Genomic DNA, 72,089 nt, shown 5'->3' with positions numbered 1-72,089 from the left:
GCACATGGAATCCATCGAAGCAAATATACCATAAGTATAAGGTACATGATGTCAATTGCATACTAAACAACACATGTGTACATAAACCATTCCAAGACAAATGAATATGTTCATTAAACACATTAATGAAACCAAGATACAAGAAGTCTAGATACATGATATCAAGGCATGATTAGCTCGAGGGAGACATAAAAGGGAATTTAATCTACCTACGGGATTAAATTATCAAGATTTCAAGCTAGTCCATATGTTCTACGATCAAGGCATGTCAAGGATCATATCGAAAACAAGTTTAATACCAAGTTGTAAGTTCATCTTATACAAAACGCGACCATGAGAGTTAAGTTCCATACATGGAAAATAATTAAATACAAGTTTCAAAACTTATCCGATTATTCTCAAATTGATGCACGTGAAGGAGCTTGTCAAGGAAATCATGAATACAAGGTTAGAAACTTAATCAAGTGCATAGAACCATTGAATGGATTTTAATTATTTCATTTAATTAAAATCTCTAGATTTTGAAAGTCATCCAAATGACCTCAGTTTAATATATGTTATACACCATGACATAACTTGATTTAAGAACACAATACAAGTACATTTCATGCAAGGTACGACCATGAGTATTAAACCTTAATACTAGAAAAATAAAATGAAAGATTTCAAAACCTAATCAAATATTCTAGATTAAATATATATGAAACTACATGGCATGCACATCAAGAATATCAAGTCGGAAATCCGATGAGGTGAATAGGGCACTTGGAGCAATTTAATTAATCTAATTAATTAAATTATTACTAGATTTCAAAACACTTCGGATTACTCTCAAATTCACCTATGTTGAAAAGCATGCTAAGGCCTAATATAATATGCTAACACATATTGATTTCAAGCTAGTTAAGGCCACATGATTTAATATTTTATTCAAAATAACTATTAAATAAAATCTTCAATACATGTCCAAATGCTATAAATTTTATATATGTCAATGAACATGTAAAGGGGTAATATTCTATCATGCCACATGTTTAAACAAAGTTATGGACTACCGGGAAAATTAAATCCCTCACAAGAAAAATAAATAATAAAATCTCTAAATTTTGTGATTCAAACATGTAATCAAGTTGTATAAGCATCACAAGTATGTAATATAACAAGAAAGTAAATTATAACACCCCCTACCTCAATATGAGATGAAAATCTCAAATCCCCACCGGAAGAAAAGTGCTCCGAATCCGACGATACCGAAGGGTTTTGTCGGGGACAACACGATCTACATGAATCCGAAGGAAGCCCCATGAAAATCACAGCTTGACTTCAAACCCAAACTCAATAAATGGTCAGAAATGGATTCTAATAAGGGGGAAAGATAGATCATGTCGAGGGGAACGATAAACGTTAAGGCTGAAGAGTTTCACTTAGGAAATCAAGTGGAGGAGAAGGAGAAAGGGTGGCAGCCCAAGGAGATTTTTCACTTTAAGTCATCCTATTTATAGTAAGTCTCAAAAAGTACCCCGAAAGGGCCCCCACCGGGTCCGGAAAAGTGGAATTTGAGCAAATGCGCTCAAACAGCAAAACTCTATGAGCAAAAAAGATTCAAAATGAGAAAATATGAATAACAGAAGAAACGGATTTGAAAACTGAGTCCCGAGCAGAGAGATATGCCCCGAACAAGTTCGGCAGCAACCGGGTCCAAAAACTCTGAAACTGGAGAAAAACGACCAGAGGGAAATTCTAAGAGTCCATGACTTGATGAAATGTGAAAATAAATCGTGTATGAGGATCCAGGCTCCAGACGAGGTCTTTTTGTAATAACTTTCGTTAATTGCACAATGACCCCTCCAAAAAGGGTTAACTGCGAAACTGCCCGAGAATGAAAATATCTTCCAAAAGATATTTTCTTAGATTCCCCTGAAATAAAATATCTTCAAAAGATATTTATGAAAAATACCCTAAGAAAAGAAAAAGATTCTGAAAAACTGTGCATCCATGCCACTATGGACGCCGGGAGCAACCAAAGTACTTTTTTGTAAAAGTGAAGATACGTATTTCGAGGAAACCACTGAAAATGAAGACACGTGAAGTCAAAAACCAACTCCGAGCATGAAAAGTGTGGTTATGCCAAAAACTGACAAACGGAGAAAAGACAGAATAGGGTAAAAGACGAAATAGTGCATACTGTCCAAAAAGTGAAAATGCGGAAATGACTTAATCCTCAAAGGAAGTTGTCAATCCACATGAAAGAGTCTCATAAACCATTTCCGAGCATTCCAGACAACACTATGTGATACGAAATAAAGCTCAGAAAAGAAAATTAGACGGAAAAAAATTATCCGTAAAATTTCAGGAAAAAGGAAAGGAAGGCAAATGACCGGGTCGTTACAGTTAGATCTTTAGAAATAGTATGCATATCTGACTCGTTCTTATGTGATCCATCTTAAGAATCAACTCCAAAACTTAAAAAAAGGTTCAACTCCAATGCAAGATTATCTCCAGCAGATCAAAATTATGTCTGACAAACTGGCAGCATGTGGTGCTGCAATTGATGTCGACAACTTAATTCCTCACACCTTGAATGGTCTTCTAGATACTTATGGTGCTTTTAAAACTGCTGTCAACATTCCGTTAATGGCTAAAGAACTACATACTCTTCTTATATGTGAAGAACTTAATCTTGCAAATATCCAACATGCTGTCACTGTTGAATTAACAATTGCACTGACAGCCTCTCGTGCTCCCTTACATCGTGGCCGTTGTCACAGGGTTCGATTTTGAATATGAATCTCCTAGCCTGTGATGGCACTAAGCAAAAAATAAAAACAACTTTTCTCTAATTTTTGACTTAGCTCAGCCAACTCACACTTGCTGTCTAGGATACACAGCAAGTAAAGACTCACACACAATTATAGTTGCAAGAATGTAAGAAATGCACACCCATGAATTTACAAAAGCCCAAGGCTTCCAACGTTTTTACTATTATTAATAAATAAAAAGTACAAGGAAAGGCCTCAACCTGCAGAAGCATACAAAAGTTTCCCACAACACTCTTCTCTATATCTCACTGCCCTTCTCTCTCTATGTATCTCTGTGTATATCACTCTTCTACAGAACCCACATATTTATAGGAAAAATCACAAATTTGCTCGCAATAGCCCACTAAAGTGGTGGATGACACCTTTATCCACCTAGGGTCGTGCTAGCACAATCTCATAGTGTCAGTACTACATTTGCAGTTGACAAGCTCAACTACTAACTTGCTGGCATGCCCAGCACATGCCATTTGTCCACAAGAGGTTGCCCATCATCTACCACATATCCATATAATTTTATATATTAGCATAATAGAGTAAAGCTGACCCTAACCACCTGTGTGTTGTCGCCTCAGAATTGTGCCACGTGCATAGGAGGATACTTGACACACCCTCACTCCCCATAATATATGCACATGAGTGGGAAGTGCTAGTAACCGCCCCCGACTGAGCCCACTTAGCTATTTTATGTAATCATGAGCCATGTCTGAGTCCCCTGGGCCATCTTTACATGCTGAGCCTCGGTTACGCCCACTTCCTTGTGCCCATGTCCCTGACTTGACTCTGCCACACGTCCCTGACTTGTAGTCCATGCTTTAAGCAACATTTGGGTCAACTATGTGAACCTAGCCCGGGCTAAGCCCACTGAATTAAACCAAGCTAACCCATGCTCATGAGTTCTCCCGCGCCTTGGTCTGTTGGGGCATAGCACTGAGCCATGCCCACACTTTGGTCCATCCGAGGCACAACCTTGCTCAAGGAAAGTTAGTACAATCCAAGGACCTATATGTGATGGTCTGCCAAACCATGCCACAAGGATTGGGGCTTGCTTGAGCACGTACGTGCGCGCACACCATGTGTGTGCCCACAACATGCCTAGGTGCGTGCGCTACCCATCCTTGGTGTCGCTAACACGCCACTCACCACCAAGTGTCTCATTTTCGAGCCACCACCTTTAGGTGGTGCATGGCATGCCTAAGCATGTTGGCTAAGCTCCCAATGCGTGTTACATGCAAAGAGAGTCATGACATTGCTGAGGGGCATGGGTGTTGAAGAGTGTTTTCCTACATTTGAGTAAAGGAAAACCACAGCTCTGATGGGAGTAAACATTGCATATGTTTGAGGAGTCATAATGGACAAAATTAACTCTATGTGCCTTTAAATCCAAATCTGTCTCCACCAATAGACTTCTTAGGCTTCAAAGAAGCTCCCCTAACTTTTACAAACCCAAACTCGAAACTTCATTTTTTAAGCATATTTATGAAAATGCCCCTGTGCACGCTGACATCACCCCATGGCTATCAGGGGGCTTGTCAAAGTTTGAACCCCATAATAAACCTCCCCCACTAAAGAATTTCAATGTCCTCGTTGAAGCAATTATAAAGTGTCACAAGCTTCTACCTGCAACTTAGCATATTGATACCGACCAACCTAAATATAAACACCACAACAACTCTACTGGTGCACTTTAATAATGCCATAAACCCTAACCTCCATATTGATTCATGACATACAACACCAGAAATTTTGATTCTGTCCTTACAACCAACAACCCAAATCAGAAAAACAAATAAAGAGGAAATTCACCATCACCAACCTAGGGAATAAACTTTGTGAGCATCTCTGCATAGCCTTCCTCAAAGCCATGCACCCACCTGTATCTATCATCACTGTATGACAAGAGCATTGACTCGAACAGAACCTTCATCTGAGTTTGATCTCCTCCTTTGGCTTATTCAACAACCATAACATTAACCTTCTCATTCTTAGGACTGTCCTAGGGTTTGGCCTCCTTCCTTCTCTGGTTTGTTTCTTAATGCCGGCAGCCTTCAGGTTGTCGTCGTTCCTCTCTGTTGGTCTGGTTATCACCCATGAATGGCCCTCCTTCTCTTACTAGGGTTCGGCCTCCTTCTTCCTTGGTCGGCTCACCAAAATCCCTCACAGTTCTCTCTCTTTTCTATCTTTGTGTATCTCCCTCTCTCTCTGTATCTCACGTAAAAACAGCCTTATCTACAAACTTGTAACATATATATTTAGGCTACATAATATTACCCTAATCCTATTATACGTAACTTACAGAAAAAGAAAAAGGAAAATAATATAATTACTCTAATAATAATAATAATAATAATCTGCACACAATATATATATATATACACATCAATTTTTTTATATATATATATAACTAATACACCTATGTATTATTAATAATAATAATAATACACACACACACACACACACACACACACACATATAACACCCATGGGCCATAATTGTAATACCCCTAATTTTAAAAGGATAATCTCGGTATTTATTTATTTATTTTTATTATATTTTTTTTAATTGTTTAATTAATTATTTGACTAATTGTTTATGTGTTTAATTGAATTAAGTGTTACTTGATTAATTGGTTACTTATCTATGTGTTATTTGTATTTTGTCTAGGTGTTATTTGTATTATTTGTTTAATTAGATTGTGTGCTTAAATGATGTATTTGATTAATTGTAATTAATTGTAAATTAAATGATTAAATATTTTATTTTATTTTATTTTATGGTTATGGTTAGTGGTAATGGGCTAACTAATTGGGTCCCATGAACTACTTGGATAGGAAGTTGGATGGGTATGGATAATTACCCATGGATAGTTGTATATGTATATATATAGATATATATGTATATACATATATATAAAAAGGAAAGTAATTTATTAATATTATAGTAACTTTAGTATTAATAAATAATCTGATGTATATATTTTATATATTTATATAATAAGGATATACATATATTTTATACGTAACATGTTTTAAATTACCTTTTTAATTTTATGGTAACTTTAGTATAAATAAATAATCTGATGTATATATTTTATTTATTTAATGAGGATACAGATAGATTACATACGTAACATGTTTTAAGTTACCTTTTAATATTATGGTAACTTTAGTATTAATAAATAATCTAATGTATATATTTTATTTAATTAATAAGGATATATATAAATTATATACGTAACATATTTTAAGTTACCTTTTTAATATTTTCATTTTTTCTATTTTTCTTTATTAAGTTAACTTGGATTGGGAAAAGGAATAGGATTATTATTTAACCTATAAATACACAACTATAGGTTGAAAAAGGAGTGGAAATATATCACGTAATATATTCTAAAGAAAAAGAGTTAGAGAGAGAAGGAGAAAGAGGAAGGAATGAGAAAAAAAAACCCTTTAGAGAGAAAATTAAGGAAGAAGAAGTTTAACTTTCAATCCGAAAGTTTAAGGCAAGTTCTTTTTCTATCTCTTTCCCTTTGATTCGTGTTTCTATACATGCCTAGGAAATTTCAGGATTTATTAAACACATAAAATTAAATAATTATGCATGTTTAATTGGATTAGAACATAGGTTTTATGAATTTGGTTCATATATGTTCTTGTGTTATGAATTGATAAATGCATGATTTTCATTTGATTTCCGGTGTGAATTTTTACATGTTTAAATTATGTATATTTCATATTTGTGGAATGATGGAACGTAGAAACATGCCTAAGATTCCTGAACATTAAATAGGGATTAGGTTTGGGTTTTAATAAATTTAAATAGACTCAATCATAATGATGCTTGCTATTTGAATGTTTTAAACAAACGAATGGATTTAATCTTTTAAAATATTTTAGCAATTGAGATTAAATGTGTAGGATGAATTGGATATGGAGAATCCTTATTTAACGGTATAATAAAATATCATCATGTATAAGATTCAGTTTGTGTAGGACATATGATATAGGAAGTTTAAAGAAATAATAAGTCATTCCTATTATGTGATAACTTGATATTATATTTATCATAGTTATTTATGGAATGTTTGATGTATTTCCTTAATTGTTACATCAATTGTTGGATTGTGTGGTTTAATACACCGGTATGGGACGGTGGCATTCTAGGAATGGATTAACTTATTAGTTAAGTCCTACCTATTTTATATAAGGGAATGGATTAACTAAAATGTTAAGTCCTACTTATATTTAAGTCAGGTCAGCTGAATAAGTTGAATGACTTATGGATGATTAATTTATTATATAAGGGAATGGATTAACTAAAATGTTAAGTCCTACTTATATTCAAGTCAGGTCAGCTGAACAAGTTGAATGACTTATGGAGGATTAATTTATACTGGATAGGATGGTTACTAGATTTTATGTATATAAGTATGGTGCCATGATATGAGCTTGAGTCTTAGGATCAATGGTTAGGGCGCGTATATCGCCAGGGATGTGTAGCTAGATATAGTATAGTTGTGTACCCTGGTAGGTCTAGGTACTCATGTCCACTATATGTGCGTTTTGCATGTTGCCTACTATTCAGGTTGAGACAACCCTGTAGTCTAGTGAGGTTCCTTTAGTGTGTGTATATATATATATACGGACTACTAGTTACTGTTGGATTGACTAGGATGTATACGTGTATCGGATCTCTGTTTGGACTGTAGTAGAGTAGAACTTGTTTGTGGGCCTGACCCACCATTATTTTTCAGGTGTTCGTCACGAGTAGAGGTTGTTCGTGCTGAGCGGGGATCAGTCTACTTCATTCTTCCGATGCTACATAGGAGTTCCTTTATGATTCAGTTTCTTGTTTTAGATTACTGTCATTTGTTTAGTTTGGATTTTCTAGGAGTCCACACAGTATGGATTCCCGAGTTGTATTTTGGAAGATCAGTTGTATCAGAAGAGTTTATTAATTAATGGAAATATATTATGAGGTTTATTATTAGATTATCATTTTAGTTTCTTGTCAGCATTTTATTTATTCTTTTGTACTCTATGTTCATTTATTATCAATTTGTTTTGATATTCTCGAGTATTCGGGCGTGGGCCTGGCCAACCCGCATTCGGAAATTCGGGGGTATCACAATAATCCTTACCCATCTAGGCTTCCCTTCCAAGTAATCCATGAAACCCATTTAGTTAGTCCATCACTACTAGTCCAAATCCATCACTTAAATAAAAAAAAAAATTAAAAAAAATAAAACAATTAAGCGGTTAATCAACCAATTTATAAATAAACAAATGCACATAACTAATTCAAATAACAACTAAACCAAATACACACAAATAAATCAAACAAACAATCAAACCATTTAAACACAAACATATAGCCACATAATCAATTAAAATGCAAATAAATTAATTAATTAAGGGATAATTACACTGACCTCCCCTGAGGTTTCGTCAACCTACACTGACCTCCCCTCTTATTTGTCAAATAACAATGACCTCCTATGTCAGAGCTTTTGGATTGATGGCATTAACGGTTGTAATGAAATTACTTTTCTACCCTTTTATATTAATATTATATTTTATTAAAAACATAATGTAATTTGAAAATACAAATATGCCCAAAAACCCCCTTGTAAATCTGCTTGCCATTCAGTCACCACCGAATCTCTATCACCGAGAACCCTCACTTGGCCGCTTCTAAGCCTGCTGCTTCTTCATTGGTAATTCCTTACTCACCGGGCAATTGCCAGCCAATTCTTTTCTGCTTTTATCGCCATTGTCGAGCTCTCTTGACCGCTCAACTCACCGTTGCTGGCTTCACTCCATCGTTCTCATTGAGTTGCTCCGTCCATCGTCGTCATACCCATGACATCATTTTCATCATCGCCAGTCCCATCAACCAGTAGCCACCATCGCCAAGCACAAAGCTCGTTCTTTCACAACACAGATGAGAGATTGAGAGAGACCCAGATGAGAGAATTTCTTGAATTTAATACCCAATTGCAAAACCCTTACACCAATCACAACCTAAACACCCAACCTATCTACAGAACTTAACCAACAATAGTCCTTGTTCGCACTCCGTCACTACCGATCTGTTTCTCATCGCTGATTTAATTTGCATGCTCGCTAGTAAATTCCATGTCTATTTAGTCCGCGCCTTGCCTGTTCATTCCGTGGTAGCAGTTCGGACCTGTGTCCTCGCCAGTAAGTTTTGTGGCTGCAGTTTAGATAGCTACCGACATCTTTACTCGCGGTTCCACCGCTGATCTCGCCACCGCCGTATCAATTCATCCTACCACCGTCGTCTCGCCACCTTCACCGTTGGACAACACAACTTCACGTCGAGCGAATACTCAACAGAAAATCCACTGTCCCCGAACTCCCTCGCCCGAAACCCCCCAACGCCTACAACCGCTGATCTCTCCTTATTCGTTTCGCGGTCTTTAGCCGGTGCTCTCGCTTCCTCCAAGTCATCAATTCCACTAATGGAAGAAAAGGAATACAATACCGCTCCTCAGGTCTGGTCACAGCCGGTGGCAGACACTTTACGATTTGGTTTTGATTGAGGAAAAAGAGGAGAGAAAAAGAAATTGGAGAGAGTATTTGAGGAGAGATGGGAGAAATAATTATGAAGGTATTTTATACATTTTAGTTAATTTATTTATATATCTTTGAGGGGTAGAATGGGAATTTGAAAATAAAAAATGGATGTCATCATCATTTTTGGTTAATAACAATATTTTCCGTTAATGGAGGGGAAGTCATTGTTATAAGTATACAAACTTGGAGGAAGGTCATTGTTATTTGGCAAACAAGAGGGGAGGTTAGTGTAGATTGACCAAACTTCAGGGGAGGTTAGTGTAATTGCCCCATTAATTAAATTCTTTGAAAATTAGGGGTATTACATTATCTTGTTTATTTATTTATTTAATGTAATAGATTAAGTTTGGATTTGAGTCAATGGAGTTGGTCTTGGGGTTTAGGTAAAGGCCTAGATGAGCTAAATAGGCTTAAAGCCCATGGGTGTATTCATCTATATATATATATATATATATATATATATATATATATATATATTATGTGTTGTATTATTATGTATATGATATATATATGTGTGTGTGTTTATTTCATATTATTTATTTATATAATTACGTATACCCTGTTTGCAGTCAAACTAAGATTAGGGTATAGATGAACATGAGCGCGCACACACACACACACACACATATATATAATATAGCCTGGGGAGGGTTTTACGTGAACTAAAGAGAGAAAGAGGGAGAGACGCATGACAGAGAGAGAGAGAGAGAAAGAAAGAAAGAAAGGATGGATAACCAGACCAAGAAAGAAAGAACGACGACAGCCCGAAGGCTACTGGCGTTAGAGAAGGAGACCGGAGATTGGTTTTTGATCCAAAATTCTAAGGCAAGTTCTTATTCTACTATTCCTCGTTGATCCCTTATTCTATGCATCGCTAGTACGGCTTTAGGGGCTTTAAACAGAGATTATAAACCTGTTTGCAAGCTTAAAGTTGGACTATAATGGATGTGTAATGACCAGGTCATTTCCTTCCTTTTCTTTTTCCTCAGAATTTCACGGATGAATTTTTTTCATTGAAATTTCTTGTCTGAGTTCAGTTTCTCGTCGCTTAATGTCATTTCGAGTGCTCGAAAATGGTTTCTGAGACTTTTTCCTTTGGATTGACAACTTCCTTTGAGGATCGAGTCATTTTCATATATTTTTTTTCGACACTATTCACTTTTCGTCCTTTTCCCTGTTTTGTCATTTTCCTTATTTTGTCTTTTCCCCGTTTGTCACTTTATTGGCGTAACCTCACTCCTTGTGTTCAGAGTTGGTTTTTGACTTCACGTGTCTTCATTCTAAGTGGTTTCCACGAAATACGTATCTTTACTTTTGTAAGAAAATACTTTGGTTACTCCCGGTGTCCATAGGGGTATGGATGCAAAGTTCTTTGGAATTATTTTCTTTTCTTGGGGTGTTTTTCGTAAGTATCTTTTGAAGATATTTTATTTCAGAGGTTTTTAAGAAAATATTTTTGGAAGATATTTTCATTCTAGGGCATTAGTGCAATTAACCCTTTTTGGAGGGGCCATTTTGCAATTAATGAAAGTTATTGTAAAATACTTTGTCTGGAGCCTAGATCCTCGTACAGGATTCATTTTCACTTTTCGTCGACTCGTAAATTCTTGGAATTTCCTTCTGGTTATTTTTCTTTAGTTTTAGGGTTTCTGACCCTAGTTGCCACCGAACTTGTTCGGGGCATATCTCTCTACTCGGAACTCAGTTTTTGACACCGTTTCTTTCGTTGTTCATATTTTTTCATTTTGAATCTTTTTTGTTCACGGAGTTTTGCCGTTTGAGCACGTCTGCTTAAATTTTACTTTTCCAGACCCGGCGGAACCGGTTCGGGGCACTTTTTGAGATTTTCTATAAATAGGGGGACTTAAAATAAAAAAAGTCATCTTCTCCCCTCTCCATGCACGACCAGAACCTGCTGTGGCAGCCCAAGAGGGCTTCCACCCTTCTTCTTTCATTTGAACCTTCTTCCCTTTGTTAAAAAGTCGAAGTGCCTTCGCGTTTTGTGTTTGTCTTGACCACGCGCATCTTTCCCCCTTATTAGAACCCGTTTTTGGCCAAATTTTGAGTTCGGGTTTGAAGTCAAGTTGTGATTTTGATAGGGCTTCTTAGAGGTTCATGTAGATCGTGTTGTCCCCGACAAAACCTCGCGGTATCGTCGGATTTGGAGCACTTTTTTTTCGGTGGGCTTTTGAGATTTTCATCTCAAATCGAGGTAGGGGATGTTTTAGGGTTATATTAAAGTTGTATTGATTGTTATATGAGCATATACAACTTGTGAACATGCCTTGTTCAAGTTATATAATTTAATTTAATTATTTTCTTTGTTTAAGATTTAATTCTCATGATGCTAGGCAACTTAGAATTAAATTGTGGCATACTAGAAATTTGGACCTTGGTATGGTGGTTGATATATATTAAATTGGGGTTATTTGAATAAGAATTGCAAATTTTATTTAATATTTTATCTTTTGTGAAAGTTTAATTCACCTAGTTGTATCAAGCATGGAATCAAATTGTAATGTGATATTAAGTAGGCCTTGGTGAGTTCTTTAACATATATTAAATTGAGGACATTTAGATATGTTTGAAGATCTAGAGAAAAATTAATTAATTAGCTTAATTAATTTTGTTTTAAGTGTGTTAGTCACTTAAATTGATATTAGATGTAATAGGTTGATAATTCCTTAAAATGTAGTCCGTTTAATTACCTTATGAGCATGCTACTAACTTGTTGTAGAATTAGTACTTGTAGCCTCTAAAGATGGTAATTTGACTTAGTATGATAGGTGATATCATTGTCTTGAATAGCTCGTTTAAATATATCTTGTGTAGGTATATAGCTTGTTAGAATATTACAATTGCTTACCTTGAGAGCTTATTACTAAATTGTAACTTATTTAGTACTTGTGGCTTAGGATGGTAATGTGGTTCAATTGTTGTAAAATATTCTTGCTTTGTGTATAAATTGCATAATGGAGACTTGGCACATCATATGCTATCTAGACTTGAATTCTAGGACATGGTTTGTGTAGATTCAACCTTACTTGTGCATGTAAATTGATTTCTAGACATTATTTGAAATGTATAAGTTTGGTTTAACTTATTGGTTTTGCATAAATTTTGAACTTATTATTTTTGGAGGCTTGTAAGGATCATGTTCATGTGATAGCTAGGGTCTGGCCCTAGTACGGATTCGTGAGTTTCCTAAGTCATATGAAGTGCACAGTAGGTAGTACCTTGTGGGTCGTAATGACCCAGAATAACTTATACACGTGCGCACTAGGTAGTACCTTGCAGGCTAGTAACCTGGAATAACTTGATTGGTCTGCAGCCAAGGATCCTAGTCTTTCCACTATTTGATTTCGCATTTAATTTCAAATTGTTAATCATGGATTACTTGTAGCTTGAGAATTAATACTTGCTTTGGATATTTAAATCTTATTTAGTATACTTGAAACTATATACTTGTTTTGTGCATTTAGATCTCATTTAGTGTACTTGAACTTGTATGCTTGCTCTGTGAGTTTAGATTTCATTTAGTATGCTTGTGCCGTGTATACTTGTCTTAGGCGTATCTCTCTTAGCTTAGTATACTTGTGTCGGTATACTTGATTTACGAGATTTTCATATAAAATACATACTTGTGTAAATATACTTAGATATTGCATGACTTGTCTTAATGTGGTTTAGTATACTTGGAAATGTATACTTGTATGTTGTATAACGTGTTTAATATTGTTTAGTATACTTGAGCATGTATACTTGTATACCGTTGTTCACTTTAAATTGCATGAGTAGCTTAGGATGCTTCCTGAATCTCATTTTGATATAGACGTTAGGTGGTATGAGCCCCTTTGACATGTTTCACCTTAAGGTGATATAATTGTAAAATGCTAGGTCAATGCATGCTCATCTCCTACGAGTAACTTTATATTACTCACCCATGTAGTGCGGACATATTTCAGGTACCGGGATCAAGATTTGAGATTCACATCATGCTTGGATGATTTGTAGACTTGAAATTCTCATTTCATGTAAATATTGGCTTGAAATGCCATTTATAACTTTATATGTCAAAATGTGTAAATTTGATTCTATTTTTATAATGTGTACATAAGTACACTCTTTATAATGTATTTGACATGTATGAGATGAGGCCATAGGCCAATGACATGTATCTTGTATTCTATGCAACTTTAACTTCATGAAATATTATGAAAATATTGAAAAAATGCTACGTCATTCCTTCATAACTTTTGCATCAAGTGTGGGAATTCCATTTTTATTCTTTCATAGGGTCTTATAAATCATGTTTGAAGTGCTGTCAAGGGCTAAACGGTAAATTGAAATCATTTGATAATTTTGGTTTTCAAATTTCCCTTTTCTTGTTCATTTTTGCCTTTTTGCCCGTTGGGGGGTCGGATTTTGTAGCGGTGGTGTTTTTAAGCCATGGACCATTGTAGTGCGTCCAAATAGGTAAGTTACGTTTGCGTGCATGGTCGTTTCCGGGCAAACCTTCTTCTTTGGTGAAATGAGTCTCCTATGGACTCATTTTGAAATTTTGTTGTATAATCTGATCTAGGGTCATTCTAGACCTTTCACATCTGTTTTAATTTCTTCTTTTGACATGGTCGAATAGAAAATGTGATTTTAGGGGGGGTTTCTTCTTCGTGTTTTTCCAGAAAATGTCGTCTTGGTACCGGAAATCCCTCGTGAAGTTTCAGCTTCCAGTTTGCATTTTAGTAGCTTTTTGCCTCTCTTGACCAGTTCTGATCTAGGGGTATTTTGGGCATTTTACAATGAGTTTTTTTTTAATTCTCTTGCGAGTCACGTAGAAAACTCGATTTTATGGGGGGTTTTTTCTTCGTGTTTTTCTAGAAAAAATCGTCTTGACCTCCGTTTCAAGCCTCAGTTCTGGACACTCATTTTTTTTTCTTTTCTTTCTGTCAACATGTGCATGCCATTGGACGCCGACATGGGCGCTGGCATGGGCGCCAGGCGCGCATGGGGCATGTCATGGCCTTCATCGGGCCGCCGCGATGTCAAAACTTCAAATACTCGTTTCTCCCTCATCCGGACTCCAAATCGAGTGAACTTTTTTTTGAACTTGATTAATTTTTCACTGTCTTTCTAACGGTGTGCTCGGTTATACTCAGATCTTCCTGGATAATTACTAGTTTACCCTTTTAGCCTTAAGTGCTCGTTTTTCTTCATCATGCCGTTTCTCCTTCGTCCGGACTCCGAATCATACGATTCTTGAGTCCATCTTGATTAGTTTTTCGTTGTCCTTCCAGCGGTGTGCTCGGTGGCACTCGAGTCCACAGTTTTCAGAAATAACTATTTTGCCCTTGAGGGCTTATTTGTCATATTTTTGGTCTTTTGCTTCCGCATCAGTTCTCATTGAGTTCCACGACCTCATGGAAGGTCACTTTGACTTCTTCGAGTCTTGTTTTCTGTTTTCGCTTCCGCACTTCGGATCCGTTATCGGGTTAAACTACGGTTCATCACAAGACGCACTGGCTTAAAAAACCAGGGCCGTCACAAGATGTGTCAATGTGTGTGTGTATATATATATGTATATACCTTGTGAAATCTTACATTATAATAAACTAATCAATGTTCTAAGTTGTTTTAATCATGTATAATTGCTTTATAATAATTACTGGAATCAATTAGGACTTAGATGCATGAATTAGGACCCGAAACGAGGAATTTCAGACTTTGAAACAAACCTGTGAATTAGTGATGCGAACCAGTGCTCAAGCACTGTAGTTAGTGGTTGAGCACTATCTGTTTTCGGAACCAGTGCTCAAACAGTGTTGGATAGTGCTCGAGCAATGTACTGTGCTTCAGGATAATAAAGAGTATGCTCAAGCACTGGGGACCAGAATTTCCCAAAATGGCTCCAAATGATTCCGAATTGATTTTATTTAGCCCTAAACGTGTATTAAGGCGTCGGGAGCAGTGTTGTATGATTTAATTGCATAAAATTTGTATTAAACTCATATACTTCGTGACTTGATGGAAAAGATTAAATTAACTAATAAGTTAAATAAATCTTTATGATATTTAAATTGTAAAATTAAATGCATTAACTTAATTTATGATTTTAATCTTAATTGTTGAAGTATTTATGATCTACAGACATAATCTATGGCTAGATTATACGTTGTATTATGGATAAACATAGTTTGGATGACCACAAATAGAGAAAGTATTAAATCAATTAATAAATTATTTATTATTCTTTTATGATACTTAAATTACAATAATTAATGCATTAATTTAGTTTATGTTATAATCATATATATTGATGTGTTAGTGATCTAAATTATGATCATTAACTGTATATGCTTGTTGAACCATTGATAGAGATGAAATTGATAGGACTTATGTATGCATGCATGTATGGTGGAACCACGTGAGCTGGCTAATAAGTTTAAGACTCACTTGTACCTTTTGGATTTATTACCATATGCATGATTCGTCTCTGTCGGGGTATGTGGTTCAATGTTCAGGGATTCATTGTTGAGCATTTATTAGTTATGCGAGAATGTTAATGATGGGATCATTGAGATATCTAATAAGGTAGGCTCCTTGATATTTTATGCCATTATTAGATATGGCTTTGACATTTGATGAGTAGATGGGCTGACTAATAAGTCAAGACACGCTATATTGTGCCATTGTTAGACATGGTTTTGATTGATGATATTATTATATATTTATATAAGAGCCCTGATACGAGATTAAGGTCTTGGGATCAATGGTTAGGATTGGGGTATTTATTGCCGGAGATAGGTAGCTGAATATAAGAGATGTGTGGCTCTGGTAGAGGGGGATTCTTGACCACATTGTGTGTGATTTTTCATGAGATACCCACTATCTAGTTGAGATTGCCCTATATTTCAGTGAGAGTCTTAGTGTGTATATGTATGTACTGATTATGTGGATATTGCATGAGTTTGGTTAGGGATGTATCGCTTATCGATTCTCTGATTGGGTTGTAGTAGAAATGACTTGTTCTTGGGTTTTGACTCACCTTTGTTATATTTTTCAGGTGTTTATCAGTTTCAGTCTTACAGGTTGTTCATGCAGATCAGAGAGCATTCATCTTCACTCTTCCTTAGATATTGACGTAGGATACTATCTTGTATAGTTTACCTAGTACGATTGGTATCTTTATATTTCAGTTATGAGTTTTGATTAGGGGTCCATGATACGGATTCTCGAGTTGTATTATAGAGGTTTATTTTTTATGGGGATTTATTGGAGTATTGGTATCAAAGGAATTAAGGATTTATTATTTATCATTTTAGTTTTCCATTCAACAAATAATCATCTATTCTTATTTCACATTTTATTCTATGCTTGTTTTAAATATTAATTGTTTGATATTCCCCGATTTTTGGATGTGAGCCTCGCTAACTTACACGTGAAAATTTGGAAGTATCACATCACCAACGTTGAAAAAATCTGAAGAGACTGGTGAGGGAGAGTGACGGTGTTAGAGATGATTCCAGAGAAAGAATCGTGGAAAGAAAGTAAATATTTTTATTTATTTATTTTTTTTACCATACATAGTTGGGATGCTTCGTTTCACTCTTAAATTGCCTTTTTAAAAAACATACTTTAAACGGCGTAGTTTGCTGTACAACACTGGTATAACGCAGACCTATTTACAAAAAATCATTACCACTCTACACTCTAATCAAAATACCATCCATAAAATCATTCCGCCTAATATATCCATCCATAAAAGAATAATGATTTTTGGACTGTAGTTACCGAATTTAGACTTATGTAAATGTAATGATAATCAACGCCATATGATGTCACAATAATATCATATTTATGTAAATGTAATGATAATCTCCACCATCTATGTCATGGTAATCTTCACCATATAATGTCACAATAATATCATATGATACCCGCGTTTCTGAGGAACTGGGTTCCTAAATCACTGCTCATCCATAAAATCATACATATGATCCAACCAATATTATGTCAACGTTACTTCTCATCACGCCGTTTGTGCCTCATGTTCATTACCACTACAGCCGTTTATTCTCGTCCCTTCTGTTGTATTCATACGGTGAAAAATCTAAACGACATACCACATAATGCAATTTTCAGGATCCAAATTTACCGAACATCCACAACAAACAAGTATAACCAAAAATTTCTCAAATTGGTATCAAATTTCTCAAATTAGTATCAGAACCAACAAAATTGATTTGTTTTGATTTTTTTTTTTTTTGGTTATATTTGTATCAATAAATTTGTTTTTCATTTACAACATTGGCCTATCTGATCATGTTAATGAGAAGAGTATAATTAGGGAGAAACAAAACAAAACCACATCAAATGATTTTGGTTCGTAGGATGAATCAGTAAGGCATAATATGAGTGGTCTTCGTGTCATAACTCGCCAAACACGATTTTGAGTTAACTCGGAACACCTTAACCAGGTCTCCACACATCTGCCTCACGCTCGCTGAACAATTGCTCTGCATCACAACCAAAACTTTTGTCGGACCGTTGATTTTCATCACCGCCTCCTGCGCCGTCCGATCGCGGGACAGATAGCATACGCTCCAGAGCACCACAATCCCGTGCTCCGTTGCCGCAGTCGATGCCTTCATCAGTCTATGCACGATCGCCGGCACGCATGTCTCGTCGTCGCAGATCGCCGTCCGGCCTTCCGTACACGTCGACAGTATCTCCAACAGTTTCAGTGCCTTCTCGATCACCGGAACAACCGTGTCGGAGCCGGAGAGGATTCTCCCTACGGTTCGTACAATTCCGAACCGGACGAGTTCTTTCTTGACTGGTCTCGAGGTTGACACGGCGATTAGGACCGATAGACCGGCTTCGATCACCGTCCGGTCGGTCTCCGAGCTGATCAAACGGTACAGTTCGTTTAGTAATCCCTGATTTTCGGCGATTGAACGTTGCGATTCCGCATCGAATGCGATTGATTCCAAAACCCTAGCGGATTCGATCTTCGACCTCAAATTGCCGTTTTGAAGAGTCGAAACGAATTGCGACAAACTATTTTGATTGCTCTTGAGAATCAGTCTTTTCAGCTGTTCTTTCACTCCATCCTCAGACAAAATCAAATCCAGAACGGTTATTATTGATTCTCTAACCTCAATTTCATTGGCATTGCTGAGAACTCCGATCATAGTCGGTAAAAATCCATCCATCGTTGCCAGAAACTTGCGATTTTCGTCGGAGTACTTAGCGAAGCCAATGATTTTGCGGAGAGAAATCAAGCGATCATCGGCATGGTTGTCGATGTTTCTAATCGACTGAAATACTTCTTGCTTTGAGATTGGAGGAGGTAGTTTGAATGAGGGGTCAGACTCCGGCGGCTGATCGGACCAGAGGTGGATGAGGCGGCGGAGGGTGAGGTTGGGGACGAAGTCGGTGGTGTCGAGGACCTGCATGGTGGCGGGACAGGTGTTGTGGCCGGAGTCGAGCCAGGTCTGGATGCTGGTACGGTCGTAGGTGACGCCGGTGCAGAGGCTCACCGGTGACCTCATCACGTCCATCGAGATCGGGCATTTGAAGAAGCTCGGCACGGTCACAAACAGCTGGTTCTTGTCCATCACCATAACTCTCTTTAACTGGGTTTGGGTTTATCTTTCTGAAGACAGAAAATGTAGAGAGAAAGAATTGGGAGTCGGGTTGTGACTTGTACTTGTGACTTGGGGGAGCTTAGGACCATGGGGGTTTTTAAATAGGGGAAGAGGAAAGAGTCAGAGGTGAGTTTGGTCAACGATTGGGTTTCTAAATCAGTGTTTGGTCACGTTATTAAGTAAATACCTCAGTGGGAGTGATTTTGTGTATTAATTACAGATAAGTTCAAACGTGGAACAAGCGGGTCATCATGAGCGTGCGCGTCAAACCTTTTTGTGGTCGTGTGGTGGGTCCCATATTGGGTTTAATTCAACCTTTCACATTTATTGCTAAAACAAAATTTATTTATATGCATATTCACATGGTAAATATGAATCAAACAATTTTAACAATTTTTTGAAAATTTAAAACTGAAATGTAATCACATGGATAGAACAGCTTACTTAAAAACATATCCTAATCTTAACTGGTGTTGTTTCATAAAATTTTCAAATTAAGTATTGAAAAATTTTAAAAGTTAAAATTTTAAATGTTGAAGTTTTAAGTGATAATTAATAAATAAATATTTATATATATATATATATATATATTTAAATTTTCAGCATTTGAGTAAGTGATATTTCTATCATTTAAAATTTTATTTCGTTTTAAGGAATGAAGTGTAAAAAAAAATCATATAATTTGAAAAGCATACAAATAACACCCTTTATATTCAAATTCCACCCGTATAATATAAAAAGTAAGTAAATAAGGGTTTTTGACTATAAAAAGTGACATGTGGGAATCATGTGACAAAAAAAAGGCCTTTTAATACCAACACTATCCTTTTGGACTTTCCAAATTGTCCCTCATTCATTTCTATTATATATATATATATATATATATATATATATATTTTCTCTCTATAATTTATATATATATATATATATATTTTTTTTTTCTCTCTATAATTTATTTTGTATATATATTTTTACTTCTCATTCTCCGTCTCTCTCTAACGGTTCTCTATTGCATATATAAATTATATTTCTTTAGTATTAATAATAATAAATAATAAATAAATTAAATTTATCTTTTTTTAGAATTTCTACTTATATCCTAATGTGTATCAAGACTCTCTGCATCTTCAATCAAACTATTAAGAGTAGAAAAAGAGAAACTATGGCATGCTTGATTTGTAATTCTGAAAACAATTTTTTGTTTTTAGAAATTGAGAATAAAAAACTGTACAAAAATTTTTGTTTCGTTCAATTTTCTAAAAACTGTTTTCTAAAAACTAAGTTATAAAAATATCTATTTTCTAATAATTGTGAGTTATAAATCAAGTAAATTACATATATATATATATATATATATATATATATATATATATATATATATTTTATTTCATTTTCATTTTTTTTCCCATTTATTTCATTTTCATCCATTGAAACATACTTAAAAGACAATTTGAAGTTTCCATTCTCGTAGAAGCCCTTTTTGATAATTGCAGACCATGTTCTCATGGTGCACAAAATTTCAGTTTTAAGGGAAGTTAAAAAAAGGGTTGTTATCACCATGGACTCAGCAGGGACAATTGTCCTCACTAAAAATTTTTCTTTCTTTGGAATTATATACTTGCACAATTTTGAGATTGCCCCTATCTAGAATTAAAGAAAAATTCCACTATTGCCCCCTCAATATATATATATATATATATATATATATATATATATATATATATTTTGGGTTAAAAATCGCCCACTCTCACAAACTTGCATGAGTCAATCCCTTATTGTTATGTTAGGTCAGTAGTCACCCACAAAACTATTTCTTTAAAAACAACAATCAATCGGACAACCATTGCACCATACGTAACCTTTGCCTTGCAAACTAACTTCAAAGTGTATCAAGTGCAACGACGCCAAGGCATATCATGAGGAGATTATAAGGTTCAAATTCAATCTAAATCTAATGCACTCCTTTGCCTCTAGATAGGAAGTTCTCGTGTTTCACCTTTTTTTTTTTTCCTTGTAATTTTTGTTATCTAAAGAAAAATGAAGAGATAAAAATGTTCCATCTCATATTTTAGCAATAACTATTCAGAAATAAATAATTATAATATATATGAGAATTTAGTGTAAAAATCAATAATAATAAATAGATAATACTAAATGACAATGATTAATATAAGTACCAAGGGTTGTATGACCCAATGCAGGGTCGGCTATGAGCATAGGCGACTCCTGATCTCAAATTTGAAATGACTTCAAAATTTTAAATTTCCTTATATAAGTTGAATTATAATTATTTCTTAATATTACTTAGAAATTAATTGATATAAAAAAATAAAATTGGATCTCAAAAATTTATATCCTAAAATAATTATTTTTATTTATTTTATCTCATTTCTCTCTCCTCCTCATTTAAAATTTTTAATTAAACTCTAAACAATACAAAAGTATTGGGTTCCAAAGATTTATATGGACTCTGTTTTATTTTCTATCTATCTATTCCTCTCTCCTCCTCATACATAATTTTAATTTTGGTCGCAAAGATTTATATTTTTAAATTATTATTATTATTATTATTATTTTTTTTCATTTGCATTTTTTACAACAACACTAAATTTATTTATTTATTTATTTATTTTTTTGTAAGTTATATAACCGTTGTTTGAAAAAATGGTGAAACTTTTCATATTCTGTTTTCAAGCTTTTATCTATTTATTTATTTATTTATTTTCCCCATATTCCTCACATATTGTCTCCTCTTTCAACAAGTTGTCTCGCTCCTCTCTCATTATAAGTTTATAATACTCTTTTTTCTCCACTCAATACTCATTACGTTCAATTTGAACTCATTTTTATTCTATTAAAAAATTTATAGGAATATTGGATTGGGGTTTCTAAATTAGATTCTATTTCATAAATTTGTATATTTTAAACAACATTAAATACAATAATCTAATTAGTAATTTTGTATTTCACAAAATAAGGAAGATGATTTTTAAATAAATATTATTTAATATTAATATATTATCGAAACACCACTTTATATTTTTCGCCTAAGGTCCCAAATTATTCCGAGTCGCCTTGGTGTTTTCTCATTTTATTGAAAATTTCGTATTCTTAAAATTTTTTTTTTTGAACGAGTGAAACTTTATCCATAAAGGTCTAGTATTTGAAAATTCGCCTAGTGTTTTTCAAAATTTTGAGAATCTCAGGAATGGCCCTGATCTAATGGTATCTTCTTTATCTTTCGAAGTGAATTGTGAAAGTTTAATTTTCAAAGAAATAAAATGAATATATAAATGATGTGTGTAAGTTTGTTATCAGTGAAAAAGAAAATTAATATAAATATTTTTGCGTGACAAATACAACCAAATGAGTCGATGTGCTCTCAAAACTTCAAACAAACCTTAATTTCTGTAATGTGTGCGTGGCTTGGTCAAAACTCCTGATATATATATAATATAAGTGATATAACTGCTCTTATATTTAATAGAGAGTCACGTACACTGCCTTGTGAAGTTGTCAAACTAGTGAGAAGGAAATTAAAATCAACAAACCACTGCGTAGGTGTGTGACTTTGAATGCGTGGGGTGTGTGACTTTGAATATGAGATATGGTATATTACCGGAATGCCAAGAAAATTCAAACACGGATCCTATGTCTACACATAAATGTGTCTGTTGCGTGTGTGGCGCGTCTAAAGTTATGGACTCCGAGTAAGCAATACTCTAAACCTAACAAGGCCTTCGCGTAGTAATCTCCACTGGTCGACAAACAAACAAACACGCGCCCTCACAACATATATATATATATATAATATTATATGTTACTTTTTATTTTTACGAGAAGGGTAAAGTGTAAAAAATTTCTTGAATTTTGTTTGAATTTATAAATAATTTCTTTTAAATTATATTTTGTGCATAAATTTTTTTAAACTATCACATTTTGTTAAAATATATTTCAAGGATTGTACTATATTTCATTAAATAACCATAATGCATGTTCTTATTAAATTACATTTAATATATTTTTTTTATCTAAATAAATTATGAAAAAAATCATACTAATTTGATGAGATATTTTTTATTAAATTTGCATAAATTTACTTTTAATTTTTTAATTAATTATTTAAATAAAAAATTTTATTATAATTTTTTTTAAAATATTAATTAATTTTTTAATTTTTAATGAATATATTACATGAAAAGAAAGTATTTTTTTTCAAAAATATTTTATTAATTTTTCATCAATATATTGTATGAAAAAAGTGATATTTTTTTACTATAAAAATATTTAAATTGGTCATAATATGTTTTATTATAAAGAATAAAGTTTTAATAATAAGTTAATCAATTTAGAAAATGATAGTTACAAATCTTTTTATCTATATATATATATATATATATATATATATATATATATTTATGATAAATTGATACTAAAAATAAAATTAAGGTAAATAATATAATTAATATTTACATAAGAGAGAAGATAATAAAAATAATTTAATAAGAAATACAAATTTTAATGAGAAAAGATAAAATAGTCTTTTGTGAAGAATTTGTCTTAAATTACAGCAAATCGATAGTACATGAGTGATTTTTAATTCAAAAGAATTATTTGCCAAAAAAAAAATAGTTTAGAGAAACTTTTTGCACATGACTGTAAGAATTACAACTATTTCGAGAGCTTATATTAGGCTGTTCCGTACTTGTATGCTCTATCTGACGTCATTGTTATTTCGTAGTCAATGTGCTTGGAATTTCACAACCCCATGCATAACATAGACAATCAGTAGACTTATTATTTATTTTGAGTCATAGTTTCATAAACTCCGAAAGATGTCCTTTCTTTACTATTTCTCTACTTGTTTTGGTAGAAAAATGATTGTTTGCACACTTTTTTTTCAATCATATAGTATATCACACAATTAAATTAGAGCGATACATAATTTTTGTGACACTTTTGAAATATTTTTCTTGTATCTAATAAAATCAACCACTTCATTGATTAAGGGTGTGAAAATTTTATTTACACAGTAGTATTTTAGTTGGTGTTGTTTTCCTAATTTATTTTAGGACAAAGTGGGAAAAACACCCTTCATATTTATATTTTGGGCAAATAACACCGCTATCCGTTATGTTGTGTATATAAGTTCGTCAAGTATATATATATATATTTAAAAAAAAAAAAAAACAAACAAAAAAGAGCAAATAAGGGCTTGAGGTCGCTATTTTGTTACAACTTTAGTCACGTGCATTGCACATAACATTTTTAAGATATAAAATTCCAAAATTCTTTTATCTCTTTCGATAATGCCCTTACACACACACACACACTTATACACTGAAGCCACGAAGCATTGCTACATCTTTTCAACAAACTGAAGTTCACTAGATTGAAACAGTTGGGTTTTCAATGGATGTTGCTGGTTGGAGCTCCCCGGTGTTCATGGTCTGTTGCTCTCGGTTTTGTCACTAGTGGTAGTGCATGCAGGTCGTGGAGCATGGATGTTTGCAACTTGGGTTAGTCGGACTGAAGTATCCGAGGTGTTCATGGTTTGTTGCTCTTGGTTTGGTCATCGTTGATAGTACAAATAGAGCTGCAAATGAATCGAGTTGCTTATGAACAGCTCAAGCTCAGCTCGTTCATTTTAGTAAACGAGCTGAGTTCGAACTCGATTTAAGCTTGTTTAGTAAACAAATCAAACTTGAGCAACCTTGAACTCGGCTCGTTAGCCTCGTGAATAAAGTCGTTAACAAAAGGCCCATTTGTATTACCATTTTACATTTAAAAAGTTTGGTGCATATAAATATAAGTTTTGCCCAATTCACAAAATTAAATTAATAAGGCCCAAAGGGTTATAAGTCGCTGGCCCATCATCAAAATAAAATTACATCTCAGCTGTTGATTGTTGATTTACCTCATTTACATTAGATTAAAAAGATAAGTGCAAACACTACAAGAAAAGAGAATTTTAGTTACGAAATATTTTACCACGTAATCAAATTCGTGGTAATTTATAGTGGCCAGCGGCAAGTGCTTTTCAGACACTCCAAGTGCTTTTCCACTTCCGTAATAATGTGGATTTGTTATCATCTTAATTAGGCCATCTTTAATTCTTATGCTACAAAAAACCATAGATTTCGGGTATTTATAGAAATAGTTGTGGTAGGTTACAGAAAAACCTCGTAGTCAAAAACTATTTATAAAAATAGTTGAGGTAGGTTATAAAATAAAACACCCATAGTCACAACTAGCTACTATTTATTTAAAACCATTAACAAATTGGACCCGTATCAGAAGTTCAAGAATGCATCAACTCCAACTATGTCAATACTTATCAATCTCCGAGAACATATCTAAGAGGTACTTCTTTGAATTTTAAAGTAAAAAACGAATATATATGTGTGTGCGTTTTTTGTTAGAAAAAAAAAAAAAATTACTTATCAATATTAAATAAAAATTGGAACCGATATTTAAAACAAAAAACAAAACATTTCATTCTCCTTCTTCAATTAAAGTATATTTTTTCATCTTCGAAGTTCTCTTTTTTTACAATTTTTTTTTTTTTTTTTTTCTTAAACTTTATTTTTACACTCACGCATGTATTATATACGTGCAGTAACATTTTTCTCTCTTTCTTATCCTTATTTTTTACGCTACCTCTTCTTTAAAATTATTAAAATTTTATAAATTTAATGATCGTATTCTGTCATTAGTGTTTCGATCAAAAGAAATTTAATGATCGTATTCTGTCATTAGTGTTTCGATCAAAAGGTACGAGGAGCTTCCTATATGCATCAACTTCAACCATGTCAATACTTAAAGTAATCAAGGACGTGTTTGTTGCCCGGGGAAAAAATACTCAATAATATTAAACGAAAAATGGAACCGATATACATATAGGGAGAAAAAACAATCTACTCCTTCAATTAAACTCCAATTTTTTCTCTTCAAAGTTTTTTTTTTTTTTTTTTTTTTTTTTTAAATTATTAAAATTTTATAAGTTTAAGGCTTGTTTGGCTAGTACTTTTATTTCGTATTTTTTTGTTTTTGCTAGCATACTGTAACGAAGTAAAAGCACAAAGCATATTTGGTAATATTTGTTGTACTTTTAAATAGTATTGAAGTGCTTCTAAAATTAAGGCAAAAATCAAAAGCATTAAAATAATGCTTTGTTTGCTTCCGTACTGTAGCAAAATACTATTCATATATATATATTTTTTCTTTCAAAAATAAAATTTTTAACTAATCATTTAAATTTTCAAACTTGCAACACTTTTTACCAAACATGCTTTTATGTTTTTGTTTTTAAAAATCTTGTAACAAATTTATGTTACCAAACAAGTTTCTAAATAGTGTTGAACACACTCTAAAAGCAGAAATATTGTTTTTGTTTCGGATCAAAGCAAAAATACAAAGTAATTGTGATTACCAAATGACCTTTAATGATCGTATTTTATGTTTCTAAAATTTTCTTTATTATAATTTTTGATGATTTGTACCTTATCGAATCATTATTGCATTTTTATTTTTGGACTTGTTATGGGTTTTTTAGTTGACAATTGTGCCAGACTTCTTACAACACATCATAATTTATTATCGGACATATCGTTTCACATTCTATGTTGGTGCACAATTAAGTCCTATTTAGAAATCACAATTACTTTGTACTTTTACTTTGATCCAAAGTACAAACAATTATTCAGAAATATATTTAGTAATGTATATTTGTTGTTAAGATTTTCGGAAGCAAAGACATAAAAGCATAGACTTTTCTTTAGAAATGTTGCAAATTTTAAAAATAAAATGACTAGTAAACAAAGGTCTCTTCTTCTTCTTCTCATTTTTTTTTTGGTAACGTTCATAAGTGCGGTTTTAGACGCCTCTATAGAAACAATTCGATAGTATTCAAATCGTTAAAAAGATAAACTTGTATACATGTGAGAAAATGACGTACATAGCTGTATCAAAGGGGACACAGGAAGCAGTAAGAGCGGTCGTCAAACAAGCCTTAATTAGAAAAGTACTTTTATTTTATCATGTATAATATATCTGCCGCTAAACCTTCACCCTATATATGTAGATGCCCTGAAATAAATTATTGACCGTGTCATTGCAAACAGAGTTGTGTGAATTGGAGATGAGAATTAGAATAATGGGGTTGTTATTTTACAGTCAACGCAAGTTCCAAAAATAACTGGTCAAGGTGGAAGCACGTGTTCCGACTATCATGGTTAAATGATGGGTCCAACCAACCATTTTAAATAAGTCGTATTTATAACAGTATTAAAAGTTTTTCCGTGAACAAGACGGACATAGACCCCATCATCCACGACTTTCAAACAAACCCAAGGCCATAAACCCAGAAATGTTGTTTGGTTGTTGGGTTGGTCATGTTCCTACTACTAATAAGTACTATTAGTGTTAGTATTACTATTGTTTAGTTGAAGTAGGTATATTGCCATGCGAATGTTTCAAACTTGTGAGAGAAAAAATACTAATCAACAACAAATGTGTGGGGTATGCCAGTTTGAATATGCTGGTACCCAAAGACAACAACATGCAAACACGGATCTCTATTTACATATCTATATATATATTATAGAAAGAGAAGTCTAAAGTCTAAACCTAACAAGCCAGGTCTTCTTGTATTAATCTATACACTTGTGTGTTTGTGTGTGTGTGTGTATACACAGTAAGTCACAACTATAACTACAGCTTATTCCAGGCTGGTTGGCTTTGGCATGTTTGCCTTACGTCCTTTTCATTTGCTAGTCAATACGCATGGAAATTTGATCACCCCTTTGCATTAGCATATCAATATACAACTCATACGTTACATAGCTTCCACATTAGCAATTATTAAACTTATTGCCTTCCCAAAATTTTTTTTAAAAAACTTATTAAGCATATTGTTTTCTTTGACGCAGTATTTTGAATAATTTTCGTTAACTTGAATTTTCTTTGGCACTAAATTCGCAACGTACTCGTCCCATTAATGTACTTATTGATTGTGATTTTGTCAATTTAAAAAATCGGTCTGCAACATTCACTTTGTATTATATTATTTCTGTTCTAAAATAAGTATCATACTTTTATTTTTTGTCTGTCCCAAAATAATAGTATACTTTTATTTTTCAAACAAACTTCTTTTCATATATGTCTTTTAAGTTTAAAATTTTAAATTTGAATATTTAAAGTTTAAAAGGACAAATTGGTAACTTTTCAAAAAAATAATGCATATTCCTTTAAAAATTACTACTCTCCCTAAACGACACTTAAGCAATTACAACCCTACTTCGAACAGTTTCTCTATAAAACTCTAAAACAAAAGATCAATTCTTGTCCGTTGAGACACACGTTTAGACGAGCCTTTGGATTCCCAAGGGTTCTGATGGGATCTATTATAATTCGCACCTAAGCAGCCAATTGGAGTCGACAAGGAGGCGTTTTTTTTTCTTTGTGGGGGCCAAATAACAGTACTCATATTAAGATTGTAATATAAGGTTTTTTATTTTTATTTTTTGGGAAGGTGAATTGTAGTATAATATTTATGGTATAACTGTAGAGGCCCAAAAGGGCAGATAGTTAGAACAAAAAATTGTTTAGAAACCCAAAAGCCAAAGTACACGAGCACACAAATAGGGCCAAAGCCTATACAAGATCAACTCAACATCAAGGCCTACAGCCCAAAAAGGACTGAAATTTCATAAAAAGCCGTTGTATAATGGTTATCAACTCCAATAAGGTCAGCAATTATGTACTCTAGCAAATATTATAAGTGAATAAGATGGAATAGTATAAGTGAAACAAAATATTTTCTCCATCCACTTCTTTTTCTAAAAATTGTTAAGTCTTATGTGTATATTTAAGCCACTTATATCCAACAAAGTAGTATCAGGGCAAAAACAAATAAAGTGGTATCAAAGTCTGAATGATCCTGAAGGCTTTTCTAATTTTTTTTAATTTATTATTATTATTATTATTATTATTATTATTATTATTTTTTTTCTGAATAATGATCCTAAAGGCTTGAACACATTAGAGCGAAATTGATTCTAGAAGGTTCAACATTTTAAAAAGAACATGTTTCTCCTTGATAATCATGAAAGGAAGAAAATGCATTTTCTTAGTGAGAAGCTGATGATCTGTAATTATAAAAGAATGAAGATCATCGTGATTTCATCCCTCAAAGCATATGATTTATGGGATGCTGTTGTTAAAGAGCCAAAGAATGACATGTCCAACAAGTTTCGTGAAAAGAAAGAAGAAAAGGCATTGGTAGTGTTGCAAAAGGCAATATATCAAAAAATCTAAGAGTATTTTGGAGAGTCCAAAACTCCGAGTTGTGTTTGGAAGATGTTTGGGACCATCACTTCCAATCATAGATGTGAATCACTACACATAGAGTATTGATTATAAAAATCTGGATGATAAGTTTGTGGAAAATAAAGAGGCGTACAATGCAAATGAAGTTGGCAAATTTGAAGAACAACTTGAAATGGTGAATGAGGAAGTGGTAAAGAAAGGTGTTGAAGAAGATATTGAAAAAGTGGAGGAGAATAAAGTGAAAAGAGAAGATAAAAAGAAAGAAAGTGTAAAAGAAGAGGCAAAAGTTGAAGTTGGTGAGTTAACAATATCATGTATGTTTATAAATTCCACCTTCAAAGAAGTTATATTCGAAATATTTGATGAAATTATGATTTCTTCGTATTCATCTCAATTCAAGAAAGAAATCAAATATTGTGATAATAGTGCTTAATTTGTGGAGAATGATAAACTTCTCTTGGAGAAAAGTGTTCAAATTAATTGTGAGATTTAGGCTAAAGATGAAAAAATTTTCTTGAACTATTATTTTTAAATATGGTTTGGAGAATTTTGTAATCGACACATGTTAGGTGACTATGGAGTTGTTTTTTAAATTCTGAATGTAATGACCCAATCATTTTCTCCTTTTTTGACTATTTTCTTTTTCGTGAAATATTATTATTATTTATTTATTGGTCATTTCCCTTCGCGTAACCTCACTTTTTGTGTTCGGATTTGGTCTCGGCTTTGCGTGCATCCATGATATTTAATTTTCATGATATGTGTATTTTTATTTTTGTAGAAAAATATGCTAATTGCTTACTTTTTCGTAAAGGGCATGGATGCATAGTTTTTTCGGAAATATTATTAATTTTTTAGACTTTTGTGTAATTAAATTTTGTAATTAATTTTTGTCTTAGGGACCATTTTACAATTTAATTTGGAAGATATTTTGGAAAAGGACCTTTTTGCAATTTTTGAAAAAGTGTGACAAATGTCACACTCTCATCGGTCCACTTGTAGGTATTTCATTGGTTCACACTTGGAAGCCTTGGATGATGACATGTGAAGGTGAGGATTCACCCACTTGTTGACCTCGGATAGGTGCACTGTAGGCATGGATGGGCCAACAAATTTGTCTTACATTTTGTGTGTGTGAGAGAGGTAGTGTATGTGTGTCTGTGTTGGGCCAACAAGCTTAGGTAGTGGAGAAATACATTTTTTTCCCACTAACTAAAGCTTCTTCCTAACAAAACCTTTTAGCCACACCATTGAAGGAAAGCTTGACCTAGGCTTAAAACCTTGGTTTTGGTCTTCTTCCACTTACCTTAGATCTAAAAGCTTGGAATACAAAAAGTTCCCCTCACATTCCTCTACAAAATCCTTGAAGGATTCCTTGGAATTCCTTTGCTTCCTTTGGATTCAAGAGGAGCAATCCTCTTGTGAGGCAGGGGATGATATATATTTATAATTTTAGTGTTTTAAATGCTTTTGTAGCTTAATATAATTTGTATGCATGTCTTTAACTTAATTATAAAAATTGTTGATAGTAGTACCTTGTATGAAATTAAGCTAAAGCATGATATTGTTAAAGGCTATAACTTCATCTATAACTTGTGTTAATTTGATATCATTTAGAGTTGTTTTGAAATTTAGAGAAATTAATTAATTAATTTAATTAATTTTTATTTATATGTTCATTTGATTTAAATTATTTAGAGTTGTTTTAAGATCTAGAGATTTAATTATTTTAATTTAATTAAATTCTATTTAATTGTTCCAATGATGTAATTAAGTTTTTGAGTTGATATATGTAGTAATCATGATACAATCTTTGACATATAATTATTTGAAGATATTTGAAGTTGATTTAAATTCTATAAAAATTAATTAATTATTTTAATTAATTTTTATTTAAGTGTTTCATTCATTTAAATAAATATTTGACTTGATATATGTAATGATCATACTATGATCTTTGATATATATTAATTAGGGATTATTTAGATGAGATTTGAAATCTAAAGAAATTAATTATTTTATTTAATTAATTTCCATTTTATTGTATTAATGATTTGATCATATATTTTGTAATGAGGACTTGAAACTTGCTTCATAATTTGATTAATGTATTTCATAAGTTGACTTGTATTGTAACTTAGAGATTTATATTATAACTTGTAGATATGTAGTGTTTATGTATAAATTATGTTGTGTATGTGCCACTAGGGCTTTAGGAGCATTGTGGTCACCATTTAGTTCACAAACACGCATTTGATTTTAACCTATATATGCATGACATACATAATGAGTTTGAAGGATGGATGCCATCCGAATATTGAAAAAAGTGGACATCACGTCCAGTGGGTTGAAAGTCTTGCAATACACTTGGCTAGTGGGGTGCAGAAGTGCACTAATTTGTTTTCGTGTTTGGGATTTGATTCCGACATTTGTCTTTCGTCACACTGCATCATGGAGTACATGTGTGAGTTGTATCATAGTGGAGTTTATGTGCAAACTATTTGGTAACTCTTGATGTGTTATATACTTTACGTTGATTTGCTTTCAATTACAAGTTAACTATGCCTTGTTGTATATCTTGCCATTCTACTAGTTATGTGGTAGTTATTTGTACAAGTGCATACTTTGTGTTGATTTCGTCCGTTTTTCTTATACTTTGGCATTCCTTTTTTACGTTGTAATTTGTTGATTTCAATTTTGGTGAACAGTTTATAACATGTTCATTTGTAACTTTAGGGTATCCTTTACCTTCCCTTTTGAACATAGACATTAGGTGGCATGAACCACTTTAATTGTTTTCGCATTTTAAGTTTCAAGTTGATAACTTTAAGAAGTTATATTTTATTGCGTTGTATTGGAAGTTCCAATGTTGTTTAAATTGCATTGATATTGTAATTTGCATTGAATTGTCCTAATATAGCTTAGGATGATCCCTTAGTCTCATTTCGGACATAGACGTTAGGTGGAATGAACCACATTGATTGATTTATATCAACTTGCGAAACTTGTAAAACTTAGGTTATATGCATGTATATTTCCTACGAGTAATGTAAGTTACTCATCCCTGCTGAATGCGATTTGTTTCAGGCAAGAAGACGTGGTTTCGGGACGTACAACATTCCTAGGTTGTTTTGTTAATTTGGAGTACTTCTAATATATTTTTGCTCACATGCAAGTGTTAATATGTTTAAGTTTTACGTATAAAGTTGTAATGCTTAGCTAGGTTTAATATGCCGTTTTTGCCTGGTGTTATGTAAAGTGTACTTGAATACACTCTTTGAAATTTATTTGACATGTATGTAAAGAGGCCAAGGGCCATTTACTTTTAAATTGTTTCTTTTAAGTACTTTGGTTTCATGTTTAATTATAGAAAAATGAAGAAATATGATGCTTTAACATGTCATTTTCATTACGGGATGTGTAAAGAGTGCATAAGCACATCCTTTGGGTCTTCTTATATATATGCATGAAGTGTGGCCAAGGGCCAAACGGTCTTTTGAATACATCTATGTTTGTGGCTTTCAAGTTTTTCTTTTAAAAGTCATTTTAGGCAAAATTTGAGATTTGATAGGTCGTATTTTGCATTAGGCATATTTGGGGGCCGTGGACCTTTCTCGCGCACTTTAATTTACTTATTATATTTGCATGCACAATCGTTTTAGCACACAACTTCATATTTGACCAAATAAACACTTGAAGTAAAATTGCATTTTTTAAGTTTTATGTAAAACTGAGCAGAGGGGCATTTTGGGGATTTCACATCAAAAATAAAATTTTCTTTTGACATGGAAAGCTAGAAAACATGATTTTAAGGGAGGTTTCTTCTTTAAGTTTTTCCAAAAAATTCATTTAGGGGTCCAAATTAGCTCTCAGTTCTGGAAATTCAGCAAAAATGAGGCATGCTGCTGTCAGCAGCAGCAGTGCTGAGTGCACAACATGTGCTCGCAGCGAGCGTGGGGCTGCCTTGGGTGCGCTCTTGGCCGTGTTGACACCGTTTTTTTTTATTTTTTTTGTTTTGCTTTTTCTTTTTCGTCCGGACTCCAAATCAAGTGATTTTTTAGTCTAACTTTATTAATTTTTCGTCGTCTATCCAACGGTGTGCTCGGTTTCACCTAAATCATTTTGAAAATGATCATTTTGCCCCTAGGGCTAAACTTATCCATTTTTAAAATATCGCTTCCGCATTTGTTGTGATACCCCTCGATTCTAGAGCCATGGGTGATCAAGTCCGAGCACTGATCCGAGGGATACCAAACAATTAAGTATATAAAAAAGCATTTAGTACAAAAAGAAATTTAGAATAAATAATTAAGCTGAAAAGAATCTAAATAATAATCCTTGAATTACTAATTAAATAAAGCAATAATTCCAAAACCTTCAATAATATTACAACTCGGGAATCCATCTAGTGGACTCCTAATAATATCCCAACTGGAAATAAATAACTGAACTGAAAGAAAAACCAAAACCAAAACATAAAGAATAGTCCTACGCTGTTAGAAGAGTGAGTGACTGTCTCTGTTTGGAACAAACAAGCTCTAAGCCTGGAACTGTCGAACACCTGAAAAATAATAGTGGGTTAGGCCCACGAGCAAGTTCTACTCTGCTACAATCCAAACAGAGACCCGATACGCATGTACATCTTAGACAACTCAACAATAACTATATAGTCCATATATATATATACACACACTAAGGGACTATCAATGGACTACAAGGCGGTCTCAACTTGACTAGTAGGCAACATGCAAAACGCACCTGAAGTGGATATAAGTACTTAGACCTAACAGGGTACACCACAACCATCATAGGCAGTTATGCATCCCACTGCATATACGCTCCCTAACCATCGATCCTGAGACTGAAGCTCATATCGTGGTACCATAAGCATATATATAAACATCCATCCAAAACCAAGGTAACGTCATTCAACTATTCGTTGACTTGACACGAATTATAAGTAGGACTTAACATTATAGTTAATCCATTCCCTTATTCCAGAATAGGTAGGACTTAGCGTTTTGAGCTAATCCGTTCCTAATATGCCATCGACCCATATCGGTGCATATAATCCACAAATCCAATAATTAACGAAACCAATAATAAATTTAAGCAAGCATAATAAAAATATGTAAAATAACATGATCATATTATGCCACTGATACATGATTAAAAACTATATAATCATACATAGAAAATTGCTAACGTAAAGATAAGCAATTTAAATAATCCATATCAAACAACATATGTAAATTTATTTAAAACTTCATATTGTTAAGATTCCTAGCATTATAGAGTTTATTATGCACTATGGAATGATAACTTGCCCTATTAAAATATTTAAATCCCTTATAGAAGTTCCTAATTAAATCCAGAACCTCAAATCCCAAATACAGTGGCCAAAAACCCGTAAAAACCATTAAAAAAAAAAAAGAAATTCAGGAAGAGAGCTACCTCCTTCCCTCATAGAGCCGGCTCCCTTTGTAAGTGAGCCGCCTCCCTTCAACCTTGAGCCAGCTCCCTTTTAAGGGGAGCTGCCTTTTCTCAATGGGAGCCGCCTCCCTCCAAGAGGGAGTAGGCTCTCTCCCTGTTATGCATTGCCTTCCACCTCTCTGGTGACTTCCAAAGTTTCCGTTCGTCTATGATAAGGTCCCTAATGATCTGAACTAAGTCCTAGATGATAAGTGCTCAAATGTGACGCATTTTAGCACCTAAGGTAGGGTATTTTAGTCTATTCATCTATCTTACTTTCATGTCTTAAATACTTATTTGTGTTTTTGCCTATTTTAGGTTAATAAAGTTCAAACAGGCTAACAAGAGCCATCATGGATTACATGACTAAATCATTAGTTTAACATGGTAGAAATTAAGTAGGCTAACTAGGTAATTTCTCTAGATTTCAAGAATTATCCAAATGATTCCAATTTAATATATGACATGTAGTAATTCATGGCCATGCTTTATATCAAGTCACAAATGAATTACAAGCATGGTATGATTAATTTGAATTTAAATCAACATAAATCAATTAATCCTCTAGATTTAAAAGTTCATTTAAATCATGCCAAATTAATACACAACAAGGATCAAGTCATGGTCATGCCATTTATCAAGTCTAAAGTGAATTTCATACAAGTTACCATTAGTCATTTATTTCTTATTTCAATACAAGACATGCATATAACTTGGATATCACTATAAGAACAATTAAATTACTTGGAAGATAAATGATAACACCCCCTACCTCACTAGAAAAGTGTCTTTCTAGAATCCAAGGCAAAATCAACACAAAATGGCAAACCCTTCTAGTATGAAGAGGAAGATGAGGGGAACAAAATGTATTCCCAAGTTCAAGCTTGGAAATCAATGGAAGGCTTTCAAAAATCAAGGTCAAAGCTTAAGGCTTTAGGCTCCATCCATGGAGGCTAGGGTTTTCTTTACAAGAGAGGGAGGAAATGGAAAATAATGAAGATGAAATGTGAGTGGAGGGGATAGAGATCCGCCACTCACTATGTGCTCTTACACTACCTCTCACACACACATTAATGCAAGATCAAATTGTGAGCCTACACTTGTCAACCATCTAAGCTAACAAGTGCACCAATCCTAGGCCAACAAGTGGTTAAATCTTCACCCTCCATGTGTCATCATCCAAGGCCTCAAAGTGTCTCCACACAAATGTCAACAAGTGGACCAATGAGAGTGTGACACTTGTCACACTTTTTCGAAAATTGTAAAAAGGTTCTTTTTGAAAATATCTTCCAAATTAAATTGCAAAATGATCCCTAAGACGAAAAATAATTACTTTACAGTAATTACGCAAAAACTCCAAAAGTTAGAAAAATTACAAAAAGGTTATGCGTCTATACCCTTTACAAGAAAAGTAAGCACTTAGCATGCTTTTCTACAAAAGTGAAAATGCACATAGCATGGAATTTAAATATCGTGGATGCATGCAAAACCGGAATCAAATCCAAACACGAAAAGTGAGGTTATGCCAACAAAGTGACAACTGAGAAAAGGAAGAAAGTAAATAGTGTCACAAAAGTGGAAATGTGAAAATGACTCGGTCCTCAAAGGAAGTCATCAATCTAAGGAAAAGAGTCTCGAAAACCATCCCCGAGCACTCAAGATGACATAATGTGGTGAGAAACTGAACTCAGAAAGGAAAAGATCAACGGAAAAAAAATATCCATAAAATTCTGAGAAAAGGAAAGGAATGAAAATGACCGGGTCATTACAAGATATGAAGTTATGATGTAAAAATGGCTTAAAATCCTTTTATAGACAACTTAAGTGTTACACCCAATGGTCAGGTCTCGTGCACTAGGGTCCCTTTTAATGATTGCACCACGAGCCATCTTTTAATGAGCTGGACTCTGTTTTAATTCGGACTTGAGGAGGTTCGATCGATTGAGTTCAGATGAGATTCAATCGAGTTCAAATGAGATCGATCGAACTGTGGCCAGATCTATCGAATTTAGGCCAGATCGATCAATCCTTGGCGGTACCTTTTTAGAATAAGACAAATCTGAGATATTTTTGGGATATTTTGGGAAAAAGATAAAAGTGGTAGGTAGGGATGAAATCAAGGAAGTTCGATCGATCTGAAAAAAGTTGGATTGATCGAAGATAGAAATTTTTTGAGTATAAGGATAAGGGATCTGATCCATCTTGGTGAGGTGAGATCGATCAATGTGAGATTGATCGAAAGAATTCCTGATCGATCGAAGATTGCTGATTTCCACCACTTTGTTCTATTCTTCCATTCAGCTTGAGATTGCTTCTTTTATGCTCTAATTTGGCTGAATTGACTTATTTTGGGGATAAGCACCTAAAAAGGGCAATAATATAAAATTAGTCTAAAATGGGAAAGTAAGATAGATAAAGGTCCTAGAATACTCAAGCTTAAGGGGTTTAAATGCGCACTTTTCAGCGCTCATCATCAATGTGTGTTGATGATGTTAATCTAGTGATGGTCAAGGCATGGTGCTTAATGGAACACTTTTGTGATTTATTTGATGGTTCACACTTGTTTCTTGATGGATTGTATCACATCTCTAGTTTAATTAGTTTAATTTCATGTCTCTAGCCTAGTTGTAGTGTAATTGCTTTAATTTCTTAGGTAGGTGAACAATGCATTCTTGTTTCTTGATGTTCTATACTTGTGAATACAAAGAGTGCATGTCTCTAGATATTTGTGTGTGCATTAACTGTGGTTTAATTGAATGGATATTGGTCTCATTTGATAGGTTGTGCTTTTCATTAAAATTGGTTAGACAATCTATACTTATTTGTCATCCATGCTTAGTTTCAATTGATGTCACACGCACACAAGTTACAATTTAAATTTCCCCATTAATGTATATTTACTAGTGTTTGATGAAGTGAAGCTTAGTGGTGACTCTAAGCCCCAAGACCCTTCTCCTATATCTTTTCCCTATTTTCTAGATTGCTTTTTACTTGCATTAATTTTAATTACATTGTAGTTTAATTAAACAATCACCAATCATTTTTGATCATTCGACCTACTAATCCAACATTAATTTTCAACCACAAATACACCTCCTTTCCCTTGGGACAATCCCGACTCACTCTAGCTATATTTTAGTTGGAAGTGGTAGTATTTTCTAAATTTAAACTTGGCCACACTACACTCCACTTTTTCATGTAATTTGGTACATTGGTATGGCACACACCAAGTTTTGGTGCCGTTGCCGGGGATTTGCACTATTGTATTTAGAAATTAATTAGGAATTAGTACTCTTTGAACTTGTTTTATTTTATTTTATTTTATTTTGGTTACTTATTGTGTTTGTTCTTCATTGGCTAGGTGAATTGAGTTAATAGGGTGAAGCAAAAGGAAATTGAAAAGCAAAGAAGCAAGCAAGCCAAGCAAAGCTAAGCAAGAGTATAAAAAGCTCAAAAATTAAAAAAAATTGCAAAGCAAAGTAAGGCAAAGAAAAAAATTGAAAAATCATTTGAAGTTGCTTAAGGACCTTTTGTGAGCTTCTCTAAACTTTATCTTTAGTTAAATCATGAGTCCGCGTGGAGGCAAGTCTTTATTTTCTTAGATAGATCGTGAGCCCGCGTGGAGGCAATTTTATTGTTCTTGCATATTGTTCAAAGCATGGGAGCATGGGATCATTGTATGTGGAGGATTGTTGATTTGTTGTGGAGGAGAAATAATTGCTACTTATTTGTTGCTTGTTTTTGTTTTGTTTGTGCATGCATGGTCGTAAGTCGTTAAATCCTACTCTTGTCCCACTTAATTTGAATCTTGAATCCATTGTTCATAACTCTAAGGGAAGGGGTAATTCTAGTCAATCCATTTCATCAATGGAAGACATCAATGAGGACCATGTGGAGAACCTTGGTCACATTGACCGTGTGGAGGAATGTCGTGATGTGGACATTTCCTAAGCAAATCATTCAACCTTTCCCATGCCTCATGCAACATTTCCCCATCCCTTTATGAAAATTCATGAATTGAAGTTCTCATGGCATTGGTTTTGGACACGGGATAATACTTTCTCAAGAACTCTTGTTGCATTTCTGCCCAAGAAGTTATAGAAAGAGGTCTCAAATTGTTGAACTAATATTTTGCCTTATCTTTTAGGGTGAAGGGAAAAAGTTTTAACATTAAAACTTCTTCTGGCATGTCTGTGTATTTGAAGCTGGAACAAACTTCAAGAAATTTATCCAAATACTTATATGGTTCTTCATTAGGTAGCCCAAAATAATTGGGAAGCATTTGAATGGTTTGTGGCTCTGATTTCATAATGATGCGCTCTAAATGGAGGAAGTTAAATGCATATTGGTGCATTATACTCATTAGGCACATAGTGATCTCTTAAAGCGATGGGAGGATTCACAATTGGTGGCTCTACATAAGCCCTATGATTTGCTTGAACGACGAGAGGTGGAGATGCACAAAGAATGGCCTAGGCATTCCAATTGGAACTTGGCCTTATGGTTGTGGAACAAAAGGTCTAGGCATGCCTAATGGAACTTGTATATTATTATGTTGTTGATTCACATTAGGGTGGAGAATGGCTTGTTGGTCTATATGACCAAGGTCTTCTACATGGTCCTTAATATGGTCATCCATTGATGAAATGGATTCACTTGAATTACCCCTTCCCCTTGGATTATGTACAATTGATTCAAGATTAAAATTCAATAGGACAAGAGGGCGATTTAGAGATCTCCGACCATGCATGCATAAATAACAACTCAACAAATAACAAATAGCAAACACTTCTTCTCCACAACAAATCAATCAACAACAAGCCTTCATATACATATTTTAATATAAATGGAGTGATTGGAAGCGCAAAACCCTACTGGGTGATTTAGCAGCTAGGGTTCGAAGGGGGGTGCATAATGGAAGGGGATTCTCCCTCCTCTAAGCCGGCAAGATCTCAAGGCCAGTCTCCTAACCCTAATCCAGTCTCTCTCTCTCTTTCTAAACCTAACTCTACTTCTCTGTCTAACCCAAAGCTCTCTTCTTCTTTTTCGCCTATTCAGACGTCTCCCACGTCATGGCATAATCTTTTTTCTTCTACTTCTTCAAAATCTTTTACAAATCTCACATATCATAGTGCCAGCCGAGGCACCAAGGTGTCTATCATAGAAAAAGATGTTGCAAAGGAGATTTCCTACTGGAGAAATTTGGTGATCGGTTATGTGATGGGGGAAAAGGCCTTATTACCATCGATTTAATGGTTTTGTTGAAAAACGATGGCCAAGAAGGTGACAGTTGTTTACTTAAAAGATAACTTTTTTATTGTTCGTTTTGATTCTGAATAAGAGGTCATACAAATGTTATCGAGGATTCATACGTTTGAAAGCAGGCCGATTATAATTAAACAATGGGATAAGAATGTCAATCTCTTTAATGAAGTTTTGGATTCAGTTCTGGTTTGGCTACGAATACAAAATCTCCCTGTACACTGCCATAATGAAGAATCGGTGTCCAAGGTCTGTTCAAACTTCTTGAAACCTATCTATATGGATGATCCAGATTTATATAGAGATAAGGGTGATTATGTCCGAGTCATGGTGGAATTGGGGGTCAAAGAGGTATTACCTGAGTCAATGGTGGTAGATATCCACGGCTATGATTGCTCTATTGATCTGGAATATGAATGGAAACCAAAGCTATGTGGATTATGTAACAAAGTTGATCATTTAGAGGACAGATGCCCTCTAAAGGTTTTTTAGACAAAGCCTAAAAAGGGTGTAGATAAGTGGGTTGTGAAGAACAAGGGCAAACTTTTTGTTGTGGATGAAGTACTTGATGAAATACCAGCAAGAGCACAGGCGTCAACGTCCTTTGAATCTGTGCAGGTTTCGAATTCTTTTGCTACTCTATCTGGAAAAGAAGACAGTGTGGAAATGGTGGAGGTGGGTCAAACCATACCTCAGGTAGAGGAGTTAGTGGTGATTCCCTCAAAGAGTCTAGAGAATATAGATATAGTTGAGGTGCAATGAACTGAAGAGGTGGTTATAGATGAGATTGCAAGTGATGTTGAGATATATTCTCCAGTGGGATTAGATATTGATTCTTTTGTTGCTAGAGTTGATTCATTTGAGAAACAAGATAAGATGCAGGATACTACAATGATCAATAATAGAGATACTACAATTACTAGAGATGAGAAGATTATTATCAATGATCAGACTATTTTAAGTTCTGATAGGGAAACTAAGTTGATACACAAGGAAGATAAAAGCAAGATACCAAAGAAGCTTGGGATTGGTGTTTCAGCTAGGATAACTAAAAGCCAAGTGGGGCTCTTGCCCCATACTACATCCTCTTCTCAATGATTGGGGCTTGGAATGTGAGAGGCTTAAATAAGCCTAGAAGATAGAGAGAGGTACGGGGATGGATCATGAATAATGCCTCTCAACTGGTTTGTCTTTTAGAGACTAGAGTGAAATTTGATAAATTTGACCTTATCTCCAATAAAATTAGGAATAATTGGTGTTGGATTTCGAATCATGATTCTCATATGGGGGGTCGGATTTGGATAGGATGAAATCCTATTGTGTTTTCTGTGACTGTGGTGGATAGTAAGGATCAATGTATGCTTCTTAAAGTTACTGTTCATCATACTGGGGATGTTTTTTATTGCACACCTATTTATGCTGCAAATCAGAGGAAGGATAGATTAAAGTTATGGGAATATATCACTTCATATGCTGCTATAGTTCAAGGTCCTTGGATTTCTTTAGGGGACTGGAATGCTATAAGGTTTCATGGAGATAAAACAGGAGGTGGGAGAGTACCTCAAAAAGCCTTGGATGAATTCAATGAATGCTTACAAAGTGCTAATCTTTTGGAATTACCTCCTACAAATGGGGATTAGTCTTGGTGTAATAGGCAGAGGGTGAGAAGATGGATTTATGTGAAGCTTGATAGGGTTTTTCTGAATGATATCAGGTTGGATAAGTTTCTTGGAACAAAATTTTCTTACACTATGGCAAAAACTTCAGACCATTATGGAGTAATGGTTCATGTTTCAAGTAATTTTGCTTCGGGACCAAAACCATTCAAGATACTTAAACTGTGGTGTGTAAAGAGTGAAGTTTTACCTTTGGTTCAACAAGCTTGGGAGATGGCTGTAGAGGGTTCACCAATGCACAGACTTTTACATAAACTTCCAAATGTGAAAAAAGCCCTTAAGGAATGGAATAAGAATGTGTTTGGAGATGTGGGTGATAAAATTATTAAGACTATACTAAGATCGGAAACAGTTTAGGACTGTCTTCTTAAGGATCCCTTTGATGTGTTACTTGATGAAGAACAACAGGCTAGAGAAGATTATGATGCTGCTCTTGTTGATCAAGAAATCTTGGTGGCTCAAAAAACTAGACTTGCTTGGATAAGAGATAATGATAGATGTACATCTTACTTTTACCAAAAACTAAAACAACACAGAAAATTCAATATTATTACCAAGATTGAGAATGAGGAATGGCAGGTTTCAAGGGATCCAAAGGTGATTAGTGGTTGGTGTGTCGACTACTACAAAGAACTGCTCTCTATACATACTACTGAAGTTGTGGGTGATGTAACACCTAGGCATATCTTAAATTCTACTGATAGGGATCTTTTAGAAGGACCAGTTACATATGATGAAGTTAAGGAGGTGGTGATGAGTTTCAATCTAGACAAGATACCTGGTCCTGATGGTTTTCCTACTAGGTTCTACCAAACTTTTTGGGCTGTGGTGGATAAAGATGTTGTTGTAGCTGTTCAACACTTATTTGAATTCAAGAATATGCCTATTAGGGTTAGTTGTTCCTTCATTACATTGATTCCAAAGGTGGGGGATGCTGCTAAATTGGGAGATTTTAGGCTAATAGCACTCTGTAACTTGGTTTATAAGATTATTACCAAAATTATGGCAAATAGATTGGCAGTGGTTTTACCAAAGTTGGTTGGTTTGGAGCAATGTGCTTTTGTGCAGGGAAGAAAAATCCAGGAGGCAGTTATCATGGCTCATGAATTGGTGAGGGACTTTAACAAGCCCAGAAATCCTGCTATAGCCTTAAAGATTAATATTAGGAAATCTTATGATTTAGTTTCTTGGGAAGGTTTATTGACAGTTCTAAAGAAGTATGGTTTTAGGGAGAGTTGGATTAGATTACTAGAAGCAATTTTTCAATCCTCAAGGCACTCTATTTTGTTGAATGGCTCACCTGAAAGTTTCTTCCATCCAAAGAGAGGATTACGATAGGGATGTCCATTATCTCCCTTGTTATTCACATTAGTTTCTGAAATATTCTCTACACTGGTGAATGAAGCTGTTCAAAGAAAAGATCTGGTGGTGTTGAAATCTGTAACAAAATTTCAGAATCCCATAAGCCATATTTTCTTTACCGATGACCTTATTTTAGCTTGTGAAGCTTCAATCCATAATGCAACTGTCCTTGAAGGTATTTTTAGAAGATTTACAGATATTACAAGGCTTCAAATTAACCAAGGGAAGAGTAGAGTGTTTTTCTCTAGAGCTATGAGAAGAAAATAAGTGTTGTTACAAGTCCTGAAATGTGTAGAAGATGTTTTTCCTATTAAATATCTTGGATTGCCTCTATGTCCACATGGTTTAAAGAAGTCTGTGTAAGGACCTGTTGGATAAAATTTCTAATAAGATTGTTTGTTGGAATACCAAGCTTCTCTCTTTATCAAGTAGATTGGAGCTGATTCGAACTGTGATTACTCCCATTTTTCAATATTGGTATAGTATAGTTGATATTCCAGTGCAACTATCAATCTAATTCAGAAGAAATGTAGAGATTTTCTATGAGAAAGTACCGACTATGTGAAGAAGATGCATCTTCTCAAATCGGATAATGTTACCAAACCAAAAGCTGAAGGGGGTTTGGGGATTAGGAAGCTCTCTGATCTGTAAATGTTTGCTAGATATGTGTTAGCCTGGGTTTTTTTAAATAGCGAAGACAAATTGTGGATCTCTTGGTTTAAGTTCAGGTATGCTCCAAATGCTAATTACTAGAATGTTATTGCTCGATAGACTAGCTCCCCTATATGAAAATCAATGGTTGCTGTTAGGGATATGATGCAGCATAATATTCAGTTTCAAATTGGAAATGGTCAACAAACTGATCTGTTCAAGGATCCTTGGTGTAATAGACAGTTGTTTGGTGTTGTGTTTGGCCATAGAGTGGTTAGAAGTATGCAACTTCACATAGATGCTAAGGTTAGCTCACTTATTTTAAATGAAAATTGGAATTTTCAGATTCTGCAAAATGAGATCCAACAGTTTCTGCAGAGGGTGGTTATTAAAGGTGTGGAGGATATTTTGTTGTGGGATAAAGGGAAGTTTTCTTTCAAATCTACATGGAATGTTGTTAGACATATTGATACAGAGGTGGAATGGTTTAAATTGTGTTGGGGGAAGGCTTGGCCCAGATGGTCCACTACAGCTGTTCTAGTGTTGTTGGATAAATTACCTACAATGTGTAATTTGCAATGAAGAAGGGTATGTTTGGTTGTTAGATGTACTTTATGTCAAGCTAATTTGGATTTGACAGACCATGTTTTTGTTACCTGTCAGTTTTCTCAAAGTTATTGGAAATGGTTGGGAGTGATATTAGGCTGGGATCTCAGCAAGCTTCAGGAAATTGTAACAGTTTGGGACTTGTGTAATTGGATGAACACATTGTATAAAAATTCAAAGCAGTTGCAGAGTCTTTTTGCTGCAAGCTTATGGTAAATCTGGAGGGAAAGAAATAATCGACTTCATGGTTCCAATTACTTAACTTCTGAGGTGGTGGCAAGGACTGCCTTCTTGGAAGTTTGTGATGTTCAAAGAATTAATTTTAATGATGTTATTTTGTAATCTCTATTTTGGTATAGTGCTTTTATACTAGAAATGGGCTTATTTATTAAAGCACATTCTCCTTGTAGGCCTTTTCAGTTCAGTTCTCTAAGGGTATGCCCTCTGTGCTCCTGTATTAATGTTGATTTTTTGAGCCCAATACAACACCAATTATGGAAAAAAAAAAGCCTTCACATACATTGATCCCATGCTCCCATGCTTTTCAACAAATGCAAAAAATAAATTACCTCCACGTGGGCTGATGATTTAACTAAGCAAGAGGAGTTAGAATAGCTCACAAAGGGTCCTTAAGCAACTTCAAAAGATTTTTAAGCTTTTTGCCTTGCTTTGCTTTTCAATTTTTTTTAATTTTTAGCTTTTTATGCTTTTTGCTAAGCTTAGCTTGCTTTGAAACTCCCTTTGCTTCGCTTCTCTTGGCTCCAAGTACCTAGCCAATCAAGAATAAACACAATAAGGAAACAAAGTAAAAATAAGGATAAAAGGAGTACTAATTCCTAATTAATTCCAAATACAACGTTGCTAATCCCCAACAATGGCACCAAAACTCAACAAGGTTGCTTGCATATGCCAAAATTGTGTGATTATGAAATGTGATAATGTGGTCAAGTTTAAATTTATAAAAGCCACTACCACTATTAACTACTAACGTAGCAAGAGCGAGTAGGGATCGTCCCAAGGGATTTGCAAGGTATTCCGGAATCAATGTTGGATTAGTAGGTCGAATGATTAAACAGGATTTAATTGGTTGAATTACACTAATAGTTCAATTAAAATCATGCAAATTAACAACAATCTAGAAATTAGGGAAAAGAGTATGAGAGAAAGGACTTGGTGCTTAGAGTTCACTGCTAAGCTTTACTTCACTAAACATTAGCAATTGCAAATTTAAGGGGAAATTCATGTTGTAAATCAAATGTGTATGTGTATCATTAATTGAAAACTAAGCATGGATGGGAAACAAGCATAAATTGTCTAATCAATCTAGTGAGTAGCACAACCTATCAAATAAAACCATTAACTATTCAATTAAACCATAATTAATGCACATACAAAAATCTAGAGAAATGTACTACTTGCACTCATAAGCATGGATCATCAAACGACTAGAGTGAATTGTCTACCTATCAAGAAAATTAAAGCAATTACACTACAACTATGCTAATGACATAGAAATTAAACTAATTAAACAAAGGAGGTAGCACAATCCATTAAGAAATAAGTATGATCTATCAAACAATCCACAAGAGTAATTAATTAAGCACCATGCCTTAACCATCACTAGATTTATAATTTGAACACACATAGATATGCATCAAACTCATAAAACCTAGTGTTAAGCACATGATCATTCATTTTAGCATACATAGACGTATGGATAGAATTAAATGATCAATTGAAAGCATTAATTCATACAAATCATGTAAAAACATATGATCTATATTTATTCATGATCAAAACATCAAATACAACTAAAATCCCCAAAAATCTACAAAATACTAGGTTTAGGAAGCAATCCTATGGGCTATCTCTAGCCTTAAAAGAAAGATTTAGCCACTCATGATAGTGGCCATGGAACCCTCAAGGGTTGTCTTCTAGGTTGGTACCATCTTCTTCCTCTTTACTTCGCTCCCAAAACCTTAATACTAAAGAGAAAAACTATTTCTATATTTGGTAAAATATCAACTAGCGGAACTTTTTACAAATTGGTTCATTTAATTTAAATACAATGCTCTTTGAGTAGGCAACAAGTCAGAAATAAGGCTTTTGATTGGTGAAAACTCGCAGCTACAAAAGTTGGTAGAGTCCGGGAGCGCTTGGGAAATAGGCAGCACACTGCCAATAGTCACTTTGATCTATCCAACACCTGCTTTAATAGATCGAACCTGACATGGCAAGATATTTTTAACACCTGGAAACCATATCCATTGAGCAGGCACTGCCTTCTTTTCGATCGATTGTAGCTTCCTTTGATCGATTGTGACTTACTTTAATCGATCGAAGCCTCAACAGTGCAGTTTTTCTGACTTCTTTCGGGTCTTCTCCTTAGCTCCAAAATTGAGCTACAGGGCTCTTTTTAGCCTGTTTGAACCTTATTGACCTGAAATAGACAAAAACACAAATAATTACTAAAACATGAAAGTAAGATAGATTATTGGACTAAAATACCCTAACTTAGGTGTTAAAATGCATCACATTTGAACATTTATCACACCTCCAAACTTAGATATTGCTAGTCCCAAGCAATGAACTACAAAGAAAAGAAAGAAATAAACAACTAAGCAACTATGAACTAGAAAGCCATGAAAAAATAACGCTACTTTCGTAGGGAACACGATTGCATTTAGCATATGCAATAAGCCTTTTAAACCCCTAGGTTGCCCCTAGTGGACGAGTGAAGTCTCGCGAGGGTTTCCAGAAATGATACCCATAAACATTGAGCTCTTTCTCACTAAAGAGGCACCAACGTACAAAACAAGTATTGGGAGAAAATTACCTCAAGTATGCAATTTTTCAACCATTTCCAAACAACTCTCAAAATTTCAATACCAAGCAAGCAAGTATGGTCCTCCACACATTAAGACAATGATCATGCAAATCAAAACAACTCTAGAATCCTTTTTAACTGAACTGGCATCAAATATGTTACTACCTAAGCCAACCAAAGAAATGATCACATCGGGCCTCAAGCTAGTACACAAATCTAGTACCGATCATCAAGACAAAGAATAAACCTTTTATTAAAGATTTATTTAACTAGGTGCACTTATTCTTTTCACTCAATTTTTTTTTCTTTTTTTTTTAGGATCAAAGATGGAAGCATGGTGCAATGTGTTGATCTGTTAAGCTTTCCAACGATTCATGAGGTCAAGCGTTAGGTCAATGACTCCCAAACTGGACGGCTTTAGGGCATTAGGTGTAAAAACACCCCTAAGGACTTACAAGCTCAAATCAATTAGGTTAGAAATCAAAACAACCTCTATCTAATCATTTCCCACTTCTCACCTTTTGGGAAAAGTCCTCACTTTTAATTATTTTTTTTGTAAATTTGCCTTTTTTTATTTTTTATTTTTATTATTATTTTTTTTACCTAGAGTTTGGGCCATCCACCTTTCGGCGCGAGAAATTTAATACTTGATGAGGCTAGAATCCCGGCTACTTAGTGAAAAGGGTTTGTTATCTACCTTTGTCAAGAATGAAAGCTTGCAATGCACTATTAGCTCAATTAGGATATAACTAAATCAATAGTCAACAAAGCATGTACCCCACAAATGAATGCTAGTGTGTGCATGTGCTAGTGTAGAATCCTAGAGTGAATCTTAAAATAATCACAAAATCAGGATGATGTGGACCACAAATGCAAACAAGATATCAATCTTTCGAAAAAATTACTCCTAAATAGCATCCACAGAGTATTGGACTCTCAAGTCAAGCAATTTTGAAATTCTAAGTATCATGGTCTTCAAAAGATCAAAATCATGGCTCAAAACTAAGTGTGACATGTAAAATATGCTAACACACCCTTAAACTTAATTTGTGCATTATCCTCAATATGTAAAGAAGCAAGAGATAATGGAAAGAGTATATCAAATAGGTGTAGCAAATAAGACCCGGCAACGGAAGCTTAGCATTGGAAGGCGCACCCCCAAACTTAGATTCCAAAAACCTATTTGAAAAATGGTCACACTAGGAACTATTAAAGCATATGCATCAATGACATAAATGAGAGGTGAAACTGAGAACTTGGCAAAAAATCATGGCATATAGCAATATAAAGCTTAGAATATCCAAAACCAATATCAAAATCCAAAAATCCATATATATCAAGTAAATCCAAAACCATAATCCAAAAATCCATAGATGCATAGAAATCCAAAACCAAATATCCAAACACCAGTGTATACCAAGTGCAATGCAAAAAAAAAAAAAATTCCTGAGTATCCATACTAGTGCAAATATTAAGACAGTGCAAAAATGTCCCAATAATAGCAGTGTATCAAAATGCCAGTGTATCAGAGCAGATAATGAGTAATAAAGAGAGAAAATGGTGGAATCAAGGAATAACATCTGGTACCATCATGTCGGCAATGATCTGGAGTATATTGGACATCTCCCGGCTATGCTAAGTGAGAGAAGTCGTAAGGTATGTCCATAATATGGCAATATCTCTCCTCGCCTTGAAAATGTCTGTCCTTAAGTCATCAGATCGCCTAACTAAATCATCATGCCTCCTCACAAATCATCATGATGCCTCATAATATCCTCGTGTAGCCCAGTCATGTCAGCTTTGAAAGAAATGAAGTTTATATGCAGCTAAATGAAATCAGATCTGTAACTAAAATTTGAACTGGCATGTCGGGATCGAGAATCGGCCTGTGATATCTACTTTGTTGGAGGGACATGTGAGGGGTCGGCCTACTGGAATGCAAGAGGTACATTTGGTTATGAAGTAGATGCGGAAGTAGTAGTGCATCGCCGCTGTCTAAGAGGTGATCCATCGGCTGCCTCTTCTACAGTTGCATCCTCCTCGGCTCTCTCCTGATCTCGCTTCCTTTTGTTGTCCCTATTCTTCCTATTCTTAAGGCAAGAATTATAAGTCTTTGCCCACTTTGCAATGTCATATACCCTCCTAGCTCTCTATGCATCAGTCTTTAGAATCTCATTTGGGTCAAAGTGATAGCCCTGGTCAATCAACAACTATGTAATTAGGTGGCCATATGGTAAAGGCTAAGCATCAGCTCTAGAATTATGCGTGAAGATTGGATTTTTCCAGAACTAGTGAATGATCTCCCAGATGAGAGCAGGAACAGAAATCCAGTAACCTTGGCTTAAGCAGTATAAAGCCTAGAGAATACCCTCTCAGCTCTGTGTGCCATGGCCTGAAGGAAAGGCATTGAGGTGCAACACAGAATCAAAAAACCAATATCGGGGATCAATATCAACCCGATCTCTAAATGTACTGCCTTTAAAGGCTGCCTGTGGAGATAGTGTCGCAACCATAGTCATCCCAAAGGGATAAGGTGGAACGCTGGGATATAGTGGATCCTCAGAGTCAGTGACCAATGGAGAGAAGTGGGAGCATCGGCAAGCAGCAGATATGGAAGGGATAGAAATGTCAATATCTTGATCGTCTATAGTTTTATGCATCATTAGTCGATCATCCTCATCCAACCGGAGGTGCTGGAAGAATAATGCAACCAACCAGGGATAGATTACAGTGTCTGCCGGTGTCATGATAGCATCGATGCCCCTACGGGTGAGCTCATTATAAGACCACTTGGTTTGCTCTAACTCGGAAAATAGATCGCAGTCGAATCTAAACTCTGGCTCCAGTTCCTACCAGAGTAAGAGAGAGAAGGTATTGCTCCGATAATAGGACCCTGTGCTTCCATAAGAGATGGCTCTGAGTGGACTGATGCAGATATTGTAGCTGTAGAAGATGAAGATGAAGAAGACTCTGCCTCAGGAGATGGTGGAGGCTAAGGAGCTTTAGGAGCTCATTTTCTAGCTAGATTTTTCTACCTCCGCTACATCTGTAAAAGCAAAAAATAAAAATTAGGGCATAGGTTTAAGATAAGGTAAGCAACTGATAAGAAAACACAAAGCATGCCTGAATCAAGTAAAAACAGAAAATAGGCAAATAGGATCATACTTGTGCAATAAGTGATTTAAGAAAGCTTCAATAATATCATTCAACATGCTTTAACTAGACAAGAATGGACTATGTCACAATAAGTAATCTCAAGTATGCAAAACAATGTAATGCTAGCTTAGAGGGCAGAAAAGTCACTTTTGAAAACATTAGAGCAAAAAAGGAATCAAAAGGACAAGCATAGGCTGTGATGTACATAGATGATGCAATGTGCATTCGCAAGCCTAAAACTCAAGAAGATTCTGCAATTTCATGGCAAGTAGACCCTAGGATGACATCGTATCAATTCCTAAGCAAGAATGTCTACAAATTCAACATGATGGAGGGGCATCAGGTGAAGGGATGTAATTCCCCCTAAACTTAGATCAAACAATGGCTCCATTCACATAAAAAATCCAAATGCAAGAAAAATTTTTGGCCTCCACATGGACCGATAATATTGCAATAAAAACAAGGCCTCCACACGGGCCGATGCTTGGAGAAAAATAAAACAATCTAATTAGCTTCAATAAGGGCTATCTTAAGCATGCAAAGAAGTGAATTAATTAAACTGCGAGATTTTCAAGAAATGCTCACAAAGTTCCATAAGTAACTTCAATTTCTAATGATAGCTTTAAGCTCCAATGATTGCCTTAAGATTCAATGTTTGCTTTCCTTGTAGTCAAGTACTTAATTGAACAATTAATTTCAAGAATGAGAAAAGAATATGCAATTGAAAATAAAATAAAAATAGAAGCAATCAAATGAACCCTATTGTCTAGTCTAATTCCAACAAAAACGTTAATCCCCAGCAACGACGCCAAAATTATGATGCGACCCGAGCGTGTACACAAAATAATGCACAACACTTTGAGTTTAGAAATTAGTGTCAAGTGGGTATCATACTTTAAATTTATAAACCGTTTAAGACCTATACTATGTAGTATGAGTGAGAAAGGATCGTCCCAAGAGATTATACATGTTGGAATTTAACTTTGACTCTAATATATCAAATGATTGCAAAGGAGGGTTAATTATTTGATTACACTAAAATTCAATTAATTAAAATGCAATTAAAATAAACTAAGTTGAGTTAGGGATCTAAGAGATGAGAAGTGAGGTCTAGGGGTGCATTAGAATTGCCACCAAGCTCATTCACCAAACCACACACTTTCAACTAATTTGGGAAAAACCTTCTTATGAACAAAATGCAACTACCAATTGCAATATTAAGTATGGACCATCAAATTTAAGTATGAATTGCCTACCTAACTAACAATTAAACTAAGTGTAAAACAACCCATCAATCCTAAGCATGACCCATCAAACAAGTAATAATTATAACACACATCAGTCTAGAGAATCATGGAATTTGCAATAATAAGTCATGGAATATCAAATCAGGTATAGATTGTTTACCTAACTACAAGCATGAATTAAATTGTAGAACAACCCATCAAGAATAAGTATAACCCATCAAATTAATTGACAAATTCATTCAATGAAAACCATGTATAGCCATCACTAGATTCTCAATCAACTACACATAGATATGCAATTAATATAGAAAAACTAGTGTAGAGATCAATTCCTAAATAATCACACGTAAGATAATATGTAATCACGTAGAAAATCAATGAAAGAATTAATCCATAGAAATCAAAGGAGAACCCAAGATTCATTAAAGTCACAAGGCTAAAACACTAATCGCAAGATATTATTCTCTAAAAAGTATGAAAGAGATAAATGTTTAGATTACAAACTTGGGGCTCATCTAGGCCCCAAGGAGAAGTCTAGCTAATCATGGAGGAGGTGGGTGTGATCTTAGAACCCTCAAGGGCAAGCCGCAAACATGGCTCCATCTTCTTCCTCTTTTTCTTTGTTGAATTCTAGATAGAGAGTGTGTAGATCTTGAGATGTATTCTTGGTGCCTCCACTCTTCTCTTTTCTTCTAACTCTAATTTGTAACTTTTCTAGAGAGAAAAACTAACTATTACAATGTAAAAATAAAATAAAAATTGAAGACCAAAGATATTTTTCAAAATGGTTCAATTCCCTTTAAATACAAGCCTTTTGTAGTAGTGAATAAGTCAGAAAATAAGCCTTTAAAATATCTAATCCCGCAACCATGTGGTAGGTAGAGTTCGGGCTCGCGGGAATAAAATAGCTAGCTGCTAGCGTATCTTCGATCGATCAAAGAATTATCGATCCAAACCAACTGGTGGTGAAATTCTGCATTTTTGACCTTTTTCTGGATTCTTCTCGGAACTTTTGCTTGACTCCAAAAACGCTATAATGGACCATTTTTAGCCCGTTTGAACCTTATTAACCTAAAAATAGACAAAAATATAAATTAGTAATAAAACAGAAAAATAAAGATAGACGAATAGACTAAAATACCCTAACTTAGGTGCTAAACTGTGCAACATTTGAGCACTTATCACACCCCTAAACTTAGATATTACTAGTCCCTAGCAATGAACTACAAAGAAAAGAAATAAATAAACAACTAAGTAACAATAAATTAGAAAGCAATAAAAGGATAACGCCACTTTCGTAGCGAATACGATTGTATTTAACGTATGCAACAAGCCTTTTGAACCCCTAGGTTACCCTTAGTGGATGAGTGAAGTCTCGTGAGGGTTTTCAGAAATGGTACCCATAAACATTAAGCTCTTTCTCACTAAAAAGGTACCAATATACAAAACAAGCATTGGGGGAAAACTACCTCAAGTATGCAATTTTTCAACCATCTCTAAACAACTTTCCAAAATTTCAATACCAAGCAAGCAAGTATGGTCCTCTACACGTCAAGAAAGTGATCATGCAAATCAAAACAACTCTAGAATCATTTTTAAGTGAACCGGTATCAAATATGTTGCTATCTTAACAGCTAAAGAAATGATCACATCTGGCCTCTGATCGGTTGATCAACTATACATCAACCTTCGCAATAGCACGAATCATTGCAAAATAGGGCTATTGGTCGGGTAAGTCGAACCACTGGGACCGCGCTAGTCTAATACAACCTAAATGTCTAGAATCATTCTTAGAATGATGAAGGGTTTATAGAGGTTTTGTTGGATGTCACTTAAGCTAGGAAATTAAAAGTGCATAAAATAATAAATTGCAAGAATTCAAGGGAGTGAAGTACAAGTAAAGAAGGCTAGGGAAATGAATCCACCTCCATCCCTATACACATGCTAGGTTAAGATTAATTTAAGGGAAAAACAACATATATGATAGTCATGATACATAACAATACTAGGTTGCTATAATATCCTTAAGAAGTTCATTTAAATAGAAAGGCAAGAATAAACCATCAAAGGTTCACATGATCAACTACCTAAACGAAAATGTAGCTTAGAACATGCTTACTAAGTCAAGGATTATCAAGCCCTAATTTAAATGGTGAATGCACATAAAGCTAAGAATCAAGTATAGACCATCAAAGGGAAACCCTAAGCCATGAACTATCTAGGTTCTCCAACTCCATGCCATTAAAACCATTCCATGATCTAACTTCCATTGTCACCATGGAAGTGCAAGCAATATGATTAAGAAAAGTAACCATCCAAGACAAGATGAATAACTCACAATAATCATTTATAAACATTCAACATTCATTACAACAAAAATGAGGCTCTTGATCATGGAAAGACTATCAAAAATACATTGTAATCCCCAAAAATAAACTATACTAACACATGCTTACAAGGGATGGGTTTCATCACCTCCCTAGATGAGGTTTAGTTGCCCATTGGTGAGCTAGAAGAAGGAAGAAACATCATCCTCATCTCCATTTTCGTGCACCCTCTTTGGAGCTTGAAGAACACACCTTTCTTTTGCTCTTTTCTCTCTCCTCTATCTTGCAAAATGAAGGATAATAATATGTCTGGCCTCCCTCTCTCTTATCAAGCTCAAGTCAAGGCTCTCTCTCCTCCAAGGAACACCTCCAACCACTTCATAAAGAAGGAAGATGGCATTGAGGAAACCAATGTGCAAGTGGCTGAAATTGAGCCATTTCCGAGTGCAATCTGCCAGAATTTCGAGCACTCGAAGGGTGGTCTCGAGCACTCTAAATTAGTGTAATGAGCAACATGCAATTCTTGCCAATCTCTGACCCACTGTGGAAGAATGACCATAACTTTGTGCTCCAAACTCCGAATGATGATCTGTTTGAAGATTTGGAGAGCTGATTCAGAGCTTTAAAAACTTCATGTTTTGATGAAGACCCAATTCTCAAGTCTGGTTGGTCAAAAATGGGGAGAAAGACAGTACTTCAGTGCTGCCAGGCAGTTCTGTGCACCTCTGTTAAGAAGATCATAACTCTCTGCTCCGAACTCCGAATGATGAACCGCTTGAAGATTTGGAAAGCTGATTCAGAGATCTAAATCTTTCATGTTATGATGGAAGTCCAGTTCTTGAGTTTGCTAGGTCGAAAATGGCGACAAAAGTCAGGTTCTACTGCTGCCAGAATTTCAGAATTGGCACCCTTTTTGTTCAAAATTCCACAAGGCATCATTTTTGCTTCCTTTTTGCACTTTAACCTGAAAATGTACAAAAACATGCAAATGGAGTTAATTTACATAAAATAATCAATTAATGGACTTTTTTAATGTAATTTAGGGCGCTTGAATATACAGTATTTAGCGCTTATCACACCCCCAAACTGACATTTTGCTAGTCCCTTAGCAAAACCAAAATGCAAAGCTCAATGGAATGAAAAACATGGGAATGCTATTACAAAAATATCCCCCATGGCAAAAATAAACATAAACATAGCTCAAATACAACTTGAAACAGATAAAGAGCTGGAGACGGGATCATTGGGAAGACTACCTTGCATATATGAAGCATTGATACAAAAATTGGCAAAAACCATTTCAACATGCATGCATCAACATCATAGTCCATATAAATAATTCAATTGTCATCTCTTAAATGGAAATAACTCAAACTCTAGTGAAAGTGAATTGAATTCTCAACATGCGGCTTTTACTTTCTTTTCCAATTCCAGGACACAAGTTTTCAAATCAATGAATTCCCCTTTACATGAAGTCCCTAAGGCATGATTTTATTTTCAAGACAACTTTTGTTGCCTGTTAAGAATTTATTATAACTGAAAAGTGAAACATAAAATGGTTGTGCAGTGTTGAAATCCTTTAAGCTTTCTAACCAACCTATGTAGCGAGCGTTAGGCCAACAACTCCCAAACCAGACGGCTTTAGGGTGCTAAGTGTAAAGACACTCCAAGAGCTTAATAGCTTATGTTGGAAAGGCTACGAATTCCAACAAACCATGTTTATTATACACATTTTTTTGAATGACCGTGCAATGTTTAAGTCCTTTAAGCTTTCTAACCAACCCATGTAGCAAGCGTTAGGCCAACAACTCCTAAACCAGACGGCTTTAGGGTGTTAAGTGTAGAGATACTCCATAGGGCTTAATAGCTCGAGTTGGAAAGGCTACGAACTTCAACTGGTTATTATTTTCTTTCTTTCTCATCTTCATTCTCTTTTTTTTTTTTTTTTTTTTTTTTTTTTTTTTTTTTTTTTTTTTTTAAGCTAAAGAACTTATATCATGCCAAAGATATTCATCTATCAGGTTCATCAAATCAGATTAACTAGGTCAAGGTCAAGGTCAATCAAGTTGCATGCCTCACAGTTAAGTTTCCAATGTGCATATGTGCATTGTGAAGCTTATAAGAGTGCAAATCCAGCAAGAATCTAATTGAGGCATTTTTACAGACTACATTGTATTTTGCATGATTACTTCAAATTCAAATTTCTTTATTTTAAAAAATTCTCAATTTCTTCTATACACAAGGTATTAAACATATGCTTTGTCTCCGATAAGTTTCAAGCTATACTATCATTGCTTTACAAAATAGTGATACCAAAACTATGCCAAAAATGCAATATTGCACCCCCAAACTTAAACTACACAGTGTCCTCAATGTGGACATGTGTAATACCCCTAATTTTCAAAAGGATAGTCTCGGTATTTTGTTTAATTGTTTCTGTTCATTAATTGTTTTTGGTTCATTAGTTTTAATTGAATTATGTTTTAATATGTTTTAATTGACTTTTTTTTTTAATTATTTGATTTACTTGACTTATTTGTGTTATCTGAATTAATTAGTTGGTTTATTTGTTTTCTTTGGTTTAATTAATTATTTGAATTATTTACATTAATTATGTGTTTAATTGTAATGGTGTTATATTTAATTCTTTATTGTAAATCTAAATTGGTAATTGTCTTGATTTAATAATTAGGGTTAAATTGGAAATTGTCTTGATTTAATAAGTAGGGTTTTACTGTTAATCAGTTTGTAAGCCGTCGTAGGTTTCTCAGTATGTTGGATGGGCCGGTTAGGATTTCAGTTGGGGCTTGAATTAATTTAGGGTTTAGAAAATCCTATAAATATATGTTAGATGTTTGGTTAGGGTTTGAGAAACATAACAAAAACCAAGTATACGACTGTGGAGACAAAGGAAGAACAGAGAGGGTTCACGTTTGGTTTTCGTCGGACTTTTAGAGACGGCGTAGAGATTTTTGGACAACGATCTCAAAGGCAAGTTCTAACCTTACTCTCTCCCTTATACTCATGTTCTTTGCATACTCAATGGTTCCAGGATGAATTACATGTTTAAAAATAAAAACGTTATCTGTTTCATGTTTAGAGTGTAACTGAAACTGAATTTGGTTTAAAAATTGTAAACTGTTTAACTTTGAACTTTCTTGTTTAATTCTTGGTTTAATCCATATTAGTAGCATAATAAGGACTGAGTTAAGGGGTTGGAATCTTCTGGGATTAAGTTAAACTCTCTGAAAACCTATACTGTGAAGTGTCGGAGGCGTAAACGGCGACCGGAGAGGAGAACACGAAGAAGAGGAGGGAGAGAGCCGGCTCCTATTGGATTGAAGCCGGCTCTCCTTGGATTGGAGGCGGCTCCAATGGTCTAGGAGCCGGCTCCAGGGCCATTGGAGGCGGCTCCAATATTCTGGAGCCGGCTCCAGGTTGTTTATTCGTGGGTTTTTGGTTCTGTTGGTCGTTTTTCCAATTTTCAGTGATTAGGCTTCCTAGTGATTGTTTTAATGTATTTTAGTGGAGAATAAATACTGTAATGGATGGTTTGAGAGTGGTCTAGAGTAAACATAAATATGCAAAGATCAGATTAACATAGAATTGGACACAAAGCATTAATCATTAGGATTACATGGAGTTAATTACGAATGTCTTGTAGACTTGTGTGGGTTTGGAGTTTCTAACTTCCAGATTATAATGTAAAATTTCTTGTGAGAGTTTGTGCACTGCTAATTGCAAATTCTTAGAGTATACCTACATACAAGGAATCTGTATTTTTGCTAAAGATTAATTGATGATTAAACTTAGCATTTAATTCGTCAATTTTGTTGAATAGGAGCTTAACAGTATGATAAATTGTCTAGATTTATTATGCATGCCATGGAAATAAATATTATAACATTTGTTTAAGCTCTGTTAATTATGGATACCGGGAATAAACTTATATTTACAGACACAGTCCTGTGGGTGATCAGGTAACAGATTATTGTTGGATTAATTAAGCATGTTTTTCTGGTATACTTTAATGTGCTTAGTTTGGAACTGTGGGTTTTGACACTGGTACTGTTAGTACTTAATCAGTGGTTGGATTTATTAAAGCATGATGGTTAATCTATTCTAACATGGTTAGGTTGGAATTGTTGGTTTTGGCATTTATAAATTATTTAAATGGGTGGAATAGAGTAATTAATATTAATATTTATGTTCCCAATGTTAATCAATTTGTTGGGACTATTCAAGAACGGTTGTTACTACGTTCTGATATGCTTGATATGGACTCGTTGATATATGTACTTGTATATGCTTTATCAACTATCGGACGGATTGGATTGTATGTACCGGTATGGGACGGTGACATACTAGGTTTGGATTAGCTCAAATTGCTAAGTCCTACCTATTTTGGAGTAAGGGCACGGGTTATAAAATACAATCCTCCTTATATATATAAGTCGGTACGGTTGAATACGCCGAGTGACTTACTGGATTTCTTGTGGATGGTTAGAAACGGAGTTTAGATATATTTTTATGTTACCGTGTCATGAGCTTGAGTCTCAGTGTCGACGGTTAGGGTGCGTATATGCAGTTGGATGTGTAGCTGACTGTAAAGGTTGAGGTATACCCTGTTTAGGTTTAGGTACTCATGCCCACTCAGGTGAGTATTGTGTGATGCCTTCTATCCTGGTTGAGACCCCCTTCATGGCCTAGCGAGAGTCCAGTAGTGTGGATATATTTATGTACGGATTATTAGTTATTGTTGAACTATTTAGTATCTACATGCGTATCGAGTCTCTGCTTGGATTGTAGTAGGATAGAACTTGTTCGTGGGCCTGACCCACTCCTATTTTTCAGGTGTACGTCAGTTCCAGGCTTGACCTTGTTCGTGCTGAGCAGAGACGATCTTCCATTCTACCGACGATGTAGGATTTCTTTCCAGATCTTGGATTTGGTTTTTATCTTTCATTTTACTTTCATTCACTGTGAGATTTTTATTAGGGGTCCACTAGAGATGGATTCCCGAGTTGTTCAAATTATGGATATTTGGTTTATCAAATTTAAGTATTTAATTATTTAAGGATTATCTTTTAGTTCTCTTTTCAGCTTTAAACTTTTATTTCTTAATTCATTTTGTATTCCGTGTTCGTTATAAAATATTAATTGTTTGATATTCCCTCGGGTTTGGGCCTGGGCCTGATCAACCCGTGTCTCGGATCCGAGGGGTATCACTGTTGGTATCAGAGCCCTCCAGGTTCAAGTGTCTCTAGGATGTTTTCGTATTAAGTCTTCCGCGTAGCGTTCTCTTGAATAGAGCTTAAGTTAGGATTCATTGTATTCCTTATGGTTTGTATAGAAATGGTACTGATGTCTGTCTTTTCGTGTTAACAGATGGTTAACGCTAGAAATGGACAGAACATGCAAGGAACTAGGAAGGAAAGGAGAGCGGCACGTAGGCAACAAAATCTCCTACAGCGTCAGCAAATGGAGGAAGAACAACAAAAGCTTGGGTTTCAAGATGACATGGATCAGTTTCAGGAGGAACAGGGGAATGTTCAACAGACTCTGGACCAGGTCAGAGATCCAGAGATTCCTCCTCACCTCAATGACCTCGTTGCTCGGGCTATAGAGGCTGGGGTAACAGCTGCACTCCGGAACCAATCACAGGTTCAGCAGGCACCTGTACCAGCACCAGTGGTTCAGACGGATTCTTGGGGAAAGGCTAGGAGCGCTTTCACAAAGGGGAGTCCACCTGTATTCTTAGGCTCAACCGATGCGAGAGCAGCTCACCAGTGGAAACAGGACATTGAGCGTCATCTTCGTTTGGTTCAGTGCACGGAGGTTCAGAAGCAGATGCTTGCTACTTTCAAGTTAGTTGGGGATGCACTACAGTGGTGGGAGTCAGTTACCACCTCAGAGGAGAGGATGACATTGTCTTATGATGAGTTCAGTGCTCGCTTTGATGAGAAATATTTTCCCTATGCAGTCAGGGCAGCTATGAAGACCGAGTTTCTAAGTCTGCAGCAGGGAAACATGACAGTGGCGGAGTATGAGCAGCAGTTCACACGCTTGTCTCTCTTTGCACCGGAGGAGGTGGATACAGAGGAGAAGAAGCGCAACAGTTTTGTCAAGGGACTGATGTGGTCTATCAAGAGAGCTATTACAGGTAGTCCAGCCTATACTACCTATGCTCAGGTGGTAGACGCCGCTCTACAACAGTATCAGTTGACTGTGGACATCAGACAGGCTCGTGGTGAGAAGCGGGGAGATAAAGACGCTACTAATCAGTCAGCTGAAAAGGGGAATGGCAATGGTCACTGGCAGAATGACAAAGGCAAGTTCCAAGGGCAACAGCCTTGGAAGAAGCACAAGGGTGGTTCAGATGCTCATCGGAATGGGGCACCTATTCAGAGGCAACAGAATGGGGGACCACAGGCAGGACAGGGTTAGCCACAGGCTAACTGACAGAGGAGGCCATTTGGTACTTTCCAGGGTAGTTGTTACACTTGTGGAGAGTATGGTCATACCACCAAGCAGTGTCCTAAAGCAGGACAGGGACAGGGATAGGGACAGTATGTGCAGCAGGGACAAAGGGCGCCAGTGCCTCTACCAGCTCCACAGGTTCCACGGATTCAGGGACAGACACATCTGGCTTTACCGGCACCGCTGCAAACTCAGGGACAGGCACCACAGCAGTTGCATTATGGCAGGGTGTATAACCCCAAGCCACAGGATGTTCAGGTACCTCAGACTATTGAGGGTAAGTTTCCTATTCATGGTTTATATGGACGTGTTTTATTTGATACGGGTGCTACACACTCATTTGTAGCTAGGACTTTTGTTACGTTATCTGGGATGAGGACGAGGGTATGCACTAGACCTCAGGGTATTTCTACACCATTGGGTGATACAGCCATTATACATGAGAGTGATGGGCCTGTGACACTAGATATTGGCAGACTCATATTTCTAGCCAATCTATTGGTCCTGGACATGCACACTTATGACGTGATACTTGGGATGGATTGGTTGTCTCACTACCATGCCCAAGTTGATTGTTTTGATAGATCTATTATTTTTACCATACCTGGTCAGGATATGTACGTAGTAGCTATGCCACGTTCTAAAGGAGGCGGTAGCACCTATTTGTTCCATGTGGAGGAGGAAAAGGATGAGGGGATTACTGTGTCATTGGATAACATACCAATTGTACAGGATTTTCCGGATGTATTTGAGGAGGTTCCAGGGTTGCCACCTAGTCGCGAGATCGATTTTGTGATAGACTTAGCTCCAGGCACTGCGCCTATTGCTAGGGCACCCTATAGGATGGCACCGGTAGAGATGAGAGAGCTGAGGGATCAGATTCAGCAGTTACTCAGCCAGGGTTTTATTCGTAGGAGTACATCACCTTGGGGAGCACCGGTTCTGTTTGTGAAGAAGAAGGATGGTTCGCTTCGTCTGTGTATAGATTACAGGGAGTTGAACACGGTTACGATTCGTAACAAGTATCCTCTGCCCAGGATTGATGATTTGTTTGATCAGTTAAGGGGAGCCACATACTTCTCCAAGATTGATCTGCGTTCTGGGTATCATCAGCTGAGGGTTAGGGAGCAGGATGTTCCTAAGACAGCGTTTCTCATGAGATATGGTTCTTATGAGTTTCGTGTTATGCCGTTTGGGACGACTAATGCACCTGCAGTGTTCATGGACTTAATGAATAGAGTCTTCCGGGCTTATTTGGATCAGTTTGTTATTGTCTTTATTGATGACATCTTGATCTATTCTCGGTCGGAGGACGATCATGCTAGACATCTTTGCATAGTCTTGCAGACGCTTCGTGAACAGCAGTTATATGCCAAGTTCGAGAAGTGTGAATTTTGGCAGCGGGAGGTGAAATTTCTGGGTCACGTGGTGTCAGAAAAGGGGATTGCAGTAGATCTGGCCAAGGTTTCAGCGGTGGTTGAGTGGGGACAGCCTACATCACCTACAGAGATTCGGAGTTTTCTCGGTCTGGCAGGATATTACAGGAGATTCATCCAGGGGTTCTCCAAGATAGCAGGACCACTCACTCATCTGACCAAGAAAGGTGTACAGTTCGTGTGGGATGAACACTGTCAGCGAGCTTTTGATGAGCTGAAAAGGAAGTTGACTTCTGCACCGGTTCTGGCTACTCCGCAGAGCGGGGTAGAGTATCTTGTTTACACGGATGCATCGTTGCAGGGTCTTGGATGTGTATTGATGCAGGAGGAGCGACCGATTTCTTATGGATCTTGGAAACTTAAGCCTCATGAGCTTAATTATCCGACACATGATTTGGAGTTGGCAGCAGTGGTCTTTGCCTTGCGTATTTGGAGGCATTATCTGTTGGGTGAGTCCTTCAGATTATTCAGTGATCACAAGAGTTTGCAGTACTTGTTCACTCAGCGGGAGCTGAATATGAGACAGCGCAGATGGTTGGAGTTTGTAAAAGACTATCAATTTTCCATACAGTACCATCCAGGGAAAGCGAATGTGGTGGCGGATGCACTCAGTCGCCGACCTGTTGGTAGTCTTTCTGCTCTATTCACTACTGAGTGGAATGCTTTGAAGAATGTATATGAGTTGTCAGATGCTTTTATGGCTTGCATGGTGGTTACACCTTCCATCATTCGCAAGGTTTTACAAGCACAACTCACTGATCAGCAATGTGTCGACAAGGTCACAGAGATAGCTTCCGGAGAGGTTCCATTCTACTATGTTGGGGCTGATGGAGGTCTAAGGTACAAGGGACGGTTAGTGGTACCTTCTGCTGATAATTTGAGGAAGGATATGATGACTGAGACTCACCACTCTGAGTTCTCTGTTCATCCAGGAGGCGATAAGATGTATCAAGATATGAAGCGGCAGTTTTGGTGGGCAGGTATGAAGAGGGACATTGCTCTTTTTGTTTCTCAGTGTAGTACTTGTCAGATGGTTAAGATTGATCATCAGAGGCCGCCAGGAGCTCTACAGTCACTACCAGTTCCGGAGTGGAAATGGGAGAGCATATCTATGGATTTTGTGGAAGCGTTGCCAAATTCTTTCAAGGGGCATAATTCCATATGGGTCGTTGTGGATAGGTTGACCAAGTCAGCTCATTTCTTGCCTATTTGCACTGACTACACTTCGGAGCAATTGGCGAGGCTTTACATTTCAGAGATTGTGAAGCTACATGGCATTCCATTGTCTATTATATCGGATAGGGATTCGAGCTTTGTATCTGGATTTTGGAAGAGTTTTCAGCAGGCTTTAGGTACGGAGTTACACCTTAGTACTGCTTATCATCCTCAGACTGACGGACAGACTGAGAGGGTGAATTAGATTATGGAAGATATGCTTCGGTCGTGTGTTCTGGATTTCAAGGGCCACTGGGAGGAATATTTGCCACTTGTGGAGTTTGCTTATAACAATAGTTTCCAGAAGACTATTGGGATGGCACCTTTTGAGGCGTTATACGGTCGACCGTGTCGATCACCTGTTTGTTGGATGGAGGTTGGAGAGAATCGATTCTTAGGTCCTGAGTTCATCAAGGATACCTCTGAAAAGATTTCTCTTATTCGAGATCGCATGCGTACTGTCCAAAGTAAGCAGAAGAGCTATGCTGATCGTCGCACTCGTGCTTTGGAGTTTCAGGTTGGGGATCAGGTTCTTCTTAAAGTATCTCCTATGAAGGGTGTTATGCGTTTTGGGAAGAAAGGGAAGTTGTCTCCGCAGTTTGTCGGTCCATTCATGATTACGGATCGAGTTGGAGCTGTCGCTTATCGGTTGGCACTTCCGGATACTTTGGATCGCGTTCACAACGTGTTTCATGTTTCCATGTTGCGGAAATTTCTGCGAGATGAGGATCGGTATCAGCATATCGATGTTGGGGAGATTGAGTTGCAACCGGATGCAACTTATTTAGAGCCACCATATCGTATTGTCGACCGACGTGATCAGATTCTTCGTAATAAGGTTATTCCTTTGGTTCGTGTTCAGTGGAGTCATCACAATGGGGCTGAGTCTACTTGGGAACGGGAAGATGTCATTCGCTCGCAATTTCCGGGACTTTTGGAACAAGGTAAGAGCGAATTCCGAGGACGGAATTCCTTTTGTTAGGGGGGAAGAATGTAATACCCCTAATTTTCAAAATGATAGTCTCGGTATTTTGTTTAATTGTTTCTGTTCATTAATTGTTTTTGGTTCATTAGTTTTAATTGAATTATGTTTTAATATGTTTTAATTGACTTTTTTTTTAATTATTTGATTTACTTGACTTATTTGTGTTATTTGAATTAATTAGTTGGTTTATTTGTTTTCTTTGGTTTAATTAATTATTTGAATTATTTACATTAATTATGTGTTTAATTGTAATGGTGTTATATTTAATTCTTTATTGTAAATTTAAATTGGTAATTGTCTTGATTTAATAATTAGGGTTAAATTGAAAATTGTCTTGATTTAATAAGTAGGGTTTTACTGTTAATCAGTTTGTAAGCCGCCGTCGTAGGTTTCTCAGTATGTTGGATGGGCCGGTTAGGATTTCAGTTGGGGCTTGAATTAATTTAGGGTTTAGAAAATCCTATAAATATATGTTAGATGTTTGGTTAGGGTTTGAGAAACATAACAAAAACCAAGTATACGACTGTGGAGACAAAGGAAGAACAGAGAGGGTTCACGTTGGTTTTCGTCGGACCTTTAGAGACGGCGTAGAGATTTTTGGACAACAATCTCAAAGGCAAGTTCTAACCTTACTCTCTCCCTTATACTCGTGTTCTTTGCATACTCAATGGTTCCAGGATGAATTACATGTTTAAAAATAAAAACACTATCTGTTTCATGTTTAGAGTGTAACTGAAACTGAATTTGGTTTAAAAATTGTAAACTGTTTAACTTTGAACTTTCTTGTTTAATTCTTGGTTTAATCCATATTAGTAGCATAATAAGGACTGAGTTAAGGGTTGGAATCTTCTGGGATTAAGTTAAACTCTCTGAAAACCTATACTGTGAAGTGTCGGAGGCGTAAACGGCGACCGGAGAGGAGAACACGAAGAAGAGGAGGGAGAGAGCCGGCTCCTATTGGATTGGAGCCGGCTCTCCTTGGATTGGAGGCGGCTCCAATGGTCTAGGAGCCGGCTCCAGGGCCATTGGAGGCGGCTCCAATATTCTGGAGCCGGCTCCAGATTGTTTATTCGTGGGTTTTTGGTTCTGTTGGTTGTTTTTCCAATTTTCAGTGATTAGGCTTCCTAGTGATTGTTTTAATGTGTTTTAGTGGAGAATAAATATTGTAATGGATGGTTTGGGAGTGGTCTAGAGTAAACATAAATATGTAAAGATCAGATTAACATAGAATTGGACACAAAGCATTAATCATTAGGATTACATGGAGTTAATTACGAATGTCTTGTAGACTTGTGTGGGTTTGGAGTTTCTAACTTCCAGATTATAATGTAAAATTTCTTGTGAGAGTTTGTGCACTGCTAATTGCAAATTCTTAGAGTATACCTACATACAAGGAATCTGTATTTTTGCTAAAGATTAATTGATGATTAAACTTAGCATTTAATTCGTTAATTTTGTTGAATAGGAGCTTAACAGTATGATAAATTGTCTAGATTTATTATGCATGCCATGGAAATAAATATTATAACATTTGTTTAAGCTCTGTTAATTATGGATACTGGGAATAAACTTATATTTACAGACACAGTCCTGTGGGTGATCAGGTAACGGATTATTGTTGGATTAATTAAGCATGTTTTTCTGGTATACTTTAATGTGCTTAGTTTGGAACTGTGGGTTTTGACACTGATACTGTTAGTACTTAATCAGTGGTTGGATTTATTAAAGCATGATGGTTAATCTATTCTAACATGGTTAGGTTGGAATTGTTGGTTTTGGCATTTATAAATTATTTAAATGCGTGGAATAGAGTAATTAATATTGATATTTATGTTCCCAATGTTAATCAATTTGTTGGGACTATTCAAGAACGGTTGTTACTACATTCTGATATTCTTGATATGGACTCGTTGATATTGTTATGTACTTGTATATGCTTTATCAACTATCGGACGGATTGGATTGTATGTACCGGTATGGGACGGTGACATACTAGGTTTGGATTAGCTCAAATTGCTAAGTCCTACCTATTTTGGAGTAAGGGCACGGGTTATAAAATATAATCCTCCTTATATATATAAGTCGGTACGGTTGAATACGCCGAGTGACTTACTGGATTTCTTGTGGATGGTTAGAAACGGAGTTTAGATATATTTTTTTATTATCGTGTCATGAACTTGAGTCTCAGTGTCGACGGTTAGGGTGCGTATATGCAGTTGGATGTGTAGCTGACTTGAAGGTTAAGGTATACCCTGTTTAGGTTGAGGTACTCATGCCCACTCAGGTGCGTATTGTGTGATGCCTTCTATCCAGGTTGAGACCCCTTTCATGGCCTAGCGGGAGTCCAGTAGTGTGGATATATTTATGTACGGATTATTAGTTATTGTTGAACTATTTAGTATGTACGTGCGTATCAAGTCTCTGCTTGGATTGTAGTAGGATAGAACTTGTTCGTGGGCCTGACCCACTCCTATTTTTCAGGTGTACGTCAGTTCCAGGCTTGAGCTTTTTCGTGCTGAGCAGAGACGATCTTCCATTCTACCGACGATGTAGGATTTCTTTCCAGATCTTGGATTTGGTTTTTATCTTTCATTTTACTTTCATTCAGTGTGAGATTTTTATTAGGGGTCCACTAGAGATGGATTCCCGAGTTGTTCAAATTATGGATATTTGGTTTATCAAATTTAAGTATTTAATTATTTAAGGATTATCTTTTAGTTCTCTTTTCAGCTTTAAACTTTTATTTCTTAATTCATTTTGTATTCCGTGTTCGTTATAAAATATTAATTGGTTGATATTCCCTCGGGTTTGGGCCTGGGCTTGATCAACCCGTGTCTCAGATCCGAGGGGTATCACAACATGGATGTAAGTTAAATACAAAAATGACAAAGAGTATAAAAAGGAACAAAAATACCTAGGGGGAGGAAACGGCATGGTGAGAAGAACCCCCAAACTTGAATTGGACTGCGCAACCTAGAGAGCATCATGAAAAATAGAGAGAGACAACTACAAAAAGCATTAATAGCACAAGCATAAATACAAAAAAAATAATGAACAAAAAGTTAACAGAAAAGAGAGAATTTTCATTCAAAAGGAAGTTTACATGATTACAAAAGAGCTGTACATAGATCATGTCTACTAGAGCAACCTTTACATAGCAAATTCTGAAAGTTCAAAAGTAAAACAAAAAATACAAGGGAAATATTTACATATGAACAAAAAGATAAGGTCCAACACTCGCAACAAGCTACGGGCCAGAGGGTAAACGGGCGAGGATGGAATGAAGGAGAGATTGAGTCTTACGCCATTCGGTGGAAGCCAAACGACGTTCCTCAGCTGTGACATGGCGGTCTTCAGCAGCAAGACGATGATCTTCTTCGGCACGTGAAGAAGTCTCACACATAGTCTGAGTGTACGCGGACAAAGAGTTCTTAAAATGATCCATCCACTCATGAATACCAGCAATGCTAGCCCGGATGAAAGCCTGGTCTTGCTGAGAGTCGACCGGAGGCTCTACCCTTGCAGCGACTGCTGCCGTGGAAGCATCCTCAGAAAGAGGAGGAGGTGGAGCTTGGATGAACAGGGGGGCAGTAGGCTGAGGGGTACTAGAATGGCTAAGAACATTGATTCACTGACGCTTGGTAAAAGTTTTAATCTTTTCACCTTTTGGTTCATGGGGAGGAACAATGAAACCTTTGTGCTTTAGGAGCCGAGTGATGAAAAACGGCAAAGGCAATTTCCGATTTTCAACTCGCGGAGCCCGTGCATTATGAGCGTCATGCCAAAACTTCATAAATATTGTCCAAATGAGCTCCGGGATGGAGAACCATTGGCCTTGGTCCATGGCATATAAGGCTTGCAAAAGGAGGCCCCTACGCTCGGTGCTATGCACCAAAGGGCAGACATTGTGCTAGAAAACAGTGTCAATGAACCAGAGGCGTTCCGGAAGATTGGTTTTGCGGATAAAAGACCGGGGCCTATTAGGATCGTCAACATTGCAAATGGCAGTGACAATCTGCTCCACAGTTAATGTATCCGGCTCCTCATATAAAGGGAGATTCTCACGATTGACAATGTCATCGGGGCACTCAATGGGGCAACCAGAAACCTGAATGATATCAGTCATAGTGAAAGCATAGGTGGTGCCATCAATGGATGTAGTGAGAGAAATGGGTGGCTCTTCAGGGCATTGGAGATTCTGGTAGAGAGGCGCACTACACGGGGGTAGGCAACCCTGGCAAGGGGCGCGCAAATGTGTTGCAGACGCCGGTTAGTCAATTCGGCTACAGCCCATGAAGTAGTGGGTAGAATGTCAAAGGCATCCGTGAGCGGAAAAGAAAGCTCGTAGTTGAGTTGTTTGCGATCCCAAGGATCACGTGGTCGCTCACGATTGACAGCACGGGCACCCGCAAAGGGTCTAGGAGGGCGAGAAGGACCGGCATGAGACATTTAGAGAGGTGGACTTGGTTAAGGAATTTCAACGAACACCTGGCGTGCACCACAAAAAGGAGAAGGTGAAAATGAGGGGGGTGGATGATGAAACCCAAAATTTTTGATAAGCAAATCAAGGTCTATCATCAACAAATCAACAACAAAGCATCAACAGAACCAAACTCCAACATTACAAGCCCATCCTCCTTGTAAAACACCATGAATGAACAAAGGAAAAGAAAAACAAATGAAGAGGACACATACCTGAATTTCAGTGTATCCGAGAGCAAGAAGGAAGGCAGGAAGAGGGAGGTGAGATGATGGGGTGGTGGGGATGAGAGAGAGAAGGGGTGGGTTGGTTTGAATGTTGATGATGTGGGTTGAGAAAATGGTTGAGGTGGCTGATGTTGAAGAGAGAGAACCGAGAGGGGCATGCATGGGGTGGTTCATGCATTGTGGGTGTTGGAAAGTGAGAAACCGAGAGATGGTGAGGGTGGATGATGGGAGATGAGGGAAGATGGAGGTGCATGCATGCATGGGGCTTGCATGCAAGGGGAGTAAGGTGGTTGTTGGGAGGGTGCCGAGAGGGGTGAGTGAGAGTGAGGTGGTTGTTGGGAAGGTGCCGAGAGGGGTGAGTGAGAGTGAGGTGGGTTAGTTTTAAAAGAGAGAGGTAGGCTTGGTTCGAGCACTCGAAGTGTGTCTTCGAGTGCTCGAAAATCCGGCAGTGGGCTCGGCTGTTGGGTGTGTGAGAGCTCAAGCATTTGCGAGCACTCGAAGCTTGGCTTCGAGTGCTCGAAAATATTACAGAGAGGTGAGGGTGATGTGTTGGTTGTGCATGGCTTTGAGGGTTGGTTGATGTTTGAGAGAGTGGCTCATGCATGGTTTACATGCTGCATGGGTTGGAGGGTGGTGATGAGAGAGGGGCCGAGAGAGGAGAGAGTTGGTTTGTGGATGAGGGAGGAGGGTTGTTTGGGTTGGGTAGCGTGGTGGAAGTGAATGAGTTGTATGGGACTTGCATGCATGTTGCCGAGAGGAGATGAAGAAGGTTGTGTGAGCTGGTAGTTGGATGAAGGTCGTGGGTTGCAGGGTGTGTTGCATGCATGGCTGCATGGTGGCTGAGAGTGGAGGTGGTGATTGGGGTTGAAAGAAGGAGAAGGAAGGTTGGTGGAGGGAAGTTGGTATTGTGTGAGGTGGTTTAGGAAGGTTGGCATGCATGGTGGGATGGGTTGTATGATGCTGTGTAGGAGTGGATTGGTGTTGGATAGTGAGAGAGAGAGAAGTGAAGGTGGCCGAGAGGAGGTTGTTTGCATGGGTTGGGTTGGGTTTGGTTGTTGTGAGCATGCATGGTTAAGGAGGGGTTGGGGATGGTGTTGTGTGTTATGCATGGTTAAGGAGGGGTTGGGGATGGTGTTGTGTGTTATGCATGGTTGAGGAGGGGTTTGTGGTGGGTTTGTGTTGAGGTGAGGGGGGGCATGGTGTGTGGTGGCATGCATGCATGGGGTGTGCATGCATGCATGGAGTGGGGTGATGGGTTGTTTGGCTTGTAGATGCCGAGAGGATGGCATTGAGGAGGTTGGTTGGGTTTTGTTGGGTTTGGATGGAGGTTGCCAAGAGGGAGGAGATGTTAGGGTGAGGTTTACATTGAGGGTGGGGTTGGTTGTGGGTGCTTGGTGTGTTGAGGGTGTTGCCGAGAGGTGATGTGAGTGGGTTACAATTTGAGCACTCGACATGGGGCCTTCGAGTGCTCGAAGATCCGGCAGAGGGCTAAATGGTGGGGGCAAGGAAGTTGGAGCACTCGAAATGGCCTTTGCGAGTGCTCAAAATTGTGGCAGAGAGTTCGGGGAAAAATGCAAGGAAGCTCGAGCACTCCAAATTGGAGTTTGAGTGCTCGAAAGTGGGTCAGTAGGCTCAGAATGTTATGGTTTAAAAGAGGTTGTGCTTGAGCTTGATCTTGAAACCATGGAACCATCGATGAGCTTGCAGGGATGGAAGATGAGTGTATGGAACCATCCATCCATGGATTGTAGCTTGCAAGGATGGACTTGCATGGATGGTAGATGAGTGCATGGATGAGCTTGCATGGATGGATGGTAATTGCATAGATTGAAGGCATGCATGCATGAATTCATGAAAGAATGCATGAACTCATGGACCTTGATGGAAGTTGAATGTATGCATGCATTAGAATGACCATTAACCATGCATTGCAACAAAATTTTAAACTGTGCGCCATCATTTCATTCGAATGCAAGGATGGAAAATTGAAATTTGCCATGGAAAATGAAAATTTTTCATGGAAATTTCTCATGGAATTTTTTTTTTTTTTTTCATGGAAAATTTTTTTTTCTTTAATGATGCATGCATGAATGTAAATTGCATGGAAAAATTTTCAACTTTTACAACATCACACAGAGCATGGATGAATGAAATTTCTGGAGAAAAAAATTTTAAACTTTGCAAATTCATTCCAATCCAATGCATGGGAAATTTTGAGAAAATTTTCAAGCTTTGGAACATCTCTTTAATGCATGGATGAGATTAAGAACATTTCAACAATGCATTGGAGATGAGAGGCTATGCATGTGAGTGCCATGTCGAAAGATCCTATGAAATTGCTCGAAAGCGATGGAAATTTCCAGGAATGAAAATTAGAGCTGAGAAGGTCTAAGAGGCCAGTCTAAAATTGCGAAACACAACTGAAGACCATTTCAGAAAAATCAAATTTTTGGCTTTTCGAAACCATTTCCCAGAAAATTTCAAGGCACGAGCAATTTGAGAAGGTAGGGAAGCTTGGAACATCGAAAGAATTTCTTCCCTTGCTTTGCTAAATTTAATGTCGATAGCTAGACGAAGTTAGAGTTGGCACTAATCCTCATAAATTGGGTCCGTCAAGAGGACTTCCTTAACTTTTTGGGTTGGGATTGTGCCATCAATGCAAGGCTTAAGCCGTTGGCCATTAACCTTGAAGAGTGATCCTTTTGCAGGATCATGAAGTTCGATTGCTCCATGAGGAAAGACAGTAGTGACAATGTATGGACCATCCTATCTTGACTGGAGTTTACCGGGAAAGAGTTTCAAGCGGGAATTGAAAAGCCAAACCTTTTGTCCGGGGGCAAAATACTTCTTGACGATGTGTTTGTCATGAAAAGCTTTAGTCTTTGCCTTATAGATTTTTGCGCTTTCATACGCGTCATTACGCAATTCCTCAAGTTCATTTAATTGCAATGCACGATTAGAGCCGGCTTGTTTGAGATCAAAATTGAACCTTTTTATGGCCCAATAAGCACGGTGCTCTAATTCTACCGGGAGATGACATGCTTTGCCAAAGACAAGTCGATATGGTGACATGCCAATGGGTGTCTTATAAGCTGTCCGGTAAGCCCAAAGCGCATCGTTTAGCTTTAATGACCAATCTTTACGGTCCGGTCTAACCGTTTTTTCCAAAATGTGCTTAATCTCCAGGTTAGAAATCTCTACTTGACCACTCGTTTGAGGGTGGTAAGGTGTAGCAACCTTATGAATGACTGAATATTTAGCAAGGACGGATTTGAGATAACGATTTCGG

General features: G+C 36.2%; 1 protein-coding gene and 1 pseudogene across 1 annotated transcript; one reads left to right on the top strand and one right to left on the bottom strand.

Annotated features, from left to right (window-relative positions):
• Nucleotides 1-17,590: 17,590 nt before the first annotated feature.
• LOC132273574 (U-box domain-containing protein 28-like) lies at nucleotides 17,591-19,153 on the bottom strand. Its single transcript, XM_059774541.1, has one exon. It carries the CDS (start codon nucleotides 19,036-19,038, stop codon nucleotides 17,809-17,811), a length of 1,230 nt encoding a protein of 409 aa, XP_059630524.1. The 5' UTR covers nucleotides 19,039-19,153; the 3' UTR covers nucleotides 17,591-17,808.
• A 19,636-nt stretch (nucleotides 19,154-38,789) lies between these two features.
• Nucleotides 38,790-38,888, top strand: LOC132275749 (small nucleolar RNA R71; annotated as a pseudogene).
• The last annotated feature ends 33,201 nt before the right edge of the window (nucleotides 38,889-72,089 follow it).

This window comes from Cornus florida, unplaced genomic scaffold (genome assembly GCF_030987335.1).
Source record: "Cornus florida cultivar Cherokee Brave unplaced genomic scaffold, ASM3098733v1 CherokeeBrave_3.0.0_Hap2_Chr09, whole genome shotgun sequence".
Classification (NCBI taxonomy): domain Eukaryota; kingdom Viridiplantae; phylum Streptophyta; class Magnoliopsida; order Cornales; family Cornaceae; genus Cornus; species Cornus florida.
This window is presented reverse-complemented; position numbering and strand designations above follow the sequence as displayed.

Bases quoted from the DNA above. Each gene is read 5' to 3' on its own strand.
- LOC132273574 (XM_059774541.1), bottom strand. From the start codon at position 19,038: ATGGTGATGGACAAGAACCAGCTGTTTGTGACCGTGCCGAGCTTCTTC.